This window comes from Momordica charantia, assembly GCF_013281855.1.
Source record: "Momordica charantia cultivar OHB3-1 chromosome 8 unlocalized genomic scaffold, Mcharantia_2.0 BLBB01000008.1, whole genome shotgun sequence".
NCBI classification, from domain to species: Eukaryota; Viridiplantae; Streptophyta; class Magnoliopsida; order Cucurbitales; family Cucurbitaceae; genus Momordica; species Momordica charantia.
This window is the reverse complement of record NW_028275166.1, coordinates 3,453,258-3,525,346: the sequence shown is the minus strand read 5'-3', so window position 1 is coordinate 3,525,346 and position 72,089 is coordinate 3,453,258. Positions and strand designations below refer to the sequence as shown.

At 32.9% G+C, this 72,089-nt stretch overlaps 7 protein-coding genes and 1 long non-coding RNA gene across 9 annotated transcripts; 5 read left to right on the top strand and 3 right to left on the bottom strand.

Annotated features, from left to right (window-relative positions):
- Nucleotides 1–2,329: 2,329 nt before the first annotated feature.
- Nucleotides 2,330–16,925, bottom strand: LOC111005167 (transcriptional regulator). The gene is made up of 14 exons (XM_022276580.2): nt 16,534–16,925; nt 15,007–15,210; nt 14,733–14,914; nt 11,440–11,566; nt 11,124–11,321; nt 10,960–10,998; nt 9,874–10,764; nt 9,625–9,774; nt 8,884–8,957; nt 4,819–4,870; nt 4,535–4,621; nt 4,407–4,450; nt 3,456–3,533; nt 2,330–3,380 (listed from the first exon to the last, which is right to left on the bottom strand). Exons 1-14 carry the CDS (start codon nt 16,633–16,635, stop codon nt 2,801–2,803), a joined length of 2,808 nt encoding a protein of 935 aa, XP_022132272.1. The 5' UTR covers nt 16,636–16,925; the 3' UTR covers nt 2,330–2,800.
- Nucleotides 16,926–27,281: 10,356 nt separating this feature from the next.
- Nucleotides 27,282–30,355, bottom strand: LOC111005057 (U-box domain-containing protein 45). Of its 2 annotated transcripts, none has more exons than XM_022276413.2 (3): nt 29,556–30,355; nt 27,840–29,097; nt 27,282–27,607 (listed from the first exon to the last, which is right to left on the bottom strand). In XM_022276413.2, the coding sequence occupies exons 1-2, from the start codon at nt 30,137–30,139 to the stop codon at nt 28,188–28,190; spliced, it is 1,494 nt and encodes a 497-aa protein (XP_022132105.1). In that variant the 5' UTR covers nt 30,140–30,355; the 3' UTR covers nt 27,282–27,607; nt 27,840–28,187. The 2 variants fall into 2 exon arrangements, with proteins under 2 accessions (XP_022132105.1, XP_022132106.1); XM_022276414.2 differs by having other exon boundaries at nt 27,869–29,097.
- An 11,233-nt stretch (nt 30,356–41,588) lies between these two features.
- LOC111005192 (putative CCR4-associated factor 1 homolog 7) lies at nt 41,589–43,030 on the top strand. Its single transcript, XM_022276616.2, has 2 exons — nt 41,589–41,750; nt 41,884–43,030. Exon 2 carries the CDS (start codon nt 42,010–42,012, stop codon nt 42,832–42,834), a length of 825 nt encoding a protein of 274 aa, XP_022132308.1. The 5' UTR covers nt 41,589–41,750; nt 41,884–42,009; the 3' UTR covers nt 42,835–43,030.
- A 442-nt stretch (nt 43,031–43,472) lies between these two features.
- On the top strand, nt 43,473–44,302 carry LOC111005039 (uncharacterized). Its single transcript, XR_002600700.2, has 3 exons — nt 43,473–43,610; nt 43,704–43,776; nt 44,042–44,302. It is a non-coding gene; the product is annotated as an uncharacterized LOC111005039 (long non-coding RNA).
- A 3,846-nt stretch (nt 44,303–48,148) lies between these two features.
- On the top strand, nt 48,149–49,594 carry LOC111005098 (putative CCR4-associated factor 1 homolog 7). Its single transcript, XM_022276484.2, has one exon. The coding sequence runs from the start codon at nt 48,647–48,649 to the stop codon at nt 49,469–49,471; it is 825 nt and encodes a 274-aa protein (XP_022132176.1). The 5' UTR covers nt 48,149–48,646; the 3' UTR covers nt 49,472–49,594.
- A 6,291-nt stretch (nt 49,595–55,885) lies between these two features.
- LOC148209392 (zinc finger protein 3-like) lies at nt 55,886–56,893 on the top strand. Its single transcript, XM_088127943.1, has one exon. It carries the CDS (start codon nt 56,128–56,130, stop codon nt 56,812–56,814), a length of 687 nt encoding a protein of 228 aa, XP_087984069.1. The 5' UTR covers nt 55,886–56,127; the 3' UTR covers nt 56,815–56,893.
- A 7,180-nt stretch (nt 56,894–64,073) lies between these two features.
- Nucleotides 64,074–65,920, top strand: LOC111005186 (deSI-like protein At4g17486). Its single transcript, XM_022276610.2, has 3 exons — nt 64,074–64,546; nt 65,065–65,352; nt 65,437–65,920. The coding sequence occupies exons 1-3, from the start codon at nt 64,408–64,410 to the stop codon at nt 65,709–65,711; spliced, it is 702 nt and encodes a 233-aa protein (XP_022132302.1). The 5' UTR covers nt 64,074–64,407; the 3' UTR covers nt 65,712–65,920.
- A 3,870-nt stretch (nt 65,921–69,790) lies between these two features.
- LOC111005185 (uncharacterized) lies at nt 69,791–71,109 on the bottom strand. Its single transcript, XM_022276608.2, has one exon. The coding sequence runs from the start codon at nt 71,038–71,040 to the stop codon at nt 70,084–70,086; it is 957 nt and encodes a 318-aa protein (XP_022132300.1). The 5' UTR covers nt 71,041–71,109; the 3' UTR covers nt 69,791–70,083.
- Between the last annotated feature and the right edge of the window lie 980 nt (nt 71,110–72,089).

Here is a 72,089-nt window from a genome sequence, read left to right as displayed (position 1 = left end):
TGAAAAATAATAATTTGTACTTTGTGAAATTTAATGAACTTTGACCCGAAAATGTTAAAAGTTTATAGATATTTGGGGACAGCATCCATATATTCATTCAATCGCAAGTACCATATTCCTAACATTCAACTAAATGTCATGTCGGCCAATATATATTTCATAACTTTTTTTATTAAATATAAAATGGTTCCTAATCTTTTAAAATAATTTTCAATTTTTTCTTTAACCTCTTAAATTTCTCTATTTTACTTTAATGTATAAAAAATTCTCGATTTGATTCTTCAAGTAAAAATGTTGTTAACAAATACACATATAGATTGATGTGTATCATTAAATTACTATTTTGTGAATATATTTGAATACAGTCTGAATTCTACTTAGATATGAAACTCTGCCAACCATCAACAAATTTCATTAGATATCGATAAACAATGATTCAAATGCAAATTAATTTTCTATTAACGATTCTAGCACATTTGTTTTATAATTTAGTGGAGAATTTTTATTCCATTAGGAGTGAAATTATCGTTTTAAAAAATTAAAAACGGAAGTGAGAATTACCCTAGAGATTTAGGTTATATTGAATATGTTCAGTCTTTATAAAACAACCATTAGTTCACGCAATTGAAAATTGACCTAAATATTAATTGAAATAAGTATTGAGTTGTTTCTGTAATATTTAATTTTTATATATTTGCAATTGGATTTAATCAAATAAAAGGGTATAAAATTTCCAAAGTAGTTGCGTATGCTACCATATTGGAATGGCTAATCCTATCAAGTCCTTATTAATTCGACATATTGTCACATCAATTTTGTTAATAATATAGAATTATGCCACTTGTTATAAAAACATTTTGCTCTGCCCAACTTTCATATTTGTGTCTAGTAAGTCTATCAACCCTAAAAAAAATGTTTAATTAATTTTTAATTTTATGTCAAATAGAACTCACTTATTCAATATTTTCTAAAATTTAGGATACAATGCAAGACAAAATTGAAAGACCAAAGATCTATTAAATACAAAATATTTAATAGGTTAAACACAAAAAGTTCAATGACCTACTACCCATTTAATGTCCAGAAACTTATTAATAGGGGTGTTCACGAGTTTGATTGGGTGGGTTTTGGGACCAACTCGAATTTTCGAGTTATCCATATATAGGAACCGTCAGGCTTGGATTGTCAGGTTGTGTTTTTTTTTAATTATCACAGTGGCAACGAAAACTTAAGATTCAAACTAAATATATAAATAAATATATTATTATTATTATTATTATTATTATTATTATGTAATTAAAAAAGTATACATATATGTGTAAATTCGAGTTGTGTTAGGTTTGATTGACCCGATTTTTTAAAGGTTGAACTCGAGAATCAACAACCCGACCAGGTTGGGAAAATCACTACACAACACAACCCGGGGCTTCATCTAACCCAATCCAACTTTTACGGTTCGGGTTGGGTTCGTCGGGTTCATCGGGTTGTCAGGTTTTTGAACACCCCTACTTAGGCACAAAATTAAAAGTTCATGAAGCAACTTAATACACACAATCTTTAAAGGACCACGGATGGAACTTATAATTTAACTTTTATTATTCTAAAAGACATGGGAATCTCGTAAAATAGAGGGGTAAGTAATTGGATTATTGAGAAATGAATTTTTTTTTTGGAGTATGATATGTAGGACTTAGAATTCGAACTCGCAATACTTTGGTTAAGGTTAGAGATAGATGTCTTAATCAGTTGAGTTATTTTTCGATTTCATCTGTGAGGAAAGACTTTAAACTTGGGAGAGAGGACAAAAATGGGGGTGATGAGGTCTGAATTTAAGTTTTGAAAAAACAAAATAAAAAGAGTGGTGAGGTGAGGGGTGAGGGCCAGTACGCACAGCTCAGAATTCAGAGCTGCAAATACAGCTCAAGAAGACGATGGATGGTGGGGACTGTAACGTTGGGTCCATGAATTTTACCCAGAAATGGTAAAAACAAATTCAACCCTCCAATTTCTGTCTGGTACGACACTTGCCCAAAATTGCAAAATTAACAATTCTACACTCCATTCAATCATTTCCATCTATTTCTCTCTTCTCTTTCATTTTTTGTTTGCCATTTCTGAGGCATGATTACTGCCACCTTTCCTGGGTTCTCTATGAAAGCTGACACAATAAAGAAAATTAAATTTAACGAAGATAGATTTCTATGCTGCATTCAAGTAATCAAAGACAACAGAACTAAGCAAGTCTTGTCAAAACGTAACGGTCATTTATAGGATCAACAAAGTCCGTAATAAAAAAGAAATAAACCCACATGATTGAATAAGCTATACAAAACCTAAACTTATGAGCCAAATGCTCTATAACCATTAATCAAATAGCAGAAGTTAGGTTAACAATTACTCAGGAAATCACCAAGGGAGTTAAAAGGGGGTAAAAGACAGCAGATAAGACAGAAAGGCCTAAAAGAAGGCCCTGTTCTAAATCTGTGGCTTTTCCTTCTCTCTAATAAGGCAATCTTTGTTTCAGCAAAGCCAAGTAGTACATAGCTAACTTACTATTACCTCCCACAGATGACATGAATTGCGCCAAACTACTATCAAGGGAACGGAACTATCGTACTCCTATAATTGCTGCTAACCTACCTAACTAAGAATATATGACAATCTGGAAAATATGCCAATGAGATCACATCCACAGCAAGTTTGCCAAAAACTCATTGTAGAAATTTGCAAATATGTAGTGCAGATCGAGGCGAGAATGAACAACTCCGAGCTTTTATGGAATGAGCGTGGTGGCTGGTGATCAACCTTTTGCCTCTCTTCTCCTTTTCTTTCCTGACTTGGATTCGCTGCCCTGATCATTCGATGAATTTTGCGACTTGCCCTTTGAATTCTCTGCTGTTTTCCCTGAAGCAACTGAATTCTTCAAATCCCCACTTTCTTTTGATTTTGAAGATGTGAACTTAACCTTGGTGGAGAGATTGGAATTATTATTAGATTTATCGCCTGTTTTGGGAGACTTGCCCTTTGCAATTGCAGGAGGCTTTGGAGACTCTTGTTTGGACTTCCCCGTCTTCAGTGTGTCTTGCTTGGACTTAGCAGAAGCAGCAGGTGTAGATGTCTCGTCATCCTTCGATTTGCCAGTCTTGTGTGATTCAGCATCATCGTTCCTCAACTTGCCAGCAGTTTTCGGACCTGCACTGCCAGTCTTGCCACTATTTTTAGGAGTGGTTTGATCCTTGGATTTGCTACCTGAAACAGTTGTACTTGGTCTTCCAACCTTCGGGGGATTCTCTTTTGATTTGCTTTCAACTTTGCGGCCACCGCTTCGATCAGATTTCGTAGCTGCACCCTTGGATTTGCCAGACGAAGTTGCTCCACCCCTAGAATAGAATTTGAAATTTAAACATTCTCGAACCATTATTAATAGTGTGGAAAGTTATGAAAATAAAACTAACTTTTTGGGTGAAGTATCCATCTTTCCTCGCTTAGCAGACTCGTTGCCAGCATTTTGTTTTGCCTTTTTCTTCTGAGGTCTGCAACGAAAATAACAGACTCAACATAAACAATATCTAATGCCAACAGTCCTATCCACACAAATCCAGGAGAGAATTCCTACAATTTCATGATCATTATATATTCATGATTCACAAAAAACAGTTGCATGAGGAGAGCAACCATCACAGCTTCTTAGAGGTCGGAAAGAATAAAAAAAATCCAGTTTCAAGTCTCTTAGCATGCTAAAACAAGTTTCATACCTTGTTGACTTGAACATAAAGATATTTCCACAATATAAAGCTAGAAGAAGTCAGAACAGAAAACAATGCAAAATCAATTATACCATCGAGCACATTGACTACACATCACACGTCAGATCTGACTGCATGGAAAAGTTTGCATACATTCCCAATTAAGTAAACCAAAACCATCAAAGATTGTAACATATTTCAACTTAATCTATCATGAAAGTAACTGGTTCACATTGGAAGCCAATCATGCCAAAAGAGAATGCCTCAACTGGTATCTACAACCTTCAACTAAAACAATTTGGTATGGCCAATCGACTGGAAAAACTTGATGAATAATTGAAGATGTTGTAAATAGGACCTAGAGAATCTATTTCACGTTTTTAACAAAACTCGTGAGACAAACAAATACCATGTACGAACCTAAACCTAGTATGCTGGTAAATGTAAAGATGGCTATTTCTGCACACGAATTTGAGTTCGTTACACGTAAGAGTTAAGACTATTTCCGAAAAGGAAAACCAAAAGTATACAAAATTTGGAAATTATATTGAAAACTAAATTAGTTAGTTAAACTTGGCTAAGCAATACCCTTTTCTGTTCACAAAAATGTCAATTCAAAATGTCAATGAATGGGAAATAAGAACAGTTAGCTGTACATACGTCTCCACTGCAGGTTCTGATGCTGCTAGATCTGCTGCTTCGTCCTGTCAAAATCATATGCATGAACATTTACATGTTAGAATCTTAGAGGTCTAACAAACAAAATGCAAATTCACACAACCTCCTACCGGTTCAGATTCAGAGTCATCATGAGTAAATTCCCATATTTCATTTTTAAGATTTAGTATTTCCTCATCTCCATCCGTGTACAAAACCTGCATAGAAGAACACTTGTAAAATACCAAAAACCTATAAATATATGCATATGTATATAATATATACATGTATATATTACGTGTGAATATAGATATACAAGAGTATATAGCACGCATTAAATAATAAGCGCCATATGCATGCATGCCATTGTAAAACAGATTTTGAAAATCCCAAGATTCCATAAGTGATATCTAACCTTGTGCTTCTTTTTTTTAGCATCAAAAGAATCAACCACACCTTTATAAAACCTGCAAACATATTAAATATGTCACAGCAAATAACCAAAAATTATATGTCCATCATAAATGTTGTAAAAAAAAAGAGATATATAGTTTTTATTGTGAAGAGGTGAGATCATTGAGATGTTTAGTCAGAAAGATCAACATATATATATATATATATCTTATTTTCAAGTTTAGCACTATTTCTTTTTTATACAATATGAAGTTGAACAAGATCAATTATCTAATTTTCAAGTTTTCAAGTTTAGCAATATTTCTAAAACATCAATTAGAACAGAACATTTCAGTTTCCGTACAAGTCATCTCAACAGCAGTCTGGTCAACATGAATAGGAAAGATAAATGAACAGAACCAACCAATCACAGTTCAAGGGCTATTGTTCTCTAATCGTAATAAAACACCAGAAACACAAAAATGTAAAAAGTGGTCCTTACAGACAGGAATCATTTAGCTTTTGATCGAACAAAACATGGAGAAATCACTCATCATAACAAAAAATAACTAAGTAAACTAACAACACTGAAACATGCAGTAAAGGGATTTCATATCATAATGATGGCAACCCGTATCTGTGACTTGAAAGAATTAGCAACAGTGACCCATGCAGTAAATAGTATACAGATCTTTACAGTCTGCAACTAGGAGGCACAAAATCATTCGAATAGGTAAGGTTTTGTGCCCCCGACACAGGCACTCAAAACTATTTTTACATGTTGGGAACTTCTTGTCCCTAAAAGTAGATGGTTAAATCTTCTTATTCTTTCAAACAAAATTGATGAACAAAAGAATATATGAGAGCATCCAACTTTTCTAAGCAAGTAATTGTGGGAACATAATTGAAAATAAATTTATGCTTGTATAAGATGTTGAATAATTTTTTTAAAATATTTATTTTGTTTCGGGATTCTCTCAAACCCTTTTCTACAAGGCATTGCAATGACATCAATTTCTTGATGGGTTGAAATATACCATTACTTCCTTTAAACCTTTTATGATCCAAAATGAAAAGTTGTTTAACTATTTTTCTATTCAAACTACTCTATTGCAACAAGATTTGTAATTACAGTCTTCCAATCCCATGATTGTAAAATGTAAACGATTGGAAGCCTTTTCTTGTTTAGCTTTCCTTGGCCAGGATCCCTCTACCCATGGCCTCTAGGTTGTTCTCCCTCTTCTGCTCATTTGTAGACTTTTCTCCCTCAAAGAAACCAACAAAGTGGCATTTGTTTGAGGTATGTAGTACTCGAGCTTTGATTATTTCTGATTGGCTCTCTCTTCAAGACAGTTGGAAGGTACTCAAGATAAATTATTTAGACAGTTCAAGATCATAAAATTTTTAGAGTAAAAGATTATAATCTATTTGTTCAGTGACATTAGCTAAGATAACGAGGATGTGGCCATCCACCTAATTCAACTTTAAATGCTACCTTTGTAGATGAAAGACAAACATGGATTCTTGTTGCCAAAACAAGACCATTGAAACATTGTGGAGCTTCCAATCAATATGGAATGATTCTTCAATTTTAAAAAATTTGGAAACACTAATGATCACTCGGATCTTGGCAAATTTTGTTAAAAATTTGAGGGTATTATGACAAGCAAATATTAAGTTCACCTTCAATTTCAAACAACAAATTTTCTTTTAACGAAAAATGAGGATTACTTTTGCTAACAGATTCTTGTTCTTTTTTAAGAAATTTTCAATTCAAGAATTAATGCAGTTTAAGTGTTACATGGCTGAGATTAACTATAATGACTCAAAAATTTCTAGATGCACGGGGTCGGTTGGGTGTTAAGTCTCACATTTATCTTCTCCTTATTTCAGTCTCTCTTTGGGTTATTATCCCACATGGCTTCCTTCTACAGAACCTGTGATCATTAAAGTTCAGAAAATTTCCTGCATCCTAGAGCTTGAAGAAAGCATACTTTTACAAATAGCAGAAGCTCACATTGTCCAATCTCTCCTGATCAAGATGCCAAATAATTAGCTCTCACATCTTAAACTTCCTTTTTTCATAGCTCCCAAGCTCAAAAAGTCTGTATGATTTTTTTAAAGGAGATTGTAAAGGAGGGTAGTAGGTATCATTTAGTGAAGCGGGAATTGGTTTCTAGATCTATTCATGAGGGACGGTTGGGGATCAGTGATTTACTTTGTAAGAACATTGGCCTCTCGACTAAATGATTTGTGGTGTTTTCCTTAGTTCTGGATACTTTGTGGCAGAAGATCATACGGCCATATGGGTACCGTTCCAAAGGGTGAGACAGACTTTAACTTCCTTAAAAAAATCAACAAAAGATCATATTGCTCCAAGCAGGATGGCCACACCATCATGCAGGTGCTCTTGCACTCACATTTTCAAGATAGGAGTCCATTTCAGAAGGCAGAGTTATTTACCGTCCTTTGGAACATTTGCCCAGAAACAAGCAAAAATTATGATATTTGGTTCTCAAGAGAAAGTCTGAAGTGGGGGGTCCTCTTTAAGAGTTTTCCTTTGGCCTTCTGTGACATATCTTTCAATGTAAATTTTTTTTTTTTTTTTTTGATAAGAAACACCACTTTCATTGAGATAAATGAATAAAGATTACAATAAGAGGGCATACAAAAAAACAGCCCAGCAAAAGGAAACCCCTAAAGAAATGGGCTCCAATCCAAAAGTATGACTCCTAAATGATAATTACAAAAAGCCTTAGCGACCGATCCCCATAGAGAAGTGTTAAATCTAATAAGATCCCACACATAATCCACAGATCTCTCCACTCCCCTAAAAATTCTATTGTTTCTCTCCTGCCAAATACCTCATAGAATAGCCAGAAAACACGTTTGCCAAAGAAAACGTCCTTTGTCTCGAAACGGGGGGAATAACAATATTTCCTCCATCATCACCTACAATCTCTAGAACGGGCCCAAACAATCCCAAAACATCTAAAGAAACGAAGCTATAACTCCTGCGCGAACTGACAAGACCACAACAAATGATCCAGATTCTCCGAAGCATTCCTACACAGAACACACCACTGCGGTGCGGACGCAAACAAAGGGAGGACATCCTCTGGATCCGATCCAAGGTATTAACTTTTCCAAGTAAGACTTGCCACCCAAAGAACTTAATCTTCTTTGGAATTTTACTCTTCCAAAGCGAGGTGAACCAAGGGGTAAACAGGGACGGAGAAGAAGAAGAGGACGACGAGGAGTTCAGGACATGGAAAAATGAGCTACAAGAAAAACCTTTCAAAGGATGGGGGGTCCACACCCTCACATCATCCCTCCCAACAAATAAGGAATCTCTAGACAGCTGATCCAATAATTCGGAAACCTCTGACGATTCTCGATTAGTCAAGGAACGGGTGAGCCCCAAAGAGATGGACAAACCCTGTTCTCCCGAACTTAAAACCTCGGCCACTGAAAGGAGTTTCTTATCATATAGAAAGTAGATCCGAGGGAAAGCAAGACACAAGGGTTTGTCGCCTATCCAAGTATCCTCCCAGAAGTACGTATTAAGACCTTCCCCAACAAAGACACATAAAGAATGAGAGAAAACAGGGAAACCCAAAGCAATAGCCTTCCTGGGATTGCAGTTGCCAACTCTAGCCCCACCTGCCTGAACCCAACCACACGGATGAAGCCCATACTTACTCACTATAATCTTTCGCCACAAGGCATTAGGTTCGTGGAAGAACCGCCATAACCATTTAGCCAGGAAAGCCTCGTTTCTAATCCTCAAGTTCCCAATGCCCAGCTCCTCCAGTCTTTCAATGTAAATATTAGAAACCAAAATAATTATAACTAGAGAATAATAATTGAAACCTGCAAGAATATTTGAACTTCAAAATATAGAAGTGTTTACTATGTCCTTGCAAAGTCTAAATTCTAAATATTTAGAAAATGATGTGTCATTTATGTTATTGACAGTGTGCAAATAGATTAGAACAGTTTTCTTTTGCATATACAATGTGTGCATTGCAGTTACCGTACATCAAAGAAACCTAAAAGAATTAAAGGAGAGACAATTGGTACTTACTTGCTATCATCTGGCCACCACACTTTTATCTTCGAACCAACCAAATTTTCATCAGAATCCTTGGTTTCAGACTCCTGAAAATAACAGCAAGTGAAAATGAGATTTAAGTTCTCAATACAACAACAAAAGGCAATGTGCCAATGTGTAGTTTTAAGATCATATACAAAATTGAGGCAGACAGCATGGCATTAAAACCAAGAACGGTATTACAATAGATCAATGCAAAAGTCCAAAATATCCACCACTTCATCATGTTTAGGTTCTGGTTATTTTATGATAACTCATCTAGGTTTTAGTTATAAATCATTCAAGTTTCAAAAACTCGAAACAAAGAAGTTTGCAGCCGATGATATAGTCTACAAAAAGCAAGAAAAAAAAACTGAGAATGAACATCAGAGAACTATTGACCAGGAAAATACAAAATAATCAATATTTCTTGAATATTAAATGAATTAAGACATATACAAGCTGGATTAGAACACAATGCTTAAGATGCACTAATGGCAATAAAAACGGAGTTATTAAGAACAACTTAATGAAATCGCTTCTAAAGAGCACCGATCAGTCCCCAACAAATTAATTTTGGAAAAGAGAAAAAAATATTAACATTAATATGCACAACAAAATACAACCGCTGCAATATTACTATTACTATGTTAAATTTTGTTAAAGTAGAGAAAAATCTCCCAATCCATAATGATAGAACCAATAAACTCTATGCACTAATAAGTAATAACATACTTTTTCTTTGCTAGGAGTTCGTTTCCTCTTGGAAGTTGTTTTTGGCGTCTTGTCCAAGATCTTCTCATCTTTGGTTGTTTTTGGTGTCTTGTCCAAGATCTTCTCATCTTTGGTTGTTTTTGGGGTTGATTTCGGCACGGGTGCTGTTTCCTAGAAGAGTAACCACAATTTAACCAGACAATTACTTAGGCATCAATGGGGATAAGATTTTACAGTCAAACCAGATGTAGTTAACACTGCTCCAATCACCTTTTTATCATCATCGCCTGACAATTTTTTCACGGTTTTTCCAGAGATAGATTTCCCTAATCCCTTCCTTTTTTTAGCTTCAGATTGCTTTGAAGATCCAACAGTACTCTTACTGGCTCCATCTCCCTTCCTAGCAGACTGCTTCAATATCTTAGCCTCAGAATCGCTGGTAGTGTCACTTTCCCTTTCTGCTGCCTCTTCAGCCGCAACTGTCTTAGAATCATCAGAAACCCCAGCAGGAGCCTTTTCTTCAGCATGCGAATTGAGTTTTACTTCCGAGTCATTCATTCCTTCAGATGAACTTTTTGAAACTTCTGCAGATGATGCTACCTGTTTAGCTGAGTTGCCTTTCTTTTTTGCTGGCCCCGCCTTATTGTTACACTCATCAGGAACACTTCCACTTAGTGAAGGTGAAGCAACATTTGTTGATTCGATCTCCATAGCCTTGGGTGGAGAATGCTTGGCCTCAACTTCCTCGTTTTCTGAAGGCATATTTTCAGCAGACTGGCCCCCTCGAGGAGAACTAGGATGTTCGCCCTGGCTTTCATGTTCTGGCAGGTTTTCAGATGCCTTCTGGGCATCAATATGAGAAACTTCAGTAGATTTCAGAGATTGATTAGATTTCCTACCTCTTTTCCTAGAATTTTTTTCAGGTCTCCCCTTCACACTGCCAGCCTTCTCAGAGCCCAAATTGGCAGGTTCAGAACTTTTAGGTGATTTTACCTCTTTGCACTCCCCATCACCATGTTCTTCCTTCTTGTCTTCTAAATTAGTGACAGAGCCATCTTCACCCCCCTGTGCAATCCCGTTGCTCTTAACTGAGTCGTGATGTTTCTCAATGGCTGTATCAACTCTCTCAGGTGTAGCCACTTCCGTGGGTTTCTCTTCAACCTGATAGATATTGTATCATTTTTTTCAGTATCAGTAAATCAAAGTAACCACTTTCTACATACCAACCTAACATGATATATTTTACATAACTCACATATAAAATAAACAACTGCCTGTTCTAACAAGGGAGGAAATGTTTTATAAAATAAATTCATGGAAGAATACAACATTAAGAAGCGTTGCATGGTTGGTTACCTCATCGCCGGACGTTCTAGCTAACTTGCTCTCAGCAACCTGCACAAAGTTTCAGTAGATAAAAAATAAATTAAAAAAAAACCATTACAAAAGAGTCAACTCTACTCAACAGGAGGTCAGCATCATAAAGACTACTTTTGTCAAGGTTAAATTAAAGAACTAACCACGTTTTCACCGCCATCATGAAGATTACTTGTTTCAAGAGAGCCAGAAAGCTCTTTGCATATGGAAGCAACAACATCACTATAATCATCAAAAGAAATTCCCAAGGTTTTAACAGCTTGCACCAAATAAGGTTTGAGCTTAGTAGAACAGCTATCAAGAACTTTCTCCCCCAACTTCCGAGCAATGGGCAGAACTTCCTGAAAATGATGTTATAAGATTCAACAGACAATTAAAAAGTGAAAAGAATTCTAATTTTAAAAAAAACAAAAACAAAAAAGAGAGAAGGGGAACAAATAACAACTCAAAGCACATTACCTCATTGTCCTTCTTCACACTATCTAAGATAGGAGAGAGGAGCTCTACAGATATATCTTCACTTTCTTCCAAAACAAGGCTCATAATTGTCTCCATGGACGTAAATACATTCTCTGGGTGATAATCTCTGGATGAAAAGTACTATTAATAAACATAACAACATTTTGAACACCAGAAAATCTAAAATTAGAATTTCCAATTCGGCAAAATAAAATGTGCAATGATCGCAATAATACTTAACAGAACAAGGACAAAAAGGAAAAAATAAAAAATATTCAAAAAAACAATTAAAAAAAATAGAAGCTTAGCTAATAGAAGCAAAAGGCTAGACCTAAAACGAACAGATGGAAGGCCTACAATTTTACAGACAAAAAACACATCCTAAACGAAGAACAAATATAACCTAGGGGGTATTTTATTTAAACATAAATAGGTCAAATCAGAGAACAAATTACAAAGAGATTCTTGGTGGTTCGTTTTAGTCAGAAGTTAATAGCCAACTCGTTGTTTGAGTGTCAGAATTTTGCTTTTGTAAATCTTTTACTTACCATTATTAATATCAAATCTCATCAACTTTTACTCTGCGTACACCAGAGGACACTTACTTGTTACTGCATTCATCTTAACTCCAAGTTATCAGCAACTTTTTAGAAGATTTGGCACAGCAAGCAATATGCCAAGACATCATTAATACTTATGAACTTATGCTAAACCTCCTACCAGATTTATTGCTCGTTATGTCATCCAATAATAACCTTATAGTCAACATATTACAAAATAAAATTCAAATAACACATTCTACAATTTCATGAATGTATTTTAGTAAAACCTGGCATCCAGACTAAAGGGCAATCGAAGGAACTCCATTACATTCAAAAGAAGCGTTGAAAATACAGTAGACCACCTTCCACCTATTTTTAGAAGTTGCCTACTGACCAACTAAAACAAACCCAAGAAACTATTTAAACTAATAAACTGTAACCAAAAAACTGAAACTTATTACAATGTTATCCTACTAATCTAGAACATCAATTCCCACCCACTTAATTTATTTATTAAAAACATTTTTAAAAAGAATAAAAACCCTTACTCTTGAGCTTATGATTTGGTGTGGATACCAAGGAAACAAAAAACTCTGGAGGTTGAAATTTGACTTCTACCTACAATTTAAAAACATCTTAAAATGTTGTTCTGAGCTCATCAAAACACGAATATAAGGTTGTATGATTCTCGATGCAGCACCCAACCCATAAATTTGAATTACAAACTTGCAGGCCATTGAATAAATACAATATTTTAGGATTAAAAGTCCAATACATTCCTGGTTAGGCTTTCGTAATAGCCCATCACATGAACCATTGAAAAAGCCCTCTTCACTTATGTCAATTGTCAACTTTGTCAACAAAATCATTGATCACTGAATCATGCTGGAAAACTGTTTGGGAGGAAAAATCACGGGTAACTTTAATTGTTGAAATCAAATGGAACTCGGGCTTTTGCAGACAACAACTCTCTTTTTCAGCAAAAATTTCATTCAAATACATGGAGAACTCTCCTCAAACAACCGACAGCTTCTTATGATAGCCTCATCACGGGCAGGAAATGATTCCTCCTTTGACCAAGTCTGAGGTTTCTTGTGAAATAAATCCATTAAATTGTTGTACTGGCAGATGATCCACAAAAAATAAACTACATTATTCTTCCAGTCTTTTTTTTTTTTATAAGATTCTTCCAGTCTTTTAAAGTATCATCTTCAATTAAATTTTCATTATATCTAGTAGTGTCAGAGCATCATTCCCTTGAATACAAGAGGTCTTATCATGTGAGACTCATTTGATAGTTCGTGCCGGCCGGGTTTTGAAGGAAAATCAGTTTCTAAACATACCCTTGCAAATAGTTGGTCCAATTTCTTCCTCAAACTACATATATTTGAATCGAATGAATGACGATGACTTTAAACAATGGATTATGCATCAAATTCTTCTTAAATCAAGCTTTTGTAAAGCTTTAGAGTCTCCTCCATGCTATTTCATCAAGACCCACTGTGCAGTTAAGTTCCACAATCAATTTCTTGATGCACATAACGAGAAGACAAGTTGACACTCTTCCTTTCAAATGCATTACAATATACAAAACAAATATCCTCTTTGATCAAATGTGATCAAGCCCTCGCTTAACTAATGCACTGCTTCTGTGAGGCCCATCACAAAATTGAACTTGAATGTGATCGTCCAAGTAAATGCTGTGGATCCATTACCAAAATCCTCTGACCAATTATAAAGGATAGATTTTCCATACAATTTTGACACCTTCACAACTTGTTCTTGAAAGTAAAGTTCCTTATATAATCATATGAAACTAGATTGATAACCCCATAATTTTGAAAAATACTTGAATATTCATGCAAACTCAAATCGCATGTGTTTCTAATCCATTGAACACAAATGCCTAAGCCTCTACTGAGAACTCCAAACCATTGAAAACTTAGGCATTCAAACTGTTGGCAAAATCCATAAAGTTTATCCTTTCGCAATCTATCCATCAATTTGATGGGTTAAATTTCGAATGACTCTTAGTAGTGTTCCATGTTTCTTGTCATGGTTGTTGGGCAAATCCTCCGCACAGTGGAGATAGTACTGAATCTCGAGCACTACCATTCAAACCTTTATCAAGAAGGAACTTTTAGTTTTCATCACCTAAGATTCCTACTTGTTATCCCTGCAAGCAACTCCTTTCCTCACTCGAATACCAAACTTGGTGCAGCACGTACCCTCAAAAGACTACCAAAGAGACTGTATTCCATTCAAAAAGTATAGAGGATACAAAGGACCCTCCTTTATTTATAAAGCTTACCTACTAACCAACCCTCAAAACAAACCAACCACCAACCCATAAAACTAATTAACAAAGGATTCAACAAATTAAACCTTATAAACAAACTATATGTACAAAATAGAAACTCATTACAAAACGATCTAACTAATTCACTACATTATATTTTCAATTGGGTTTTTCCTGCCACTCCATATGCACTCAAATGCCACACCACAGCAATTTTTCAACCAAAGCACCAAATATAATGGAAGATATTTGCTGCTTTTTATTTATGTTTTTGGGTACAAGTCAATTTCTTATAAAGTGGACAAGTCAGATTGCATTTCATGGAGTCGACAGTTCTATTTGTTCAGAAAAAGAACTTAAATTGTTGGAAAATCAATATCTTTCACAAATGTGCTCTCAATAAGTGAAAACATAAAAGGTATTTAATTTCAAAATAAAATCTAGTATGATACCTTACTGTCTTAAGGAAATGTTGGAACATTTCAATGATCAATCCATCACATTCCAAATCCAGCATGACTACACATGATCTGACCTTTGCAACAGTTTCAAGAATGGATGCCCTCTTTGCATATGACCGGCTCGACTTATCAGAGAGGTTTTCAAAGGATGATACTATGAGATGAAATACCTCCTGAACAGCAGAATATATATAACTGTTTAAAAAGAACTTTGATAGGAGGGAAATAGACATTGTATCCACTCAGAGACCCAATTTCTAATTACCTTCATTTGCTCATCATTGTAAGGGGCATCGGGTGCAGTGATCCTTGTTATTTCACTAATGCATGCAGCAACTGCAACTTTGACATGAATATCTGAATGCCTTAGAAGCGGATCAGAAACCAGTGCTTTCAGTGATGGAGTGAGAGCATTTTGCATTGATTTTGAAGGGGATTGTTCAACCCTTGCCAGCAAACTCTCAATTTTCTGCATTCAGAAAGATTATTTTGGAAAACAATAACAAAACAGAACACACACACACACACACAAACAATGCAATGTGCTACCTATCAAACCACAAATGATCCATACAGATAAAACTTTTGAATGCCAAAGACCTGGAAGGTATATTCTGAACCTAATATTTCATTATATTTCAATTCACCACAAGCAAGGAAAGAGGAGAGGGAAAGTAATTACCTTAGCAGGAGAGCAAAAAGATGTAAGGTGGAAAAATACCTCGTTATTCGTTACTAATGTACAATTCAAAGAATCAGCACAAGAGACAGATTCAAAAGGTCAAAGTTCGACTTCTAAGAGGTATTGAAGTGCCTGACTGGTTCTAAAAGCATTAACCCTCATTACGATTTGACACATTACCCACATTCCCAGAAGTTTTGAAGAAGACATATAATCTCAAGCAATTCCCTCAACAGTTTTCAAACATTCACCTTACCACCCAAACCAATGGGAGACTTACTACTCCCAGCTGCCAGCCTGACGTGGGCTTAGAAAATGTCAGCCTACCCAACAATATCCAATAAACTTGAATAAAAACACTTCAAATCACTTTCTAGTTTAAGTTGTGCCACTTGACATCAAAAGTTTCGGATGTATGAAAAAATTAAAAGAGACAAATCTAATTCAACCTCTTTCATTCGTGCCCAGTGAGATTTGAAGTTAAGTTAGAAATATCTCGTCAATGGTGTGGGTTCCAACTTAACGTCTCATGTGAAATAGTAGAAGTAATCTAGAAGATTAATGAATAATGCAGTAGATACGCACAAACCATGACTGGAAATGCTTTCGTAAATGAGCTTTGAACAACATATAAGTTTTCTTTCCATAAATTAGCACCGTATCAGCAACACAACAAATACAATTTCGATACTTATCTAACATAGTTGCCCCCATAAAAACGCTGCAATTATAAAATTTTGAAGACCAGTGGCACAACTGATTCGTTTCTGATATTTCATCCAAATTCGTGTTTATAACATGTAGACATTATCGTAAGCGCTGATCTCTAACGAAGTAAAAAGACGGGAATTTGCGATATAGGGCAGCGGAAGACGAACAAACAAGACGGAACGCGATAAATTATCCAGGGAGAAACCAATCGAGCATCAAATGTCACCGGAAAAGCTTCAGTAAAGGAAATTTCAAGGACAGCGTTCCGCCAGGTTGAAAATAACAAATTCAGTTAAACACAACCTCAAAAAATTCCCAAATCAATTTTTAAAACAGAATAACAAAATAACCCGCGAATGTTTAACACGAACCATACATAAGAAAAATGTTAGGGCTTACGTCGAGAAGAGGAAGAAGTTCTTCAACTGAACTAGGTGGGTCTACAATCTTATTGCCAGCTTCCAGAAGCTGCTCTTCGACATCCTTGTCCGAAGACGCCATTGTTACTCGGTTTGTAGCTTAGCCTTCCAGATCCTTCCAAGTCCGGGACCGGTCAGTTCAATTGAAGTCCATGGAAGCAGGGGAACCCACCGAATCGAATGGGAATGGGGCAAAATCAGATAGAAAAGGGAGGGAAACTTGAAAGAGAGACGGGGGAGAGAATGAGCTAGGGTTTTTTCTAGAGAGAGGGAAAAAAACGAGTGTTTCCTTCCAATTCCAAATATTTTGCTGCGAAAAAATAAAAATCTCTCTCTCTCTCTTCTCTCTATCTCTCGCAACTGTTTATAAAAACAAACATTGCTCTTTTCCACTATCCACGCTCGAAGGCATCCTTTCCTAATTTAATATCCCTTTTTTTTTCCTTTTTTTCTTTTTTCTTTTTCCCTCGTCTTTTCTGAAATAAATATCTTCGAATAGGTAGATATATGAATTTTCGTACAATTTCAAATCATAGGTTAATTGATTAAGACACTTTTTTACGTTGAATATCCCTAAAACATATATTTTTACATGTAGTTTTTGTTCTTATTCTATTTTATAACAAAAAAATTAATTATTTTAGTTAAATATTGATGGTTGTAATTATTTAAAATTAACCCTGCAATTTAACTTTTTAAACGTTTTTTAATATTGATATAATAATTTTGGTAATTTAGCTAGTATTTAAAATTAACTGACAGATGGAATTTAGTGGATAAAGGTAATAAATTTACCTTTAAAAATGTGTATCTGTAAGTAATGCATGAATGATGGAACAAAGGGCTGCACTGGCATTTTTTAATTGTACTTGAAATAAAATACTTTAGGACATTTCTCCGTCATTTTTCTTTTGTATATTCAAATAAATAATTTTATTTGACAAATTTTTGCTATAGTCGCTTTATTTATTTGAAGTAAAGGGGAACCCCTAGTTTTCTATATTTAAGTTATTGGGGCAATGGCTCGATGCAGTTATATTTTTATGTCACAATTCACAATAAACAAAATTTTGTAGACAAAAAATGGTTGTAATAAAGCTTTGTCACGCGTAACTCTATATGAATGTGGTAACCTTATAAATTTTTACAAATTTTCGCATTTAGAGAGAATGTCGAACGTGACGTAAATGTTTGAGAATAAAATGATAGATAAGGTCGAAGATGTGCCTTTCATTATTGGTTATATGAAGATATTTATCTTCATTCTTTATCTTATTATCCGATTATGATTATCGAATTGGGATTTTTTTTTTTTGACAATCAATTATCGAGTTCGAATTAAGGTAGCATAATACCTATTCCGTATAACGAAATTCTTTGTAGGGAAAAACATTGATTTCAAATTGTCTCGAAATAAATTAGTACCGGTTTAAGGTGGTGTTATCTAGTTGTAATATAATTTTATTTAAAGATTAATAACCATGTTTAGATTATATATGTTAGTGACAAATAATTTTTTAACAAATATTTAACATTTTTACTGATAGTTTAATAAAAATGTTAATAAATATATATATATATATATATATATATATATATATATATGACAAGTATCTTCTAAATTTATAATATATGCTTTGAAACGAGATTGGATCAAGAACCACAATGAAGGTTATTTTATCATAGTTATCCTAAAAATAAGTTTAAACAATCTTTTTTGTAATAATTTTGTTTTTAAAGATTACATTGAGATTCCCTCAACACATGGAAGGTTGACTCACGAAGATATTTTTGTTTTTATTTTTGTCTTTCTTGATTCAATTAAAAAAAATAATAATTTGATCACTAATATCGATATTGGATTTTTTTATAGTACAATATGTGAAGGCGGGGATCGAATTCACAATATCTTAGTTGGAGATATATGTAAATTGTCACTAAATCATGCTCGCTTTGGTAATAACGAAATTAGATTGCTAGCAAGTTAAACAAATAATTATAATAATTATTATTTAGTTTAACAACGGGTGACTATTTTAACCTTCAATATTTGAATAAAAAAATATTTTTAACCAGTTGAATTATGCTTAGACATAATTTCCAAAAAAATGTTCAACAATCGTCAACTAGGCTGCTTAAAGTACGTACATACAGACAAGAGAAATAATGTACTAGCGGTACGTAAATATTTATATTAATTTATAAAAAGATCGTTGGTCATGTGGTAGATGTATAAATAAATGTGGATATAGAGGTTTATTTATTTATTTTATACTTTTATTAAAAAAATAAAAATAAAAAAGTACTTTTCAAAATACAACATTAGGAAGCCCAACACGTCAGTCCGACCTCAGGTTACCAAATACGTAGGACAAAGATTATTTTGAGTTATGAGTCATAGGAGATGATGAAAACGATAAGACAAGTGAAACATTCGAAATTTGTATCACGCTGATTTGAAGAATGAAACGAAGGAAAAATCTTTAACCCAATTCATAACAACTACAAAAGGCTTGAAAAGCACCTTAATATATTAAAATTTTACTACATTTTGTTATGATGGCCTCTAAAAAAATGATTTAGTCCACGATGCACTGCTTTCACAAATACTCAAATAATATCACCGTTCAACTATATTTGAATTGACATGGTTCACATATATAAAGCATTATAATTTTTTTTCTAATACAACATTGAAAATAATGTTGAAGTTAATTACAAAGTTATTTTTCTACATATCTCAAGTGTTTTATTTTAGTATGGGTGAGAGATTTAAATTCACGACCTTCTGATCGGACATATGTGCCTTAACTCGTTGAGTTATGTTCAAATTGGTGAAAATATTTTCAAATATTATTCAACATCTACTTTTTACATAGGTAGTGCACGCACATATAATTTATTTAACATCTACTTTTTATATATATGTCACGCGCACATAGAATTTTAATTTTGTAACCACAGTATTATTTTTCCATTGTATAAATTTATTCATATAATTTTTGGACCCTAATATTTTGACACTGTGGCAAGGAGGTTTATGTGCTGACATTCAAAATCTAGACACGGAACATCTTGTGTCGATAGATTTAAAAGAAAAAAAAAAGGCAAGACAATATTTATTTTATGGTAGGTTTAGTTTTGCAGCTTTTGAAATTTATTTTACAACATAAACAACAATTAAATATCAGTGAATATGTAATTGAGATACAAACCTTAAAGTTTAAAAGCAAATAAATTTAAAGTTATAACTGTCTATAAATACACAATTAGAAACGAAAAAGGGAAAGAGGGTGGAAAGATCGGGATTTATTTGTTTTATGTTGTAAGCAAGTACATATTAATGTAAAAATAAACCCAGAAATTAACTTTATGTCAATTATTATGTGTTAGAAAACAATAATGTTGACATTTTTTAAAAACTTTATGCAGGGGCAATACTATATTAGTATTTAATTACATATGCTCTCTACCTACCTGCCATTTATTAATTTATCGTCATCTCATACAAAGTTCCGAAAGATTAGGAGGAAGCTTTTTAATGAAATTACTTCTTTGCCCTTGGAGCTGGCCTACATTTGTCGCGATATGGGTAATAGAATAGATCTATTAATTTTTAAAATGTCAAATATTAGACATACTCGTTTGATATAAAATTGAAATTTTAGATATTCTTAGTTCGCCTACACAAAATTGAAAATTTATACACTTATCAGATATTTTTTAAATTTGGGGATTTATTATATTTAATTTTAGAAATTCAAAACTTATACATTTTTTTAATATTAATTGTGTAATTATTTTTTAATATTTTTTATTATCTAACAATTTATTTATTTAGACCGATAAAAATAAGATTTCGATACGACATAATTACTCATACAACCACGTATGTTATGCTAAAACTAAAATTAAAAAAAAAACAAAAAAAAAACAAATCTAACTTATATTTTTTTTTACAATAAAAACAAAACAAAACATTAAATTAACACATCAAGACGCCAGCACATCCAAAATCTCCGACGCCTAATCTTCCATCTAGATTTGCCGTTTTTCTGCTAGAAGGTGAGCCACTTCGTTTACGTTCCTCTTTGTGAATCTAAACATTGCATGCAACCTTTCGGCAAAGGTTGATTTTGCAAATGATATGATTGAGCCGGTTTCTGACAAATCTTCTTCCTCACTTCTTAGGAGATTGAAGACTCGAAGGGAGTCAGTTTCAAGGAGAATTGGTGAAATTCCTGATTCCGACGCCAAACGAAGATCTTCCATCATTGTAATAGCTTTTGTTTCATCTATCGATGCAACGTCCGTTGGGTATTTCAATAACTTTTAGTTTTTTTTAATACAAGGTGTATATTTAAACATTTAACTTTCAAGATATGGTTGAGGTCCAATCAGATTGACATAACATAATTAATAATTAAAATACATAGTTAATGGACGAGATGATTATATTTGATTTACCAATGTTTTTAATAAATTGCCGGAACTTTTTATTTTTATTTTTCTTTTGTTTATTAATTAAAAGAAAAGCCATAACTCGTTACAGGCCCAACTTAAAATTTTTGCACGCGGTAGGGAGGGATGATGATTTGGGCTTGAGGGTTGAACCCAAATTTCTTGCTTTTTTTTTTTTTTTTTTATGTTTCAAACTTCCAAACATTTTTTTTAGGGGGAAAATTTCAGGAAATCCTGAATGTTCTTATATAAGATAAAGAATGATAATAACAGTAATAATAGCAATAATATCAATAATAATTGGAGTTTTGTCCTTTTTTATTTTTGAGTACTACGTTTGTCAAATAAAATAAAATAAACTATTTATTGTTACAATGGTGCGGTGCACACTGGTGGGTTGAATTGACGGCCCATTTGTTTGAAGGCCCATTTACACGGTTGCGTTTGATACATATTCGTTATTTTATTTTTTCAATGTTTAATTAATAATTGTTATTTACATATTTTTTTAGTACAGTATGTGGGATATGGCAAACTCACGACCTCTTGCTTGAAGATATATGTCAATTACCTATGAATTATGTTCTATTTGACAATTGTTATTTACGTTGGTTCAAGATATTCTGATTTTTTGTTTAAAAATATGTTAAAATGTTAGTCACTTCGACATTTGTTAGAATTAAAATAGATATACACATGTAATTTTTTAATTAATATATTATGTTAATACAACATGTAAATAATCAGTTGAGCTATGCTCAGGTTGACATGTGGGTTGAGATATTGAATCTTCAATCTCCAGCAATATAATTGTTCTCATTCACCGAAAAAGAAACAAAAATACTCGAATGGATAATTTTATTTGAACCCACCTCAAAGAAATTTATGTTTTTTTAGTTTAATGGTTGTCGGGTGAGAATGGAAGAACCATCAACTTTTTTGAAATGATAATAAGCATCTTATCCATTTAGCGTAAGCTGAGGATGACAAATTAAAAAGAGAACTTACTGCTTTGTTGCCTAATTTAATTCATCATATCGTTTGGTTTTGGATTGGGTTTTATCAAAATTTTAAATGTATTTACTCCATAGAGAGAGAGAGAGAGAGAGAGAGAGAGAGAGAGAGAGAGAGAGAGAGAGAGAGAGAGAGAGAGAGAGAGAGAGAGAGAAGAGAGAGAGAGAGAGAAGAGAGAGAGAGAGAGAGAGAGAGAGAGAGAGAGAGAGTTGGGTTGTGGGGAGAGACATGTCCATGTGAGGTTTGCATGTATATATTTTATTTTCTTAAGGAATATTTGATATATGGCATAGATCAAGTTCATTGGCTGATGTCTGCCCCATTTCATTACATTATTATCATATACTCATCACCAATGTACACTCATGATCATAGTTCATATGAAATTGAATAATTGAATAACAAATTTCAAATAGAACAATGAGGAAATAGTGGGATGTTATATGATTTTTAAAAGTCCATCTTGTAGTGTTTGCTTGCCAATGTTGGAATGTTATATGATTTCTAATCATTCAAGGGATTAACGCTATTTTCTCATAAAATAAAAGGCATGGGCTCCTAGGGTAACTTCTCTTGATTTTTACTTTTTTGAGACAACAAGATAATTAAAAAGGAAAAAAAAGTGAAATTTTGACTTCAGGTGATGGGTAAAAAGAAAAGCTAATTTATATTTATATTTATGATATGAGTTGAAATATAGTTTTAGTCCTTATATTTAGATAATTGTGAGAATTTTTATAATGTAACTTAGATGAAATCGTTATATTTTGATAAATATAAACAATAAAGTTAAATATAAATATAGTTTTAGTCCTTATATTTAAATAATCGTTATATTCCTATGCAGTTCGATCCGAATCCCCGTCCGATCTCGACACTCGATCCGACTTACGCCCATAATGGAACACATGAGTCCAGAAGTCCAGATCTCCTAAAGGTGCTAAGATTAGACTTCTATAAATCCTTGGGAGATTAGGATTTGACCTCTATAAATAACGAAGTAAGCCGCACCTTAAAGGTACGCCTAAACATCCTACTCTCCATACTCGACTTCTCCGATACTGACTTAAGTATCAAAACCCGTGTGAAAAAAAGTCACACTGGTCCTAGTGCTGTTCTATTTTGCAGGTCACGTCGATCCCTTTCATAAACATGATAAATTTTAGGTTTCTAGACGAGAAGATGACTACTTGGAATTTTTTTTTTTTTAGAATTAATATATCTTTGAAAGTGAGAAGATGAGGAAAAAGTGAAATTTTGGTGGGTAAGCCTTCAAAATCAGAGACAAAAAACACTTTAATTTTTGTTGATATAAGATGCCAAATCTCATTAAAAAATGAAGTGTCTTTATTTCTCCCAATCATACATAAAACATCTCCGACAATGTCAGATGCCCTAAGAACTAAGGACTGTACCCTTCCCAAAACCAACCACAATAATCTTCATTTCTCTACAATAATAATATAATGTCCACTCCTCCACTAATCTTGGAGGATCACCCACAATTTACATTTAATTTCTCCAATTTGGCTCATATAATTTATTTATCTATAAACCCTAATCCACTCACATCTCTGATGAGATACCAATTCACTGGTCCTATGAGGATTGAGAAAAATCCTAGAATTGATACTATGTAATTAGGGTTTTGGTTTTCATCAATATATATAATAATGTTTCTTATTTTGACATCGAGCATAGAGAATTGTCGCCATAAACATCTCTTTCTAGATTTTCCCATTATCCATCCGCGAGTCGTTGATCAATAATTGTGAATTAAAATTTCAAGATGTTTTAGTTGGTGATCTCAAAACAGAAATTTAAAATATTCATCGAAAAGTAGGGTTGTATTTCATGTTTTTATTGTTTTTAATATGTATTTGATAGCAGATTTGGAAATTGAATATCAATAAATAGTGATAGTTACCAACTAAATATTTAGTTCAGTCTAAAATATTATTAATTAATTAACATATATGTTATAAAATTTGTATAATTATTATTTTATAATATATTTATGTTTACATGTTTAATTTTAACAAAAATTAAATGATTTTATAACGTCAAATTCAAAAACCTCACTCAAAACATAAAAATATTGTTTCCATGTTTGGATCCTAAAATCAAAAAAGAATTTTTAAAAACAAATATTTTTTAGTACCGGAGGCAGGATCCAACTCACAATTTTTTGTTGAAGATATATTCCAATTAAGCTATATTCACTTTGACTACCAAACAAATATTAAATTCATTTAATCCAATAAATCTGAAAATAATAAACAAATTTGTATACCAAAGAGACCCATAATACATAATATTTAAAACTTAAATATCTCCCAAATTTTACATTCATTTGATTTTGATTCCTCAAATTATTTTGATCTATATGGTATATTTGAGAATATTTGCATCACAATACTTAAGCTCAACTTAGGAACTTTATAACCAAAATTATATATATACACACACACATCCAAGTAAATGCAAAATATCATCATGCTTTAGTATGAGAATATGTGGAATAATGAGTGAGATTATTTTAATTAATCTTTTTGATGGAATTGGAAAAATTAGTTGAGAAAATCACTCACAAGAAGTTTATATAGCGAAACAAAGAACAAAATGAAAAGAAAAAGGTGATGCAAAAAGCATCCTAGGAAAAAGAAAAGTGCCTCGAAAGGTTAAATAATGGTTGAGAATTGAAATAGCAGCAGAGTACTCGTGCTACTACAACGTGCCTAATAATTTTACACCGTTAGACTTATAAGATAGAAATATAAAAAGTATTTCAAATTTATATCTAGTAGTTATTAGAGACATGAAGATTCTCGAACATGCATCCAATTATTATTAGGGTACAATTATATTGATGCAACCTAATTCAATACGTCTATCAATTGTGAGTCCGTGACTACATTGACATTTTCCTCTTTTGGAGTTTAACAATACGCAAGATTAGCCAAAACGAACATAACTCAATAGTAATTTGTATATTCCTCAAACCAAAATGTTGTAAATTCAAATCCCCTCTCCAACATGTTGTAGTAAAAAAAACAATACGTAGGATTAAGAATAGAAATCTCCAATAAAATAAAAAAATATATTAAAATTACGAGCATTACCCCACATCATTCACTCCAAATTCATAAATGTAACTGCCACTTTATTTAAAAAAAAGGGGGAAAAAAAGAACAAACAAGTCCCACAATTGCCATACGTTCCCCCAAGCAAACTTTCTACACTTTCAATATAAAAAAAAGTGATACTATGAGTGGTTCAGTGGGTAACAGTACTTAAAATAAAGATGGGTAAAGAACTGAAAAGTATTGCAATGAATAGCTTTTAATTTTTTTAATTCAATTAAAAAAATATGATATTCTTGTACCATTAATTTAAAGCTATAGTAATTTTAGTTGATATACCAGTCCATCCATCAAATTGACTATACTTTAAAGTTTAAACCATTAATTAACAAGTATTTTGTATGAATGACTTTAATTGAAATAAAAGGAACATGAAAATATGTGTTAAGTTTTTACTATTGTGTTATTAAAGTGCTTCGTGATATCTTTTTTTCCTAAAATTATAAATTATATGAATTATATTTGTTTATCATCCCAACTACATACCCATCCAGTTACTCAAAATTCAAACAAAATAAAAAGAGAAAAAATAAATGAGAGTTTTATTTTTATTTTCGGGTGGGAATAACAGCTACTGCCTAGTAGTTTGACCAAGTTGTGCTCCACATTTAAAACTTTTTTTTTTCCATGGACTCAAATCAGATGTTCACATTTTCGTGCATTAATTTGTTGTCTCTGTATATGTTTATATTATTTAGACTACTTTTTTTCCACAATATATAATATCATAAATATAGAGTGCAGATTTGAAAATTCTAAGATAATTATTAATATTTAATTACCATTGAGAACCGTCAAATTATTGATATATCTATATATGATTAAATTTACTCTAATCCACTAGCTTATTTTTAGGTTTGTTGGTGATTTAACAGGTTCAAGACAGTATAAAATTCTTGATTTTTATTTATTGGGTCTTGTGCAAATTTCTAAATCAGGCAAGCGAAAGAGAATGTTGATATATGATTAAATTTATCTTAATGCATCGACTAAAATTTTGAGTTTACCACTGATTTAACATGTTTAAGAGCAACAATTGAGAAAATGTATTATTACAGCAAAGTATATTTTTGGAAAGTTTGAGTTACGACCCTTTTGAATTCTGATCCTTTTGATGGGTAGCATTTAGCTGTTAGTATCCCCACCTATGCTTTATCATTTATCGTGGCTGTCTAGCCTTTTTCTTTTTCTCTTTCTTATTTAATTAAGAAAAACAAGTATTTGCTGGCAAAAAAATAATTATGTGTTATGGTCCAACAATTAAATTTTTTGACCGGTAGAAAAAAAATGTAATTTTATTTTCTACTTTATAAAGGTATTAAATTTTTGTTGATGGTCAGTACAAAGATGAGTATTAATTGATAAGTATCTAGGTACTTCTTTAATTAAAAGGGTAATATTAATCTCTAATTTCTTGAATATTAGAAGAGGTTTTTTTATTTTTATTTTTTTGTTTCTCGCTCTCAAGGGTATAATGGGAAGCTGAATAATTTGAATTTAGGAAGGAAATGATAAACTAGACTTTGTAGATTGAACTATCATTGACAACTATTACAATCATCATAACTTTTGTTGTCTGCCTTTAGCAACAACACAATAAGCCTCAACAAATAATCATGCTACTATATCACAATTAATACGGATAATTTCTTTTTGGAATCATATACTAAAGTCTATTTGATTTAAGATTTCAATCTAGAAAGTAAACATCTCCGATCTACCTCCTTAAAAAAAATGACAATTAACAGAGATGAATTCATAAAGAAATGGAGAAAATTGTATAGGTAGCTGCCAATTTTCCAACGGTGAAGTTTTACCCATATCCAAATCATTAGCCTCTACTTCCACCAGTTAGAAAAAAAAAAAAAAAAGTCTTTTTTTCCCTTTTAACACTTCATAAATATTCAATAGGAAAGTTCAAATTTCCATTAGAACTTCAGTATTTCTTTCATATTGTGATACACAGCTAATCTTCAGATGTATGGTGGAGCACAATGGCATTTAACAGGAGCAGACCCCACAAGCAGATCTACTCAAAATACTTGACTAATGAACACCGAAGGATTGAATTTGAGTATAAAACAGCCATGATTTCAGGTCACATCACAACTAGAAAATGAACGAGTCAAATCACATGGAATTGAGGGTCAAGATTCACAAACTGTTCATGGTAGAAAATGAGATGGGCATTTCAGTTGACAAAAATGCCTCGCATTAACATAATTTAAAGTTAACTACAGCCCAAGCAGATGAATAATATACACAGGGGCATCCCAAAAGATAAGATAGAATCACAACTCTAGTTTAATATAAGCTTATAGCACACAGTGGAGTCACCCAATTCTATATTTACAAACAGTACCTCGTGCTCAGGACATGCCTTGGATGTTATTATGCCTCTACCAAAAACAGCTCAGCAAGTTCCCTGCTCCAGATCTGTGCATAGTTTAGCAGAAAATGGATCAGCAAGTATTAATTAAACAATAGGACCGATTCATGGAACAGGTCCACTTTTCTTCTGCTTATTGGATGCCCACAACAAAAGATTTGTTGGTGGAGATGGGCAAGAAAATTTTCTCTCACTTTCTGTTGTGAAAACTTTGAATCATCCAAGGTACTTTAAAGCATGTGAAAGGCCATCAAAAAGAAAATATGTGATGTGCATTACATTATATTTTGAAGGGGCCACTGACTCACTGAGGTAAGCTGATTTGTAGTGGTGGGTCGAACGTGACCCACTGCTCTCCTGATCTTCTTTTGGGACTGAAAACAGCCACAGGAGTTGTCAATCTTGGGACAATTCGACCGCCAGGGAAGATATCAAAGCATTTGATACAGGATCTGGTTGTTGCCTGTGATTTGAATTTGGAAGTAGAGATAGGTCCATTTTATTTTTACACAAAACCCAAAAAACAAAAGACTAAAAGACTTCTCTCTCTAACGACAGTTACTTAATTACTTTCACTAATAACACAAGCTCAACAGAGCTTTAGATCTGCCATGGTAATCTGATTTGTTAAAATGGTAGGCTTTTGGAAGTTGAACTTGATGTGAGTGACTTAAAATGCTCTGAAGGAACAAAATCTCGAGGCAAATTGGCCCTCTTCACTATTTTCCTCATGTTGTACTGCAGACTCTGTTGGACTAATTGCTTCACCGCTTTTTTCTCCACGCTCATGGAATCTTCAGATTCTTCCACACAGGTTTTGGAAGAAGATGAAGTCCCAATAATGGGCGCAGACACTGTTGCACCCAGATTCCCACCAAAACTTTCAGAAACTTGCTTCCCTTTATCGTATCTCAAGCACTCCAAAATCCTGGAAGCTCTCTTCTGAGCCAATGCGCTACCCAAGAGCGTTAATTCAAGCGAAGCAGACACAAGGCCTGCTTCTATCATCGTCTGTCTTTCACCATAAAGCTTATGTGCCATCACCATTAGAACATAGGATGCCTTTTCTTGGCACCCAGGTGAATCTGTCCAGTTTAAAACATCAACTAATATCGGGAACGCGTCTGGAACGATGCTTATGGCTCTTCTACCTTCTGGGGTTGACACCACATTGCTTAAAATAGCAAGGATCCTTTCGCTCACTTCCATGTCTCCCAACATGTTAAGAAGAAATGGGATTAAATCTGTTTCTAATATAATTGAGATATTCGATGCCGCAATTGAGAGATTGAACAGCGCTCTTAAAGCATCCTGCCGGGCCTGATTGCTAGTTTTACGGTCGGTGTTTTGCAGGAATTTTACCAAGAAAGGAATCGCACCGGACGATCCAATGACTGGCTTGTTTGAGTCCAGTGCGCTCAAGCCGAGGAAATTTGCAATTATTGCCTCTGTAACCGATGAGTTTGACGGAGTCTCTGATTTAATGAGCTTTAACATTTTGTGGACGACCCCCACTTTAACAATTGCTGCCTTGTTCCTGCAATGGGGTAGGAAAAATAATTCAGAATTTGCCGTTCTCCTAAGGTAATGGATTGTACATGGGCAAGAACTTGATACAAAAACGGTATATAAAAATGTGCAGGACCTGCAAAGAACAAATTGTAAAGTACACGCCCTCTGTTTTGGTTTTTACCCGAAGAAAGGAGTTGAGTCAATTTCCAAAAGACCGTCCATATGACTTGCCGTTTTGAACGGAAGCGAAAAATGGAAGAATTCCCCTCGAGAAATTACAAATCAGAAAAGACATTGACAGAAACAGAGATTGCAATGGAAAATGTGGGGGAAATAGAGATATATGGATTGAGTAAATCAACCGAGAAATGCATGGAGGAAACGACATGAAATAGAACAAAATGAGAGGGGAATTTTTCCAAACAGAAGAGAGAACAAAACCAACTGTGAAGAGGAAGAGAAATAAGATCGTAAAGGACTCACGCGTTGTTGCCGATTCCAAGGTTTAGCAAAGCGTAGAGCGCAGCGATCTGAATTTCTTCGTCTTCCAAATCAAGCATCGCGACGAGAGGAGGAATGGCTCCGAGCAGCGCGAGCGTGGGTCGTATCACCAAATCCTCCTTCGCCAGAAGCCTCACATTGCTGGCCGCCGCTTTCCGCCTCGCCAAATCCTCAACCTGCAAATCCCTAACCGTGCTTTTCAACTCCTCCAACGCCTCCTCCTTCTTCCTCGTCTCCACGCCATCCTCCGGTTCCACCGACTCTGCCAAATTCAGAAGATCCACGAGCTTCTCGGACTTCCCATTGGCCATTTTCTGCCTCCTCGGCGGCTCCTCAGAAGCCGATCCGCTCCCGGACGTCAGCTGATCGATACCCATCCCCTCGTCCTCGTAGCGGTGGCGGAACCGAGAGCTCCCACCGCAACTAACCGCGTCATAGATTCTCCGGCGGAATGCAGCTCCGGAAAACGCCGTACAGAATCGGAAGTGTCGTGTAGCAGCAGTGGCGCCGCCGGCAACAGCGACTGATCCGACGTTGCTAGAATGACACTTGGCCATTACCTGCATCAGATTGTTACATTGCAGTTGCAGAGACGAAGAAGAGGAAGCGGAGAGGATTTTCCATTTCAGTTTGGGAACGTCGTCTTCTTCTTCTTCCTTGGAATTCCCGCACTCACTCAACTGAAACAGAGTCTGCTCATTTTCTTTTTCTTTTACTTTTGAGTTTTTTTTTATAATAATTAACAAATATATATATAATAGTGAGATGAGAGACTCGGAGAGACGGTTTGTTTATGTTATATGTATAATATTAATATTATAGTAGTGGAGAGTTGGGACTGTGTTTGTTGGTATGGAATAAAAAACGAATTAAATAATAAATTAATCTAATTTCATTTTTTCATTTTGCAACGTGTCTACTGTCTTCTCTTCTCCTTCCTTCGCCAAGTACAAAAAGTTGTTCTTAAATCTTAATCATTTTTTCTTTGAAAATATATTTTGTAACGTGTTTATTATTATTATTTTTTCTTATTTTCTTATTTGTTTTTCTTTTCGGTTGATAAAGTAAATCTTTTAACTTCAAGTGTATCATTTTTACGCTGGAAGGTTTAAGTATGGAATTTTTGTAATCTTGTAAGTTTAAAGTTTTAAATTTTTTTTAGATTAAAAATTGGAAGGTGCCATTTATATGAACTCATATATTATTTTTTTCAGTGCAATAAATATTAAAGCGAAGGATTCAATATTGGAACCGATAAATTTATACTAAAATGGAGTTTGAAACAAGTATCTTATAAAATATATAAAATTTTAAATATCTATGTATACAAGAATATCCAAATCTATACTTTATAAGTTTAATTTTGATGGTTGATTGATATTTCAAGAAAAAATCATAATAATTTTTTATTAATAATATTGTATTTATATTAGTGATGTTTTTTTTTTTTACTTTTTTGTATAATTCATCAATATTTTTACACAATTATGAAAAATTTTGATTAATTAACTTCTTATTTCGATATCAAAGTCATAGACATAAAAGTCGAGACTATACAATAACCTTTTAGGTAATTTTTAATTTCAAATTTAGTTAAACAAATTTGTTAACCAAACATTGATAGAACCATTAATCTATTGTTTTGTCAACATATTTCGATTTATAGATATGTCATTTTACGCTACTTAACTTACCATGAACAAAATCCGACTTACTATCAATAAAATATATTTCTTCCAAATTAACATGTTTAAGTGACATGTTCAAATATATTAATCAAACAATGATTTAATTTTACGTGTATAATCTTAAGGATACATACATTTATCTTAACCAATCAAAATAGATGTTTTTATACAATCATTTAATTGAAAATTTTTAATATACGCAAAGTTGAGAATTTCAAGACACGAATCAAATTGAAAATAACATAAAACTATAAAAGATTTAAGGAGAAAAAAAACCCAGGGGGGTTCCTATAGCGTGCGGCACATTAACACCGTTCTTACCGTGCTCCACTCCTCAATCATCTGCGTGAACCCAGCCCTAGCGGGTCCCACGAAGACTTTTTTAAAATGAAGGATATTGTCCTTCGTGGGGCCCACTTGTTCGGTTGGACGGATCTGATTGGAGGATGCAGAATAAATATTTGTAATTGTAGAGGTGCATAGAGCAGGGGTGGGGTGTCAAGAGTATTTTGCCTTTTTCTTTCTTATTTTATTTTAATTTTTTTAAGGCATTTTACATTTTTGGCGTTGGTTTTTACGAGACATGGAAACGTGGATGGGGCACCCCAGAAATGCAACTCTCTGACACTGCAAAAATATGCCACTTTAAATCATAATTCATACATCACTAAATTAAATATATATATATATATATATATATATATATATTATCAATTGCTATGCCTATAGTTTCATAAACCTACCCAAATGCTAATTTTTAATAATCTTTTTTCCTACAAAATCCATCAAAATATTTTCATCAAATTTAAAGTGATCTGAAATTTTCCTAAAATTAATTTTTTAATTTATCATCAATGAAAACAGAAGTGATTTTGTCAATCACCGTAATTCTAGATAACCTAAAAGCACTTTTAAGGAGTTGGAGGAAAAATACATAATTAATGCTTTATGCTGTCGGGAGGGAAGAAATTTGTTGAAGGGTCAAAAATCTATCATCACGTGGCACAAATTCAAACCAGATCTCTAAGGAAATTCGAATAGGACGTCGGTATTCGAAAAACTGACTTCAGAGACGATTCAAACATCCACATTCAACCGTCCCATTTCCAGCTCCGTAATCCTAGGGATACACCACAATTAATGTTTGTCTGATCTTCGGGGTGTACCGTGATTACAGGAGAAGATGTTGTCGGTGATTAATACCTCACCATAAGCGCCTGCCTATAAAAAGTATGCTTAGGTTAGAGGTAAAATATTATTTTTAATTACAACCATAATACAAAATTGATATTCTAAACTCTACCCCTTAGTCTTTGTTTGGTTTATTTATAAACAAGTTGAGACGTCTCACAACGTCTATGGCCAATTCTTTTAAATTCCTTCATTTATTTATTATGAATATGAGTTGACTTTACTAGTTGTAATCGTTATTAGGGATAGGAATAATATTTTTGTTCTACCATTAATATTTTAAGTCATCTTCCGTGGACTATTTGCTTTGTCTGAGCATCAACTAATTTATATATGTTGATGGGTTATAATAAAAGAATATATAATACATTAAAATTGTGATTACTTATTATGGATATCCGGATCCGGATGTTTGTTCAATCTAAATTTATTTAGATTTGACCTTTTAAACTAAAATTTTAGATTCATGCACCAAGACAGCATGTATAGTCTATACATTATCTAAGAAAAGGATTAAAAGATATATGAAGTTAAGGTGTCTCTTCGTAAAGACAAATGTGAGCTTACACACACTTCGACTATCTCACGAAACAGCCACGTGATCATACAATATTTGATATCGAGAAATACAAATGAATTAATTCCTAAGGTAGATGACAATCATCAGATTTGAACTCATTCCCTCTCAATTTACATAGCTAGTCTCTTTGGATCAATAAATTAGCTATGATTGTTAAAATTAATAATTCTTATTGCATTGGATTAAATGAGATCAATATATAGTTCATCTCGAACCAATAAAAAAAAATTCTTCAATTAATAAAGCTGATAGAGTAATCTGCTTTCCTTTTGTTAAAAAAAAAACAAAATAAAAAAGATGTGAAAGGGTGCCGATTAAAATTTGTTACCTTACACGACTGAAAATTTGGTGTAACAAATAGCCTTTTTAATATTGAGTTTATCATTTAATTAATTCAGATTTCCAAATATTGTTCTCTTTTTAACTCTTGGAAAGTAGCACATCATATCTGCTCAACGATGACTAAATAGAACATTTTCACAAAAAAAATAAAATAAAATAAATAGTGTATTGACGTAATTTTATTAATTTATGAACCCAATAAATATAGTGCTCAAATTTAATGTGTTAAATTTATAATTCATTAAAAGAATAATAAAAATATAATGAAATGAGTCCTCATACTTCCCTTTTCAAATTTGTCATTTAACGATTCCTTTGGGTACAAAGATTTATAACAAAATGAAGACACACTTTTAGTTTCACACCTTGAGAAATTATTGTACTTTAGGTTTCTATTCTCTAAAATGTGACAAACTTAATCATGTGGTAGGTCTAAAACTAATTTTAAATGGCTGCAAATTTGGAACTTAGTTTAATATCTTAATTAATACATCCTACACAAAGATAATATAGAATTCAATGATCGAATATCAAACGTTTGAATTCTCATCCCCACATGCCGTTGAACTAAAATAAATATTAAAAATAATTGCATAAAAAAAGTGTACGTGATTTATTATCCATAATGCCATAGACAATAGAGGTGTGTTTGTGAGTGATTTTGACATGACCAAAATCACTTTTGTCGTTGTTGACTCCATTTTTTTATTCATTATATTTGGGAAATTAAAAAATTGATTTTAAGGAAGTTTAAAATCACTTTAAATTGATATTTAAGGTATCACTTAAAAGATGATTTTGGAAAATTAATTATACTTAAATATTTTTTTTTCAAAATCACTGATTCTATCCTCACTTAAAAGATGATTTTAGAAAATTAATTATACTTAAATAATTTTTTTTTTCAAAATCACTGATTCTATCCTCACTTCCAAACACACCCTAAGTTGTTTTTCTTTTATCATTTTGTCAAATTTTTAATGATACCTATTAACCATCAACTTAGCACATGCTCGTATTATAATCTAGAAGTATTAAATAAAGATATTGTTAAAAAAAAGACGTTTCTGATCAAATTTTTATTTGAATAACGATTTAGTTTTCAAACTCAGCCGGTAATGATTCAGTCTCTAAACTTTAGAAGCTAGTGATCTAGTTCATATAGTTTAATATTTGTAACGATGTAAGTTTCTAAAAAAACAAAAAAATATTGTCAAGTTGAACTTTCGATCTTTTGTTTGTGATGATTTAGCTTATAATCTAGCTTAAAAACACATTTGGTCCTAAATTATTTATTGATCTACATAAAAAAAAAAAAAAACTCTCATTACCAATTTAACAGGATTCTTTACCATATGTGCTAAATTATAACAAATTTAAAAATACAAGGATTATGTAATTTACAAAACTTTCAAGAATAAATGTGTATAAACTTTAAATTTTATTAAATGGATTAAATTATTATATATTAAAAAGTAGAAAGTAAATCATGAAAATAGCTCCACAGTTAAAGTACCCATTAATCCAAATTTTCCTTAACGAGAATAACTGGAGGGAGAGAATAAACAGTACTTAGTTGAAGAAAGAAAAAAAAAAAAAAAAAGAAAAACAGAACATTATAAAAGGATAGTGAATTATTAACATTCCGTTGTTTGGATTTGGAGTTGGCAATGATTAGAATGCTTTTTTCGCAAAATGACCTGTAAGCCATTTGCTAAAAAGCCTATAACTTTTTTTTTTTCTAATTTAAATTTCTTAACAGTCTCTAACGGTTGCTTTCATGAACGCAGCCTTTACTCAAAAATCAAATAAAAGAGAGTTTGAAGGGTCAAAGTACTCGTGAAATAAGTGATTTTAGCCGACGTATTTTTTAGCTAACTTTCAAGTGTTTCTCCGGCCACGCCAATTTTCTTTTCTCGATTTCTAATTTTGAATGGAAAATACTTTTAATCACGACAAAGATATTTTGATTGAGCACTCTCAAAATAAAAATTGTGTTGTTTTCTTACATTTGAATTGTTGTTGATTCGAGCATAATTCAACTAAGCAAAATTATCTAGAAGTTGGAAGTTCAAATTCTCCCATGTCGTTGAGCTAAAAAATATTTACATTAAAATGCCACGATATATATATTTTTTTATTTCAATGAGGTTCGATAGTAAATTTTATTGGCATCAAAATGCACGTGCTATACTCGATCCGAGGCAATACATAGGCCTATACCCATAGATTTGACTTAGGGCACTTGGCCCACGAGTTAGATCCTGAGAGTCGTACTTGATGGCTAGGCCTTCCGAGCTTAGGTGATATGGGCCGATTTGCTAAATTTTTCATTCATAGATTGAGGTTTTATTTTACCAATAATTAATTAGTTTGATTTTATTGCAATTAATTTGAAAAATGTCAAGTTTCTCAATACCAAAAAATAAAAATAAAAGACAGCAAACAAAGAACGGAACTACTACTAATTCTTTTTAGTTATTATTATTATTATTTAGTTATTTTAAGCCAACTAATATAATTGCATTAAGCTGGGCTCAAACACAAACCATTCAGTGGGCCGAATTTGGGCTTGCCGATCTTCATGGGCCCAAATTGCTTCACATCAGAGAGTTTGTTGCGGGAATATTACTCGATAATACCATATACTCGCTGCACAATTGATTCGCCGAAAATATTTATATATTAAATGGAAAAATATAAATTTTAAACTGCAAATACAAATATATCATCTTAAAAAAGATTATGAAAAACTTTTACAATTGTTGATGGATTTAGATAATTGTTAGAAGAATAAGCAATGAAAAAATTTGCAAATCTTCTTGCTACAATTTAAATTACTTTTTTCTAAATTATTATTCCTGTGGTACTCAATTTTTATTATATCATATTTAGATTTTCATTGTCGATGAAATATATCCATATAAATCTCATCTTATGACGAAACATATTAATAACTCATTTATCCATTAATTGATTTTTTATAAAGATTAAATATACATTGTATTTTAGGTTTCTTCTCCTCCAACTTCATCAATCTCATGCTCATTTCTAATTATCATTTTTAATTATATGGGGTAGGGAGATTCAAACTGATGAGCTCTTGATTAGAGAGATGGACCAAATGCAGTTAAACTGAATTTGTATTTGTTAGAAGTTGTGTATTGGTAGTTTGTTTAATTGATGGAGAAAAAAGTCAATCGATGATCATATTTTTAATTAGATTTAATTTCGATCTCTACAATTTAAAATAAGACATCTTCCACAATAGTGTTATTTGCTTTATGTGAGGTTATATATATATTGACAATTTATGTGAGGCTATATTGATTAAAAGCCTAACCACAATTTAATTAGTTGCGATATATTTAGTAACCTCGTTGTATGTTCAAATATTAATTGTTTTTTACTTTTTTTTTATTTATATGCGATATTTCAATTCAAATATAAGGAGTAAGGATTTGAAATTCTAGCTTATCAATGAGCGACTTGGTGTGTTCAAGAGTATGTCGGTATTAGTCTGACGTCGAAACTGACCTTATTTAAGGTCTGTGTCGATCGACCAACCGATCAGTTTCGACACAAGTCAATGTGTCTTTCTTTCCCTCCAAATGTCTAAAAACATACAAATTATTTTCAAGTTATTGACCTACACGACCACTAAAAGAGACTAGAGAAGGCTAGGGGAGAGAGAGGCAAGACTCGAGAGATCAGAGAAAAAGAAACCCTGAAAAGACGGCAAAACAATTGAGCGAAACCCTAGACAACTACACATACATACATATTAACTTTATGCATAATATTCTATTGGTTTTCCTTCAATTCAAGAGAATCGATTAACCCCGACCATTCTGCCTCTAAATCAATCGACCAACTTCGATTCGAGTGTTTCGATTGGTCAGTTTGATATTTCAACCATTCTTATGCATTCTAAATTTGACTAGTCGAATATGCTCTAGTCAACTTTTCATTACGGTGATTTCTATACAACTAACAGTAATGCTATATTTAAAATTTCAAAAGTAAAAATGAAAATCATTGATCAAGATATAGAGACAAGTGCAACTTTCCCTTTATTCAAGTAAATCAAATTGTTTGGAAACTTTTAAGAAAATGACTTTCTTTCCTTTTCCCCATTAAGTTCACGTGACAAAATGCTTCACGGATGTATTTCAATAATAAAATAAACGTTTCAAGAAATATTTATTTTTAATTTAAAAAATACTAACTTCGGAAACAAAAGAGCATATTTATTTTGATAAAATGAACTTTCATGGAGAGAAAATTGCTACAGGACAGTATAGATTAAGAAATTTTCTCTTCAGCATTTCGCAAAAGTGAGAGATGAAAGTTTTTGGTCCAAGCAATAGAATTACAAAATTGAAGAGACCATGTTTTACCAAGAGATATGCATTCCATTATTCTCCCTGTGAACATGCAAGAAAGAGCAAATTTCAAGGTTGAGGGTTGCTAATTGAATGTCGTGGAGCACAACATGTTCGGTCCCAAAAGTTAAGTTTACATTAGAGTTTGAATAAACGTTTTGATTTCATATTTTATGTATTGATTTATTTTTTAATACAGCAAACCTGGAGATGGAGAATTCAACTTCAGATCTCTAAGAAATAGGAAAGGTATTGAATTAAATGTGAAATTTACTAGCATTCTCTAACAAACCGAAAGAATATTGTTATATAAAATCATAATTGTTTCATATTCGCACGTGTGTATGCACACGTCCTTTTTCTTTGTTCTTTTCCCATTAAACGTCATTCCTGGTGGCTGGTCGAATAATTTTGGAACGACATGTCGGTAATCGTCCATTTCTGTCTTCTGCGTAATCAACCTTCTTTTCCCTTCCTCATCGTATTCGTAGGGCAGGGCAATGAAACACGAGAAGAAACGACATTGCCACGTCGACAAGTAGCAGAATTTTATTGGTCTCTGTCCTTATTAATATTATTGATAAAATGCCAGCATCCGAAATTGACTTGACCTTATTAAAAAGGTAACGGAAATTTTATTAACTTTTTTTTTTAATTTATAAATTGATTTTTTCATTTTGATGTTTAGTTTAATAACATCCTGGAGTGTGAATTAGAATATCTGATATTTGGGTCAAACATATATGACTTAATTTTAAAACAATTCAATCATATTTGAGATGACAAAAACACTTAAAATGTTTCAAAACAATCAATACTCCAAATTATCATGTTTGATAATGATTTATGAATGTTTTTTGAAGAACTTAAAATGTTTTTGTGGTAAATCATTTGTAGAGCGTTGTTAGCTCAAATGTTGATAAGGAGAGTATTTAAAAATACTTTTAAAAGTGTATACATCAAAGTGATTTGTCAATAAACACTTATTATTACAGTATTTGTTATCAAAATATTTATGCTAAGATCACTTGTTTTAAAAGCGCTACCAAACCTGAATCTGTGGCATATTTTGGAATGCTTTTAGAATAGTGAGTTTAGTAAAGGATATTCAATGACAATTGATTTTGTGAAAGTAATTTTTATATAATTATTTTTAACATTCGGTTACACATATTTTTAAGTGATTTTCATGTAATTAAAAGGATTGACGATCACTCATACAGATTTTGGATTCACTTATGAATTATTGTCAAATATGTCTATGTTAAAATAGAAGTGATTTCGACACTAATGAAGTGATTCTAGTCATGCAAAAATCACTCCCAAACATATCTTAAATCAAACCATTCTTAATCGACGAGAAAAATAAAAATTTTCAAATAAAGTTCTCACATCTCCACAAATTTTCACCCTCCAAACAATGTCATAATAATGCATCACCATGCACTTAATATAAAACCATCTATAATTAGTTCTCTCTTTAGTCGACAAAATTTTATATTCTAATTGTGTAGGTATATATTTAAACGTAAGATGAATTGTTATTACGTTATTTGAGCATAACTAAATATAGATAAGATATCAAATTGTCTTCTTAGAAGTCAAGTGTTCGAACTATTGTCTCTACACTTTCATTATACTAAAAAATTGAAAGATAAAATAGTCGATTTGAACAAGTCCTTAGGTAATTAGACATTAATATCTCTCTATTATAGTTGAAATCGTATCCCTCCACTTTAAATGTAAGATAAGATAAAAAAATGGACAACCAGATTGAATTTGCCTAGAGATACAAAGTTAGCGTAGATCTGTCGTATTAATAGAAGCCATCCACCTAGATATAGAGTATGAAGGATTGTTTGCGATGCATCTGTATCTCATGTTTAGAGAGAATTCACATTTTTTTTCATAAAGAAATAAAAATAAGAGTAGAAATAAGGGGCTATCCCCCTTCTTTCTAACAAAACTTACTTCTCAATGGAAACCAACACTATTTTTTTTAATTTAAGAAAGTAATTATAAGTTATTATTATTTTTAAATATATGATTATGAATATAATTTGTGTTAGTCTGACAAGGTCAATCTCAATATATATATTTACAACTTAATTAATTCAGGTATATGAAGTTAGTTGATTGGGACTATGTTCATTATTGACTATATTTTTACACTACGATGACATGTGGTAGATTGACCCACCAAATTAATATCAAATTATTTAAAACAAGAGATTATAGTTATTTTATTAAATGTTTTTGGATTGGCATATGACATGTCAACTTTCATATAAAGAAAGAAGGAGAGAATAAATTAAAGTCATGTGATGGTCCGGTGCAAACTAACTTAAATAATACATCTACTCAAATTAAAAAAATAATAATAATAAATAAATAATACACCATTGGAATAACGTGGCCAAGACTCGTTTATGTCTTTATTGTTTGATTTATTTGTGTGTTGAATTTAGTAATTGAAAATTCTATTAAAATTTTAAATTATTTAAGTTATAGGCGTTAATTTGATATTATATTTTTTATAGGGGTATTTACTACTACAATGTTGTCAAAATATTGACATATGACAAGCAATTAATCTATCTCGCATTTAAGGGTACAAGTTAAAATAGAAAACAATTAAATTGAACGTCATAAATCAAATTTGTTTGGTACTTAAAATCATCTACTTTGGTCCATTAAACCAAAATTTTGAGTAGATTCATGCTCGTATTCATAAAAGAGGCCGAGTAGATGATCATAAATTTTGATAATAAAATATGATGAACATATTTAAATACGAGTGAGTCAATTAAAATATGTAATAAAACATAAATGTATCAACATATTTTAAGAATATTTTAAACATCTTAAGGAGTTTGTTAAATTTCACATGATCAAGTGGCCTATTTGAAAGGGGAAAAAAGTGATGATGTGGTTATAACAAAAATGGAAATAAAGCTAAAAATGCAAAGAAATATATTTTCCTGTTTGAAAAATAAGTTTATTGATACTATTTTCACATATATATTTTTTTTTTGTTTTACCACCTGCTCCTCAAAAATATAAAATAAATTAGTTTAAAGAATCTTGTATTTTACTTTTAAAATTCAAGAAATTGTGAATTTTTTTTAAGAACATAAAACATAAAAATAAAATCATTTCTGTTTCCGAAAAATCCAGTAAGGCGAGAACAAGTTGAATAATGGGCGAGCTGAAAAGGAAAATCTACAAGTAAAAAAAAAGAGCATTCCACCACTCAAGTTAGTACACAACTTAAATCTTTAGGTCGGTTTGAGACAAAATTGCATACCTAATTGAGTGAAGCGATGATCTTTCCATAGGGATTAGGGTGGAATCTCCCCGTCGAGAGAATTACGGCAAGGATCAGGAAGACAATCTCGACAACTATTTATTCCACTTAAATCCTTCTCAAATATTCATGGGAGCAGTTGAGTCCTCAGTTCGAGCGAGACGAACTAAAGATTTCCTTCATTCGCATGAGGTTCTAAGTTACATGTGGCGAAATCTGTAGGTCGATACCTTGAGGTTGGTGGCCGACCGCTCCTGATCCACGTAGCATGTTGTGATTTTTTCCTCCAAACATTATTATGCTAGAAATTATAATATATCATGTATACATTTAACCACGACTACGAGTTGAAGTAGGAGTAAAGTAAAATGGAATTGAGGGACGCCAATATTGAAGTTGAAAAATAGGTCACGTTAGGGGGAACGCGAAAACGGCATCGTATAGACGAAAACGGCGTCGTATAGAGATGGTAAGTGTAAACGTCACTTTCCTTTCCCCCTGCGCTCGACGGTCCTGGAGCAATTTTTAGGGGAGGGTCTTTGGCCGAGCTTCTCAAATCTTTTTGTGTGCTCCTCCGCCTCTCCTCCGTTGACCTACACGCTTCGCTTCGAAACGGAGCTCAAATTTCCACCACTTCCCGCTTCTGGATCTGTGATTTTCAGGCTCCAATTTTTGATTTTCAAGGTCAGATCAGATCAGATCCCACATCCCTCTTCTTTGCTCGAATCACTTCATCCTCTAGGGTTCTCTCCGCACCTTACTCCCTTTCTCTGCTTCTTCCTTTACTTAAACCCTTTCTTTGCTTCCTTTCTTCCAGATCTACTCCGATTCCTGTTCGCTCGCTGCTTTCTTGACGACCCACCATCAGGTTCTTGAGATCTCAACGCCCCTTCTCCGTTTCTTTTTCCTTTTTCACTTTCGCCTTCGAGTTCAAGTTGGAGGGATGTCGATTTTACCCAAAGGCGATTCGATTCAAATCCGTGAGGTGTGGAACGACAATTTGGAGGAGGAGTTCGCACTTATCCGGGAAATTGTTGACGAGTTTAATTACATAGCCATGGATACCGAGTTTCCCGGCGTGGTGCTTCGCCCTGTGGGTGCCTTCAAGAATATCAACGACTACAACTATCAGACTCTCAAGGATAATGTTGATATGTTGAAGTTGATTCAATTGGGTCTTACGTTCTCTGATGAGAATGGAAACCTCCCGACTTGTGGAACCGATAAGTTTTGCATTTGGCAGTTCAATTTCCGCGAGTTCAACGTTAGTGAAGATATTTTTGCGAGTGATTCGATTGAGCTTCTGCGCCAGTGTGGTATTGATTTTAAGAAGAACAATGAAGAGGGTATTGATGTTAATCGCTTTGGTGAGCTTCTAATGTCTTCTGGGGTTGTGTTAAACGATGGTGTTAACTGGGTCACGTTCCACAGTGGGTATGATTTTGGTTACTTGCTCAAATTGCTGACTTGCCGAACCTTGCCAGACACACAGGCGGGATTTTTTGATTTGATCAACATCTATTTTCCCATGGTTTATGATATCAAGCATTTGATGAAGTTTTGCAACAGCCTCCATGGTGGGCTGAACAAGCTTGCAGAGTTATTAGAAGTGGAGAGGATTGGAGTTTGTCATCAAGCAGGATCAGACAGTCTGCTTACTGCTTGTACTTTTAGGAAGTTGAGGGATACCTTTTTCAATGGATCTACGAAAAAATACGCAGGTGTTTTGTATGGTCTTGGTGTTGAAAGTGGACAGCGTACTAATTGAAGAGAATTACTAAGTATTTGTAGAAGTGTGAGACTTTTAGTTACTTTGTACAATTTGGCTAAAGCATTGATGATTGTAACTGTTTTCCGTTTTCCTGCTCTGTAATAGAAACCTCCACTGTTTTTTGCAGCTTGTGGTTTCTTGTAAATTATGGCAGTTAGTGTTTCAATAAAAATCTTAATGACGTTTCTTTGAAGGAGTTCTCACTTGTTTTCTGAGCTTATGTTGCTACTTATTCTCTTCAGTTTATCCCCTAAGGTACTTGGATTGATACATTGTTGGCAATGGAACATATTTCTCTTACAAATGGCTTTCTGATGTGAGTTCCTAAAGTCTTTCAACTTTTTCCTCCTGGCCTATTGATGTGACTATTTAGCTTTGTCCCCGTCGATGCCAGTACAATAGACACTGACAATAGTTGGAGTAGATTGGAATCTGATAGGAACCATCAGCCTGTCTCGCTCTTATAGTTAGATCAGTTTTCTGTCATATTGGATACTTATTTGTTCTCTCTGGTTTTAAGTATTTGTTTGTATCTGATGGTTGAGCAAGGCCCTGTGTATACACCAATTGCTTTGTGGTGGTAGATTGCCTTGCTTCAAATCACTTATTGCCTTCCTCGACCAATAGAACATTTGCAGAGTTCAGAGGTAAACTGTTCTTTACCTTGCCTAATCTTACCATATGGTATGACATTGGTTAAATGCTATTTTTTTGATTTACTCATGCAGGAAACCAGACGAGACGATCCTTGGCTCAGTAAATCAGGACGGAATGTAAGTTTCTTGGAGATTTTACACCCCTGTTAACTTTTCTTCATGTAACTCAAGTTTCTGTTTCTCTAATCCGGGGCGTTGGTTGATCTGTAGCTGTTACCACCAACAGGGCTGACCCATGTTATCAATGCCAAATTAGATCGAATCCTCTGCATCTGCATCTCAGGTGAGGGCACTTTATGAGCTTCATTTTGAAATTCCCACTTTGTAAGTAACCATATTTGATGAGATTCAATGCATTTGCTGCAACTTTGTACACAAGTTTCATCTGTCAAATCTCAACAATTTTATTCAGTTTTGACTTTTAACCAGTTCCCCATTTTTCCCAAACAAATACCAGAAATTTCTGCTGTTGTGATGTTAAAACGCTGAGATCTGAGCAAATATACATCTAAACCCATTCAAACCTGCCCTGTCTTTGGTATTTTCAGACATAGCCTGAGCCTAAGCAAGTTCAGAAATGGGAATTTGAGAAGCTAGATGACAGCAGCCAAACTGGACTTCATGATCCATTGTTTAATCTCTTGTAAGCTGCAACCCTGAGCTGTATATAGTTTTCAGTGATTTTGTATAAACTTTTCACCCCCCCTGGATTTGATATATATGTTGTTATTGGTCATTATTGTTGGATCCACATTTTATGGTGATTTGATGATATGAAATATTGGGTGGCTTCCTATTCTGAAAAATAATTGTACCTAATCTTTTGTTAGAGAGAGTGGCACAGAAATGGGCTGCACATGCATATGCCTACTAATCATATGACTACACAATAGATTTAAGAAAAAGTATTGAGCTGAACCTTTCTCTTTCTTTCTTTATTGCCTTCACAACCAAAATCAGCACATTATATTCTCCCTAATGCCCAGGAATTTTCACTTGAGTCGACAGCCCGTGGATAATCAATTATGTGTTTTCAATTTGTTTGAGAAATACCCTCTTTTTGAATCTTTAATGAAGTTGAATTGGATGTGAACTAAACCCAAAAGAAGTCGCCTAAGGTTTTAAATCAATTTAGGGTATTTGCTTGTTATATTTAGTGGCTAATCATTGTTTTTGAAGTGATTATATCTAAATCATGGGCCCCAACTTACCTCTCTTAGTATATTACTTGTGCTTAGCCTTCAATGGTTATTCCCTTTTTAGTTTTCCAATTTTTTTTATTTTAAATTTAAGTATTTTCTTTGCCCTTTGAAAATTTCTTTTTTTAGTTTTCAAAAATTGGATTTGAATTTAAAAACATTTAGAAACAGTAGATAACAAAATAGTGGAGCACGTGTGAAAGTTGTATTTACAAGTTTAATTTTTGAAAACAAAAAATCAAAAAAATAAAATGGTTATCAGGTCTTATTTATTCATTTATAAATTTTATAACCGACTTAAATTTACTTTCAGTTTTTTTCAGAAGTACTGATGCAAATACAGTACTTTTAGTGAGGGGACTTTTTATTAATTCAAGAGAAAATACACCTAAACCCATCTCTTTTGAGACATGATTCATCCTAAATTAAAATTAGTTACAACCTTATTTTAAGTTTTTTTTTTAATTATCTTTTTTTCAGAAAAAAAAATCTTATCCTTTTAACCATAGATTTGCAGATATAGTCCAAAGTAAAACATGTAAATAAGTAGTTATAATGAATATAGTCAATCGACATATATTTAGATTAATTCGTAAATGTTGTTATGTTATAACGAATAATATCTACGTCAATATCACTTCAAATAGAACATATTGATTATCATTATGAAAATCAATACATATCTCTTTTTTTTTCATATGGGCTTTACGGACCAACATGAATTCTGGATTTTTCATAAAGCCCAAAGTTAAAGTTTGCAACCCAATTGACATTTTATGGGCTTTTATGCATAGAAGTGGAAGCCCAATTTTAACTCTTTGGCACCTAAAGCAAACCGGACCCAGTCAATTATAATCTTTTCATTTATATAAATTAATTCTTCAAATTAATGGCATTGTTTTCTTAATAAAATTAATTGAATTTTAAAATTTCTCCGAACTCTTACATCTTTAGTCTTTACAACAACAGAAAAGGATATTTTCTACTTCTTTTTTCCTCTTTAATTTTTTTTCCTTTTGTTTTCCTCGTAAATTTTTATCCATCTCAGCGGGTCTATTCTGCACTCTCCCAGCAGTATTCGTTTGTCTGAACATTAGGATGGGACGTCATCTTTCACACTTTTCACGTAGTTGCTGTGTTACTAACGTGTGAGTCAAGGGGGTTTCCGCGGATGATTCTATAATTGCTCTTATATGAAGTTTGTAACTTCATAAAAGTTATAGAATGTTTTAAATAGCAATTTAGACAGTTGTGTATTTAAAAATATTTTGTTTAACTTTAATACCGATTTTCACTAATAGATCATTTTAATTGAAAAAAACACATGGAAAAAAAAAGAGAGAATGAAAATTATTTAAGTCGAAGTCTAGGCCCCAATCCATAAAGCTTAATTGCATTCTGGGGTGTAAATATAATTTTAGAGAAAAGATAAATCATAAATAGAAAAACAAATGAGAGAGAAAAATAATATATATGGCTTGTAAATTGTTTATAATTTTGGAACATAGTGATAAAACTCGTTTGGTAATGTTTTTATTTTTTTGTTTTATTTTCTAACTTTGAGAAACATAGGTATGGTACCGGATTATATTTATTATTTCTTATTTTTTATAAAAAATATTTTAAAATTGTGTATACATTTTGGAAACAATTAAATTAAATTAATTGTTTTTACCGTATTTCTAGTTTTTTTCCCTTCTAAAACATAGATAAAAACATCAATTTATAATTTTCTACCTTAAAATGCATAAAACTCTAATAAATTGAATATAACATACAAATTCTGAATGTTAATTTGGTGTTTTAATTTTCATACACAACTTTTATATTTCTTAAATAAAAAATTTAGAGAACAATAAACTGATTATCTTTTCTTTTAAATAAAAAAGGAAAGAATAACAAACAAAAAACAATTAACAAACACAATTATATTTTAATATAAACGTCATCAAACGAGCCTTATTAGTATCTTCATCAAAATAGTTATCATGATATTTTAAAGTATATTCATACAACTTTGTTTCAAAATAAATATTACTATCCAACAAGTTCAATACCCAAATATTTATACATTTAAATATCGAGCTTCCAAACATGTCAGATATCTAAATTCTTCAATTTCGAGGGTGTGATAGAAAGATGATTCCACGCCACAGATTTTTAAAATAATTGTGCTTGAAGGGATCATTCTATGGTTATGAAAAAATACTTCTAAAATATTTTTAATAAAAGTTGTGGTAGAAAGTTTACATTATCTTTTCAACATTCCTTATACTTTTTGTGGATGCCAAAGAGAATATTATTTTCTTAAAAATCAATATCATTTAGAAAAAATATAACTTATATAGTAAATATGAAGATTTTCTAACCAATCTAACCATTAAATTATACTCAAGGTAGACATCAAAATTTAAGATGATTAAATATATAAATGTAAAAAAAAAATCAATATCATAAATTGAATTATATTATAATATAAAACATACTTGCTCCCTATCAACAAAGACCAAATTTTGTTCTCACCACCACTATAAAATTGATAGTTGATTATTATTTTTTATTAAATATCTCAATTTATATTTATCTTGTTTAATCGTGGAATATTTAATGATGGCGAGTACTAGGAGCCAAATATCTTACTTATAACTTTATTGTAGATATGGTACTTGAATTTGAGTTAATAAACATTTTCGTGAGTGAGGACAAATAGGTAAATATCTCATGCTAATAACAAAATTTTGAATTCATGAAACCAATCCTCTTAATATTTGTTTTCTCAAACAAAGGAAAAAAAAAACAATCCTCTTAATATCTGCAGTTTGTGCAAAATTTATGATAATATATAATTTTGTGTACAATTAAATAGATTAAGTGATGTTAAATTGAATTTTATGTTATATTTGAATTTATGTATTTTAATTTTTAACTGACATAATATTTTGAATCTTGTCGAATGGTAATTGACATATGTTTCTGACAAGGAGATCATGAGTTTGAATGTCCACTCCTATTAATTGTACTGATTTTTTTTAATCTTAATTTGTTCGTGCCAATTAATTCTACTACTTTTTAGAATGAAATATGAAAATTTCAACTTCATTTTTTTTAACTGAAAAAAGAAATAAACAACTCGGCACCTTCTCTAGTATCAAATCAAATTAACCAACACAAATCCATACCATTTTCACCATCAAAAGCAAGCCAGAAAAGTAACGAAACAACTATCCAATAATTTTATAGAAATGCTATACATACAAAAAAGAACATATTTTATTTTATTTTTAGCTGTTTCGATTCGTTTGTTTGAACAGATTTGATAAAAAGGACAAAGTTGTAATGATCCATTAAATTGAAAATTGAAATGAATCAACAAATATATGTTAAAAAAAATAAAAAATAAAAAGGAAAATCGAGGGATAAAGATAAAGGCAAACGTGTGAACGGCGTCGTGTTGGGGGGATGGAGGGCAAAACGGCGTCGTGTGGATGAAGATGTCTTTTCTCTCCTGTGTCTCCGTTCTGGAGGAATTTTTAGGGAGGGTCTTAGCGGAGCTCTCAAACTTTTTTGTGTGCTCCTTCGCCTCTCCTTCCTTAACCTAGACGCTTCGTTTCGACGAAGCACAAAAATCACTACTTCCTGGTTCAAGATCTCTGAATTTCACGCTTCAAATTTTTGAATTTCAAGGTCAGATTTCTTTACCCACGTCTTCTTTTTCCCCTCTAGGGTTCTATCGTCACCTCACTCGATTTCTCTGGTTATTGCTTCACTTGGGGTTTATTTTGGTCCAAATCTTCTAGATCTACGGGGATTCATTTGAGGTCCTTATTCCCTCGTCAGGTTTTGAGGGGCGAAGGTTTTTCACGAATCTTCGCGTAGGGTTCTTCCGTTTTTTTTTTTTTTTCTCGTTTTGTTTTCTTCTGGGTTCGTTCTGTTGCTTGAGTTAGCGTTGAAGAGATGTCGATTTTACCGAAAGGTGAGTCGATTCATATCCGTGAGGTTTGGGACCATAATTTGGAGGAGGAGTTTGCTCTATTACGTGAAATCGTCGACCAATTTAACTACATAGCGATGGACACCGAGTTCCCCGGCGTGGTGCTTCGCCCTGTGGGTGCGTTTAAGAATATCAATGAATATAACTATCAAACTCTCAAGGACAACGTCGACATGTTGAAGTTGATTCAATTGGGTCTTACGTTTTCTGATGAGAATGGTAATCTTCCAACGTGTGGAACGGATAAGTTTTGCATATGGCAGTTCAATTTCCGCGAATTCAACATCAGTGAAGATATTTTTGCGAGTGATTCTATTGAGCTTCTGCGCCAGTGTGGTATTGATTTTAAGAAGAACAATGAAGAGGGTATCGATGTCAATCGATTTGCTGAGCTTCTAATGTCTTCTGGGATTGTGTTGAACGATACCGTTAACTGGGTGACGTTCCATAGTGGGTATGATTTCGGTTACTTGCTGAAATTGCTGACTTGTCGAAGCTTACCAGACACACAGGCAGGATTTTTTGATTTGATCAATATGTATTTCCCAATGGTTTATGATATCAAGCATTTGATGAAGTTTTGCAATAGTTTTCATGGTGGGCTGAACAAGCTTGCAGAGTTATTAGAAGTGGAGAGGATTGGAGTTTGCCATCAAGCAGGATCAGATAGCCTTCTTACTGCCTGTACTTTCAGAAAGTTAAGGGATACATTTTTCAATGGATCGACACAGAAATACGCAGGTGTTTTATATGGTCTTGGTGTTGAGAATGGACAGAGTATCAATTGAGAGACTTACCAAGTATTTGTAGTGCTGTGGAATTTGGCTAAAACATTGATGGTTGTAATTGTTTTTCTTGTAAATTATGGCAGTTAGTATTTCAATAAAATCTTAAGGACGTTCTTTGAATTAGTTAACTTGTTTTGTTAGCTCTTAATATTCCTTTCTATTCATTGAAAATGTTACACACAAAAGATACATGGATGGATACATTGGTGGCAATAGAGAACATATTTCCTTAAAAGCCGTGTGGCTCGGTGATATGATTTACAAGGTCCTTCAATTTTCTTCTCCTGACCTATTGATGTGATTATCTATCCCTTGTACCTGTCAATTCCATTATATTTATACTAAACACTGACAATAGTTGGATCAGCCTGATAAAACCATTGTCCTTCCTCACTCTATAGTCAGAATCCTTGTTTAAATATTTTTGTTGAGGAAAGCGGGTTTTAAACTTGATCCTCCTGTTGTATGTTGTCTTGTAGTAAAGAGCTGTTTTCTTTCTCTACCTATATGTATCTTACTCTTTCCAGTATCGTGGAGAATGAGATCCTATTGAACATTCCCTGAGTTTGTGGCCATACGTGTTTTGGAGGCTTCCCTGTAGCTATTTATATGCAACTGCTGGTGTATTTGAGCAGAGTTTAGAGGTAAACAGTTCTTTACCTGGTCTAATCTTTTGAAACAAGTTAACATTGGTTAAATTATTGGTTAAATTATCCCTTTTGTTTGTATTTGTGCACGAAAATGAGACATTGTTGGCTTGCGAAATCAGGACCGAATGCAAGGGTCTAAGAGGTTTTGACCTGTTTATTTTTCTTCAGGTACCTCAACTTTCATTTCCTCTAAGTTCACGGTGTTGCTTGATCTGTAGTTGTTACAAACTTGACATGGCTGACCCTAATTATCAATCCAAAACTCGCTCATCCTATCCTCTTCTCGCCTGGTGAGAATTCTCTACATTTTATTTTGAAATTCTCACGTGGTAGTTGATAGCAATATTTTATGGGATTCAATGCATGTGCTACAATTTTGAGGATTCGAGCATCTCTTTCTGATTGTCACATGTTTCTGTTTGTCAAATTCAAAAAGTTTTATTCAACCTTTTGATTTCTAACCATTTTGTCCACTGTTAGATGGAAATAAAAGTATGAAAGTAGAAGGGTCTTTCAAACAAGTACTTTGAGATCTGAGTGCAAAGAGACATCTAACCCGTTTCATTCTTGGAGGCTGCCATTCAGTAGAAAGCTTGGACCTACGCAAGTTGAAACCGAGAGAGGGTTTAGAATTGGGAATTTTGGTGAAATGGAGGGGTCATTTTCATAAGCTCGATCAGTTATGTCTAATGTTCTCTTGCGCTAAGGGAGCTTGAGATGTAGTTTGATTTTCCTATTAAGTGGGGCCAGTTGGCGTACTTTGCTCGAGCTCTTCTGGCGCATTAGCTATTGGCCCCAACCCACTTTATCCTACAAACCATACTTGATATAAAAGACATTTTATGATATAGGCTTGAAAAAGGCAATAAGAAAAGAATAGTGATTGGTTTTGGAGCCTCTTGGTGCGAATGTTAAAGAAAATCTTATTGGAAGTGACTTTCGTGTGAGGGCAATCATCATAGTATCAAGAAAGCCAACTTCCTAGCCTTTCTCCATCGCCAGCTTGAACTGAGAAAGTTCCAAATCATCCCATTTAGGATACCAGGAGTTGGGGAATATTCTGTCCATAACACAAATTGAGATGAGACCGAGGGAGGAGACAGTGGGTGTAGTTTACAAAAGCGGGACTCATACTTCCAATAGTGTAGGAATTAGAACTATGGATAATTTATGCACAACCGGGCTCGTCTCGTAACATAACATGCTACAGGTGACCCGAAAAATGGTGGAAGGGGTTTGCCTTTTGCCTTTTGCCCTTTGTCCCCTCCCCCCCTTTCTGTCTGATATACTATAATGCATAGGCACCTCTGTAGGTAAAGAGCGATTTGGTTCTCGAACCAATGGCTGTGACTCAAGAACGCTGCAGCTCGGGAGTCACTAGGCAACTCCCCACATTTGGGGGAAGGGGGATTGGATCATCCATTGGTTGTATCGAGTCTTCAAAGTTAGGAAGAGGAGCTGTTTTCTGATGGCTGCTTTTGGTAATTTTCTTAGCTAATGTTGGATCCCTTATGTATACTCATGTTATTCACATCACATTTTGGTTGGCTTCTGAAAGTAACCGAGCACAATCCTTTTTTAGAGAATGGGTTGCACTTGCAAGAAAAATCATTTTGAGCTATCTTCTTTATTGCCTTCACAACCGAAATCAGAATCATTATTCAACAAAATTTCATCTTAGTTTCGGTATGTTTCACATCTTACTTCTTTAGCCAGCCGTGCAGTTAAATAATCTGATTGGAAACATCCTTAAACTTTTTTTATTTTTATTTTTTTTCCAATGAAGCTCGATCACATGTAAAAATTTGTTCATATAATGCCTTGAAAACACATGAAAACCCTTTTGTTCCCGAATAGCTCTTTTGCATTGACTCAGATTTTCGGGGTTCTTTTAGTTTTACTTTGTTTTGGTCATTATACCTTTAAAATGTTCTGGTCATTATAACTTTAAAATGTTCGTTTTAGTATTTAGAATTTATTTTAATTGAAGTAAATATTGTTTCGAAGTAATTGTGTCTAAATCATGGGTTCCAAATTGTCTGTTTCAATCTATGGCTCGCTGATTGAAAAAGACCGAAACGACCCGTTGGCCTCTATCAATTTTCCAGACCCCGAACACCATTTGCACCATTTTTGAAAACAACTTTTTTTATTGGGCAATTATCCCATGCTTTTTAGTAACAAAAAAAAAAAAAAACTAAAAACTCAGAAAGATATAGAATTTATTTATTCTGGTTACTATTAAAAGTTGAAATCTACTTTCATGACTCATTCTTTATCCTACTAGAGAATCACAACAATTAAAATAAAAAATTATTTCTTCACTTTAAAATCCATTTCTAAGTGCAAAAGTCAAGTATTTATTAATGGCTATGTTTTGCTCATGGTTATGGTATATCAATTGGTAAACAAAACTTTTGGAGTTAATTAAATGAAAAGATATTTCTCTCCTTGTTATAATTATTATTCCAATGTAATCAAAACTTCCTCTTCTCCCATATCTCTCATCCACCTTTTTAATCTTGATTTATAAATATATGAAATTAAACAATAAATGCTAAAATTTCTCATAAGAGTAAAGTGGGTAAAGTTGGTGTGACATCTATGTTGAAATTAATTTCTTAAATAAGTGGTCTAATTAGGCTAACTCCAATTAGTAGTATGAGTAGTTGAGCAATACCAACTCGTTAATCTAATTATAGGAAACCCTAGAATCAATTTATAAATAGTCCCAGATACATGAGGAGTAGGATTGCGCATCTATCTAAAATGTAAAATTTTATTATATTATTATAGAAGCTTTAAAAGTTTGCTTTTTCCGTACAATCTAAGGTAACAAATAGTCTTTTAATTTATTTATGTTTGTAGTATTATTAGTGCTCATAACGCATAATCTTATACCTAGGTAATCACCATAGAGTTTGACATTTTTTCAAGGTTTCTTTGCTTTTTTGATCTAGGGCGCTCCTATATTAACTCCTTAAATTATAATGTCTTCCTTAACTTTTGTTTGAAAAAGGGATGAGTGGAAATCTGGTAAAGAGATTTTTTAAGCATGATTAGACAAGTAAATGACACAAATTTAGAATCATTACAATGTGTTTATTTTTTTTAATCAACCAATGAGAGCCAAAATGCAAAAAGTCTACTCATTAATTCTTTCATTCCCCAACAAATAATTCTTCTTCTTCTTTTTGTCTATTGGGGGTTTGGGCATTTTAATTAACTGAAAAGGGTAGGCCAAGGTGTCTTTAAATTTTAAATAATTTTTTTAATACTTTTTTAACCTCACATAACTTTTCTTTGTTGATTTAAAATTGTATTAAAAGGAAAACTCAATATAGGTATGATTTTTTCTAATCAATGAGGTTGGTGCAAAATAAGTATTTCAACTTACATGTAGCGCCTAAGATATTAGATTCCAAAACAAATTTAGATTTGTGTAAAATGGCCATGAAAAAGCTAGACACTCAAACAAAATAATTAATTTGAAATTTAAACTATAATTTAATACAAATAAATCAAAGATAATATATAGTTAAATTATGTTCAAATTGACAGTAATGTAATAAATGTTAAAATGTCAATTAGAACATAAATACCAAAAAATATACCAATTCCATAAAATGGAAGGTTGATTTCTCATCTTTACCTTGGTTAAACAAAAAAAAGTGAGAGATCAAATTCATTTACATATATTTTATTATACACTCATCAAGGGGAAACAAAAGCATTATCCAAACATGTTTCAACTTGAATACTTTGGTGTGACTGAATATGACAAATGTTTTGTTTTAGATTTAGTACAATGAGATGTGAAGAATATTTGATCTTCTAAGTAATATTTCTATTACCTATGTCCATTTTGGTAAAAATTAAGTTTGTTTTTATATATATAACTTACACCACGTCATCTTTAATTCTTTCTACATTCAAATTTCATTTTGGTTGTTGAACTTTCTAAATTATTCTACTTTTATTGTTATTTTTGATACGTTTAACAGCTAAAAAAAGTAACAAGGGCTTGGAATAATATTTTTCAATTTAGAGTAAAGTACAAGGAATGGAAGAATCCAAAATACACACAAAGGGGATATATATATTAGGCTTAGGGCATAGCATCCCTTTACATATGGGGTACCCCCACTCCCACAAAAAGCAAAGAGACTCAAAGAGGGACACCGTAAGAAGCTGAGAGCGGCCTTAATGGATGGGACTTTAGAATTGAAAGCCAGACCAGATAGAAGGGAAGGGTTGTGTTTGGTGGGCACATTCTGAGTGTTGTGTAGGGTCCCTCTGCCCCCTAATGTGTAGGACACTTTGAGCAGTGAGGCGTGATGGCTTCTCTCAATCCCATGCATCTGTGGGGTTCCCTTAAGGAGGCTACATGGGCCAAGCACCCAACCCGAACCACACTCAAGCATCGGTCCACTTGAACCAACTGGCCAAAGAAACTCCATTTATATATAGAGAATTTATAATATGTGTCTCCGTTTATCACTTGATATTGTAAATGGCCAAATGATCTTGGATGATGAAAAATGTCTATTTGTATTTTTTTTTCACTGTTTTATAAGTTTGATTTTTACATGTTTACACTTTCTATTTGTTAATAGGGATAAAATCAAAATATCTCAACTTCCATGATCTCTCCTAGATTCTTAGTTTTTTTTTTCTCCAATAGCTATTATTATAAACTTACTTGATATTTATGTCGAGACAGAACTCACCAAACATAAAAAGACATCGCAAAGAGGGAGACGACCAGAGAGGGAAACAGGAAGCGATCGGATAGAGATACGAGTCAAATTGAGGTGGGTGATAAAGCTGGTGAAGGAGAGACTTTACTTTTACTACTCTCAACGAAATCTAGACATTGAAGTATGTTGGGCTTAGCATTACATCGATGTACAGATTTCTCTTGTGTATAGGTGTTCACCGAAACTTTTATTGTCCGAACACAGAACCAAATTTTACTGCATCAACACGCCCATTTTCTTTTACAAAAAAAAATATTACCCCTTAAAATTTTGTGTCTCAAATATTCATTTTCCATGTTACTAATTAAAGTTTGATGTTATTGAGAGAAAACGTGATTTTATTTAATAGTGGTAATTATACATCGATATTTAATAATTAGGATGTATTTCATATAGATTAATATTAACTAAACATGTTGCTTTAAAAAGTATGCTCGAGTATTTTTTTTTCGAATCCACACTTAGTTGAGTGGATAAAAAAATACATCTATTACCATTATTAGAGTTTATTTGTTGAATTAAAAAAATGTTCTCCTTATGATGATGGTCATATTCATCATCCCTAGAATCTTTTAGCTAGATTTTAGTGTTTGGTTGTTAAATTTATTACTTTTTTAATCTCAATAAATTAAGCACAAGAGGGAGTAAGAACCCAACACTTTCCTAAAAATCAACATAGCATAGTGATAGATATATATAACAATACAGAGTCAAATCAATCTCACTTTCACCATTTTAACTCAAAATGTTGGAACTAATTAAGATTAAGAATCAACTCTTTCTAAGTTAAGTGTTGGATGTATCATATAATAACACACGTGAGTACTAAAAGTGAAAAAAAATAAAGAATAAGAAATGGAATAAATATCCATTAATGGTACAAATATATTCCACCTTAGTTGCAAGATGCTATACAGTACACACACAAGTTGACATCAATTTAATTGGGCAAATAAAATAAATAATTGGGAGAAGAAGAATGAATCCAAAACCCAAAAGTTGGGTTCAAATCAAAGTCCAATCTTTTTGGCTATTACAAGTAAATTTAAAAGTGGGATGTCTCTCCCCTTTTACTTGTACTATTTCCATACTTTTTTTCTGCAGCTTTTTAAACACAGTTCCATTCCATTCCAATCCAAACAAAACCCATTTTAATTTTTTTTTTTTAAGAAACCAAAACTTTCATTTTTCCCCCTTTTTCAAATATTCCATTTTTCTCTCTTCGGCTTTCGATTTGCCCTAATCAATGGAGTCCTCAACTACCGAGACGCCTCCTCCTCCGAAAACGCCGTCGCAGAACCCGGAACCGGGCGCCAAATTAGATGAAGACGAGGACCACCGTCATCTCCGCCGTGGGGTTCCGGCGGAGGAGCTTAATCTTATCGAAGGTTTCCAAATGGGTTCGTCGGAGCCGAGGGTTTTTTCGTGTAATTTCTGTCAGAGGAAGTTTTATAGCTCTCAAGCACTTGGCGGCCACCAAAATGCCCATAAAAGAGAGAGAACTCTGGCGAAAAGAGGCGGTCAACGGCTATCGGCGGCGGCGTTTGGTGGCCACCACTACTCGGCGGCGCCGTATTTTCCGTTTCGCGGTGGTCCCAACAGATCGCTTGGGATTCAGGTTCACGCGATGGTCCATAAGCCGTCCCACCACGCGCCGGGTTCTTCGGGGTTTGGGATCGTCTACGGGCGTGGCTACGGTTGGTCGAGAAGTCCGATCGATCAACAGCCTGGGATCGGGAAGCTGCCGATGATGAACGGTGGAGGACGTGCGATTAATCAAACGGCTGGATTCGCGCCGCGTGGCTGCAGCAGCGTAGGTAGGTTCGACGTCGTAAGATCGACGGTGGCCGGAACGCCGGCGAGCGGCGGCGTTCTTGTCGACAATAAACAAGACGAGACCCAGAAAGTGCTGGACTTGTCTCTCAAGCTGTAATTATTAAAAACACAAATTTTTCTTTTCGTGTCTCTCAAAATCTTCGCTTTAGAATTATAGATCTTCAAGCTCTTTTGCACTTTTTTTCCTTTTTTTTAACCTTTTGTTCAATACTTCGATCTTCTATAGTTTCGATTTTGATATTGATTACGTCTCTATTATAGATGGTAAAGATGCAATTTGCACATATTATTGTTTGAATTATATTCATGAAATTGATTTTTTTTTTCTGTACATTATTGGTTTCATCATATGGGTGAAGCACACCATGTCTAATTTGTATTCTAAGGTCTCGCATCACAAAAAATAAAAAGGTCACTTTTCTTAACATTTATCATTTTAGAATTTATTCAGATGGAACAGAAATCTAGCTGATTTATATACACACATATATAATATATATATATATTTTAATAGTTCTAGTGGTTTGATGGGAGATCGAATTTTCAATCTTATGCATAGAGACTTGTAATGATTTTAATCACAATTTTACTCTTTTGTGTTCATTCTTTTACAATGTTTTAAGGTTTTTGCAAATATAGTAAGACATTATTAATGGTTAATTGCAAAGATGAGTTATACTCTTAAAAGGAATCATTTTCTCAAAATTGAAAAAAAAAACTCTCCTATGTTGATATATCTAATATTAAGTCTATATTAATGATATACTTATGTATATTTAGCTATATCAATCATATACCTAAAATAAAGTATATCACTGTGATTAATATACTTGATAATAGGTATATTAGCTATTACTGCATATTCGAGACATTGGTGATATATATTAGTGATATACCTAAAAGAAAGTACTTAATATATTAATAAGAAGCATACAATGTTACTTGAACTAAAATATTCGATGAGGAAAGAATTTATCAACGATATACCTAATATGTGATATAACATTCATTTATTTGGTGTGGTTGTTTTATATTAAATTTATATGTATATCAATGATATACTTAGTATTTGGTACATCAGTTATGTAATTGAAATACCTAATATCATGTAACAATCATCTATTTAATATATTGTTCTTAAATCAATATCTTCAATTAAAATAAGATTTATCAATAATATAACTAATATAAAATATATTAATTATATTAATATATGAATTGATAGTTATATTTTATATTAGATATATTAGTTATACGAGTGAAACTAACCCTTCACAAGAGACTTAATTTATCATAACAAAGAGAAGGGCATCATAAACTCACATTAGCATGGAGTATGAACACCATAAATTCATTAAAAAATGTATATATATAATCCAATTACTTAATCAATTTTAGTTAAGGTAAAAAAGAAAAAAAAAGTCGTACAAAAAATAATATATGTTTTTAAAATAGAAAATGGCTGTGAGTTAAGTTGTAAGTTTGTTGACAAGTTGCTTGGTGTTGAATATTTGATAATGAAGAAGGCTATGGACAAAGGTTTTGTCGTTTAGTGAGATGCGTGCATCATATCATTTTCCTAAATTGATCTCCAATCTAGGACATCACACCATCTAGCTACTACTACTTTTTTATTATTATTATTATTATTATTTTATATTTAAACTTTGTTCACTTTTAATCCAATAAAATAAATAATACAAACTTAAACCCCGACTCCGAGATACCACGCCGACACGTCGGACGAGGATGACGATGGACATTCGAATTCCATGTGGCTGTGCTGTTTTTGTTACGACGTGTCGTTTCGTGGAGTTTGGTGGAGCGGACCGGGGAGTTCCTACATGTCGGTGGGTGGAGGCCGACACAAGTGCAAGGCAAAAAAAGTGAAGCAAGTATGGGGGGTGGGGGGGCTCTCTTTATTTAGTATTGAAAATAGGTTACATTACATGAATATTTCCCAGTTCTGTTCAATCCAAATAGTTGTTCCTAACTTATCACGTGGGCATATAATCCATCTTCAAAGTGCGTTATGTTATATGATATAAAATAGGTGTCTAATCATACAAATAATCTAATAATTATCTCCTTCCATTGCTCACTTTCTATTTAGAAATCTTTTGAAAATCAACCATTCAGCTAAACAAATTGTGTTGCTTAATTACGAATTGAATGACGTTTAACAACCTCTCTTATAGGTTGAAGGTTTGTAAAAGAGAAATGATGTTGATGTTCACTGTCTCTATGGTTCCTAACTAGAGGTGTTTATTTTTCTTGTTGGAAGTGAAATCCTCGTTTAGACTCTTTGCAGGATGGAGATGAGGGACGTTTTATTCTCGTCATCTAAACGATGATGAGGACGGAGAATATGTTCTTCATCTTTGTCTCTGCTCTCCATCATATATATTTGTTACAAAATTTCTAAGCATTTTTTTTCCTTTGTAAATGAGGATATATTCACATTATTAAGAATTACGCGTTAGAAATTTCTTTAAAATTTTAAAATTTTGTGGAACGAGAGTTAAATAAGGAACGGGAACGAGAAAGGCATTTAGTGCCCAAAAGTTGGTAGGGATCAAAAGTGTCAATTCTGATAGAGATGTAATAAGTTTGGATACAAATCTCAGCCCATATCTTGTTTCATCACATGGCATTGGCAAATGGAAGTTCATTTGTATGTTTGAATAGAGTTGGCCAATTTTAAAGCCACATCACTTCCATGATTCTGACCTCTTCCCATTTTGGCCTTTTTGGGGGCAAATTCATCTCATCCTACCTGTCACACTTTTAATATTATTTCTAAATTATCACCAAAGTATTTTCAAATCTTATTATATTGTATGAAATATATTTATCTACACATCACTCCATACAAGTTCAAATGGACGTTCTAATATGACATATACTGCTATGGGTTAAAAAAAATTTAGTAATAACAATTCATCTATTTAATGCATCATAAATAAACCAGTAAAAATATACCATATCAAAAGAGTAGAAATTCTTGATAATTAGCGTTACTATATATCTCAATCAATGAATTCAAACCTGAAATAAAAACCCATTTAATATCATTTATGTTCATGTTGGCCATCCTTGAACTACTTTGTGCTTTTTTTCTTCTTTTAATGATTTTATTTTATTTTATTTACTTTAAAAGTATTAGTTAAGCCATTCCGATTGTTCTTTAACAAATCTTCTTTCTTTTAAGAAAATAAGCTTTACAAACGTCTTTAAAGAATAAAATTTTTCTTTTTTATCTTTAATCTTCATACTTTCTTGCGAAAAGCAAAAGCAAAAGGATGTTTTTCTATCCTAAATTAGTGTCTCAAACATGATCTGATTACTAAGGACCCTATTTTGTTTGATTCTTATTTACTCGTTTATATAATTCTTTTTAATAATTATTTGAGAGCGAAAAATGTGATATCTGATAACTGTTTTTTTTTCTTTTCCTTCTAGTTTTGTTTTTTATTTTATTTACTTTAAAAGTACTCGGTAATTCATTTTGTTTGTTCTTTAAAACTTCTTTTACAAAGAGAATATAAACTTCATGAAAGTTTTTGAAGAATAAATATTCAGGAATAATGGAAACCTGATATCTTTTAAAAGAAAAAGAAAAAGAAAAATACACTAAAACAGAAAATCAAGTAGTTTAAGATTTTAGATGAGTTTTCAAACCATGAAAAACTAGGGCTGTTTAATAAGGGTTTGCTTAATAATTATTTATTTCATTTTTTATTTTTTAAAAATTAAGCTTTTAAATATATCATGTTTCATAGAATAATGCTCTCACAATATAAGCCAAATATATAAAAAATTAAAAAATTAAAGAGTTTGATAGTAATGTTTTTCTTTCTTATTTCTTGTTTTTAGTTTTTAATAAAAATAACATTTTACTTATTATTCTTGTTTTTCCTCCCCATTTTCATAGAAATTTTAGAAACAACACAATCAAATTTTTTATTTTTTGTTCTCACGTCAAGTTTTTTTTTTTTTCTTTTTTCTTTTCTAAACATTATAGTCATCCCCATAACGTAGTACTTGAATGAAAATTGAAATATTATTATTTTCTCTTTCCAAAATGTAAACTTAAAAAGTGGCCCGTCTAATTTATTTATTTATTATTATTATTTAGTACTCGTCTATGTAGTTTATATTAAAGCCGAAGAATTGTTGTTTTCAAGCATCTTAGAATCGTTGTAACTTATTATTCTAATCGTTGAAACAAATATTTAATAAACTAATAATAAAATAGTATAGAAAATAAATTAACATGAAACCAATTAACAAAAACCTATTTAAAATTAGATGATTTGCAAACCCACCAACCCCAATCAAAATTAAAGCCAAATAATGGAGAATCCAACTTTCCAACTCACATAAAAGAAAAAGGCCATTGGAATATTTTGCTTCTCATACTTTAGAGGGAGGATGAATTTCCAAGTCTTCTCTGCTTAATTATTTAAAATTTGACATTAAATTATTACATTTTTTTAATTAATAATATTTAGATAATTCCTAATGTTATTTTTAAAAGCTTATATTTGAAATACTGTCTTCTCAATATAATCCAAAAGATTTATCAGATAAATATGATATAAATTAGGCTAAAGTATATATCCACTCGATTTTCTAACTACATCTACATTTGAATATTATCAAACTTTATTAAGTGCATTGAAATTCTTCTATTCATGAAAATTGATTCTTCAAGAACCACATCCTAGCACTCTTTTTTCAAGCGATCCTTTCTTTCAATTGGGTCTTTACAATCACCTAAACGTATTACACATAAAGACGATATTTGATGTAATTGATCTCTTATAAGACGATATTTGATGTAATTTGATCTCTTATTTTCTTTTCTTCTCTTGATTCAAGATTTTAATTTTATTGATTCAAATAGAATGTACTTGATAAAATAATGAATAAGAAGAACCAATCATTTTTTAAAAATGAACAAATATTAAGATATGAAATTAAATTACTCATTCCTAATTTGAACTTAGAGGTTCCAATTCTCAAAGTGTCACACTATAATTCTCTTATAAAAGAATTTAAGGAATTTAAAACTTTTGTCCAAGATTTGATCCATAATATAATGCAAAAACCTTTAATCCAAAATTAAAATAACTAAGAGAATAAGATTCATTTTTATTTTTAGTACATTGACATGTGAGGTTGGAAATTCAAACCTCCAATCATTTTTGTCGGAGATACATGTCTAACTGAATTAAGCTCAAGTTGGTTCCAAAAAGAAGAAGTTAAGTACTGATAAGGTGATAAGGTAAATAGTCATGTTAAATTGACATTTATAATGTTAGGATTTCTAGAAAAAAGGGACATTTCAATATAAATATTTTGATTTAATTATAAAAAACTCCATATTCACAGCTTTGTGAGGAGCCAAATCAAAGGGCTGTCATAACTAGTTTGAGAAATCCATGAGATTCAACTCTTAAGAAAATGACATTTCATAATCTTTTTTTGCATGGACCATATGTTGTATAAAGGTCCCATTAGAATGACTTTTTTTAATTATTATCTACTCATACATACAAATAATTTAGTTGTTCAAGTATATTTTCAATGTTTTTCTTTTCTATTAGTAAATTCTGAAAATAGAAGTGAAACCCTCCTACAATACTCCATTTTAGTTTTGTTTTCTAGAGACATTTTGTTGTATTCAAATAAAAGAAAGTTTATTTTCTAAAGAATAAAAATTTAAAGAAGAGCATTTTATAATTTATTAAGGAGATAGTGAAAAGAGACTAAATTATAGATAAAAAATAAAAAAGATTAAATAGAACAATGTGTAGAAAGAAATCAATAAAAAAACGGTGAGACAAAAATTATGTGCATAAGTAAAATAAAAATAAATATTAGGTTTAGTGTTTTATTGAAAAGAAAAATGAAATTAATTTTTTTTATAAAAATATTAGGGGTGAAATTACTGTACTAGATTTTTCTTAAGTGAGGTCAAAACAATGACATGGGTCAAATGCCTCGATTTAGTTGTTCCAAGTCGAGTTGGTCCATCTAGTCCAACTCAAAAAAAACTCCTCTCAAAATCATAGAATTGTGTTAAGTTTAGCACCATATCGCCATCTTTTATGTGTCAGTTGTTGGTTGGAACATTTAAAAAAATAAAAAGTGTATCTAAGAAAGGAAAGATATTTATTGTCAAACAAACAAATTTTCCAAATCCAAAACACATAGAACAAAATAGCTGTCCAACAAACTAAAAGCTTTTTCAACGAAGGGATTATTCAAGATAAAGAACATACGAAGTACAAAATTGTTCATTTCACAATTTTTTTTTTCATTTTAAATTTTAAATTTAAGGGAAAAAAAAGCAAATGGATAAAAGAAAACTGGGGCCCGCGACCACATGTTCCAGTTAGCTTCCACTCCTTGACAAATCCCAACCATGCCTTTTTAAATGAAAATAAGGCCCTCAAAATTAATTATTAACACATACAATATATTATATATATATTTTTATTGGTAATTATGAATCCATTTCACAAACTTTTTTTAAAAAAATAAATTTGATATACCTTTTTCGTCTTTTATTGTATTTAAAATAAGCACAAAGATTATTTTAAAAAAATTTGTTTTGTGCGTCACAAGTTGTCATTCATTATATGTATTTTTTAAATACACTTTTCCTTTCTCCATAACAATACCCGTGATATATTTTCTTAAAAAATTTCTTCCACTAACTTTTTCGCAGCCATGCCTTCACTTCAAAATAATTTTTATCTAAAATAAAAATAGATTATTTTAGTCCATGATATTTCAAATATAATTAATTTTAAATAATTTCAATACATTATCATGTTTGTATAAATATTCAATGCCACATTATCAATTCGTTAGAAAGAAAAAAAAAATAAAGACAGAGTATAATGGTATTTTTTAAAGTTTAAAAGTTAAAAAATTTAAAATTTTAAGGACTAGAAAGAAATAAACTTAAAAAATATTGATTAAAATAGATTAATCTTAAAAGTTCATTTCTAAGGGAAAAAAATCTTATAAGTTCAAAATTTACTCACCAACACTTGAAGACCATTATTTGAGTCAATACCCTTAATATAATATCTTAAAGATTGTTATTTTTCTTATTAATCTTAATCTCAATAACTTTATGATAAAAGTATAATTTTGTTTTTTGTTTTTTCTTTTTCTCTGTGGAGGAATAAAACTCAAATTTTATGAAATAAAAAAAAAGTTTGAAATTTTAAAGTGGACCAAAAAGTGCAAAAGAAAAAAAAAAGGGTGGAATGTAAATAATAATAATAGTATGTGTTCCCAAACATAATTACAAGAAGCCATTATTAAAGTGGAGAACAGTAAACAGAAAAAGGCACGCGGACGCAGAAATCAGAATCCTCTGCTCAAAAACTGAAAGCGATTTCTCTCACTTTTCATCTCCATTCTTATTCCAATCCAACGAATTAAACAAAGAAAAAAAAGGGTTATTCCGATTATTCGATTCCGTTGCCCTTCAATTTCCTTCTCGATTATCCATCTCCGCCATCGATTACGGTGGTTGTTCGTCGTCCGTGCGTCGGTCGTTTCTCTGGATCGTATAATTATATTCCGTTTTTTGTTTTTGTTATCTTTTTGGTTCTTCTGTTGCTTTCCCCAAGGGAAGAAGACGAAGTGGAAGCATTTGCGGAAGATGTTGTGTAGGATCGTGACAGTGTCGAGTAGGAAAAAGATTGGTGCGGTTCCGGTTTATCTGAATGTTTATGATTTAACGCCGATTAATGGATATGCTTATTGGCTCGGCCTCGGTGTCTACCATTCCGGCGTTCAAGGTGAGAAAACGTTTCTGTCCTTTTTGCTTTCCACTTTTTTCTCGCCTTTCGGTGTGTTTGTTTCCTGAGAAAGTGACACATAAAAGTAGAGAGTTGGATTATGGTTCCATTACTACTATGAGCAGAGCCGTTAGAATTAATCTTGATTTTTCACTGAATGATATCCTAATTTTCTAATTTATGAACATTTAGGAAGATGTAAGGTCTTGAGAATCTGTTTTTGTACTGATATGGTTCCGAATTCTGATTATCAGTTTCTTAACATAACAAATGGGAAAAAGTGGAGATGATTATCAGTTTTTCCTGTGATTCCTTCCAATTTTCTCCGTAGCCAAACGGAATCGTACCTCGTTTGGCTGCCGAAGGTTCACAAATATCTAGCTAACAAATTGCTCTGAGAAATCGGAACTACTTTTTCACTTATAGCAAGTGGAGCAGATGAATCGATTCTGAATTTCTTCCTGTATACGAACGGTTTTAGGGATAAACAGTGATTTAGGTTGAAATTTGGTTTGCAGTTCATGGAATTGAATATGCGTTTGGAGCACACGAGCAGGCGACGACGGGGATATTCGAAGTGGAACCAAAGCAGTGCCCTGGATTCACATACAGAAAATCAATTTTGATCGGAAGAACGAATCTCAGTCCCAAAGAGATCCGATCGTTCATGGAGAAACTGGCCGAACAATATTCAGGAAACACCTATCATCTCATCACCAAGAACTGTAACCATTTCTGCAACGACGTCTGTCTCAGATTGACGGGGAAACCAATCCCTAGATGGGTGAATCGACTCGCCAGACTCGGTAAGAACTCAACACCTTCATGATTGCATCGGTAAAATGTGGAAGAATTGAATCGGTTAATTCTAAGTCGCTGTTGCGTTATAGGCTTTTTATGCAACTGTGTTCTTCCTGTGGGATTGAATGAGATGAAGGTTCGTCAAGTGAAACCAGAGAACAGAGAGAAGAAGAAACTGAGAAGCCAATCGAGTAGGTTTACATCTGCTTCAAATTCAGCAGCGGCAATTCCTCCTCCTCCTCCATTGTCTTCAAAATCTTCAAATTCCATAGTAAGAACAAGAAAACAAAGACATTCTCCTCCTCCACCTTCTTCTTCCCTCTTGATTTCTTCCTCAACCTCCACCTTCATGTTGAAGCTGTAGTGTATCATCAATCGCGTATGTCTTTGGAATTGGATTCCCAAAATTTCTACAGTTTTCTAATTTTTTTTTAAATGGGTATATATTATATATATTCAGTCCGCCAATTGTTTAATTGGTTATTATATTTATATGGAATGTTGGTGATGATGTAGTTTTTACCCGTTATTGGGTTTGCTAAAGCTTAATCCTTATACTTTGCTTATTATTCAGTTAATAACTTATAATTTTCTTTCTTTAAATAGATCAATTGAATAATTAGAAATTATAGCCATTGAGTTGCGAATGAATAACTTTTCAGTGAAGTTAGTTTAATGGAAGACCATGATTTGCCAACTTTACCAACCATAAGAGTAAGTAAAATGATTTGTAAGATTTCGCTAATTTAGTAGGTTATTGTTTTAAAATTTATAAAGTTAAGGGTTTGAATTTTTTTTTAATTAATTTGTATTATTACCAATGTTTGACAAACGAAGAGAAATAAATTTTCGCCCACAAATAATATGGCTATATAGCTAAAATATCAAACAATTTTTTTAAAAAAATTTAACAAATGTAGAGACCATGTAGATCCAATTTTAGGGATGATAATAAATGTCTTATCCACTTAATTACTATGTTATCCGGCAAATTTATAGGATATTTAATATCAATTATGTTGGGGGCAAAAATATGACCTGCCACGTGGTGAGATATGACCAAGCTACTAAACTCATCTATTGTCAAACTCCTAAGCTCATCTACTACCGATCTACTATGCTCATCTATATATCATCGAGCTTCTAAGCTCATCCATGACCAAGTTCCTAGGCTCATCTATTGCCAACCTCCTAAGCTCATGTAGGATCGAACTATTAAACTCATCTACTCCTAAGCTCATCCATGACTGAGCTATAAGATCATCCATATGAAAGGATGAATAACCAACATCAATCATTGCCGACCTACGAACCAACGGTCCGTAACCATCCAACCACTTTGTTGTAACGGCCACAATGGACTTGCCCCTTCCCTCCACCTATAAAATGACCTTCATTCCTCCAATCCAAGCACGTACACAATTCTGGTCCGAGAATGATCTACTTGAACGTGAGCATTATTCCCTTGAGCGTTGGAGTGTCTGTTTATCCTTTTTGCAGGTTCTATCTTCCTTAATGTTACACTTCGCCAGCTCGTCCACTTGTCATGTAGCCGACTTCGGTAGTTCGGTAGAATCCTACATCGAATTTGTAATTTAGGAAAAAGTTTTCAATTAATGATTTTAATTATTAGACAATATGTACCTCTGTTCTATCTACAAAATTCAGTTCAGTTGAATTTGAGTGGATTTGGTGGTGGATTTTCTTAATTGGAAAGACTAATAAAAAGTAAAAAGCATAGAAATGTGAAGAGTAGAGATGAGATGGTGAGATGAGAGTAACACAAGGCGTGGCTTTAGGAATTATTGCAAAACACTGCAACATGTAATCGACAAATGCCTCAAAAGCTTGAAATATCAGAACCCTTCATTCCATTCTCTTTTTTTGGAAACACCAATAATCATTTTTCTGCTCCCTCTTTCTACATATAAAAAAAGTGACAACTACAATTACCAACATTTCTATCTTATTCGAATGTTCACTCAACAATTGAATTTATATCACTCTCTCCTCTTTATTTTTAAACTTCTCAATCAATGCAAAATTTATGATGACTCCTCTTTACGATTGTAGGTTTAAATTTCCATTCGTGTTTTAAATCTAACAGAAATAACCAAAAATTGCATAACAATTTTAGTGCACAATGGTTTTTAGTTTTTTGTCTCTAAAAATTACCCATCATTTCTTCATTTTTGTTTTTGCTATTTAAATTTTCGGCCAAGTTTGATTTTAAAATTATTATTACCGTTGATGCAATTTTTGGTAAGTTCGTCGGACCCAAAGTCGTTGAATCGGATCGACCGCTGAGTGATCGAAGAGAGGTTCGGTTTAGCTAGGAGAAGCTGAGACTGGGTAGGTTATGAGTAGGACAATGACGAGATCTTGTCATTTAGGAGTCGAGGCGGAAGCGACCTACAAAAATATAAGGTGAGTGGATGCCGGCGTGGTGTCAGCTTACCACATTCTGATGCTTAAGTCACTTGATGAGCTTAAGAGGAGAAGAGAGGAAATGAGCAAGTGTGGAATTGTCAGTTAGAGAATGACAAACTTTCCTTCTATTTATAGGTTTTGATGGCAGTGTGAACAAGTGTTGGAAGGTCAAAGGAGTTTTGTCAAAGTCAACTGCCGCTCTATAATGAGAGCAATAGATGCGCAAAGATAGTGAGTTGGTGTTTTGCGTTAAATATTCATGCTATGGTGGTGGGCTTTGTTGGTGATAGTCAAAGAAAGTGCTTGAAAAAAAAGGGGTGCTACCTAATAGGCCGCACAAAATCGAGGCTTACTGCCACAAGGCGGTGGGTCCGCTCAACTTTCCTCCTTCCAATGTTTTATTGTGCGGTTGGGAAGAGGGTCCGTGCCATGCATTGTGTCATGTATTGTGCATTGCTATGGTTTCTCCTTCAATGAGTGGGGCCTTTCCGGGCCCAACTTCCTTTATTTTTGATGATAGACTATGTCCAATTTGACCCCAAACAATTACAATTTCAATTTTTGAAAAAGAAATTGCTTATCAAATAAATTATAATTAAGTAAGCTTATTTAAAAAAAAATTAAAATTATTATTGAATGGACACTAGCGAAAGTTTTGTCCACGTGTCTCTAGAGATGTCTATAGGGTGGGACAGGGATGGAGAAGCCTTTATTGTCCCCGCCCCCCATTTCATTCTCCATCCCTACAAAAGTCTCCACGAAATTTTGCAGGGATCGGGGTGGAGATTCCTTGCGGATAATTCACTGAGATCAAGTTCTCCATGGAGATTTTTTCCCACAAAATTAAATAATTTTTTCTAAGGACATTTTAATTAATTGCTTAATTTTCAACCATAAATTTTTATTTACATAGTCTAATCCTCTATATATTGTGTGGATAGAGAAAATAAAGGTTTTTTTAGTATATGTATACCTAGGGAGAATAATAAGATTTTTTTATACTGTGTGTATATATGTAAAGGGAGATGGGGTGGGGGTGGGAAAAGCGGAATAATGGAGACAGGAAAAGCATTCAACGTTCCCATCCCCGTTTAGGTGATAGGGAAAATACTTTTTCCAGTGGGGAATTTAAACGAGCATTCCTCCCCAGTACTCGCAGGGCCATGGTAAATTGAGGAAAGAAGTTAAATCAATTATAGACGTTGGTATTATCAATCATAATTTTCTAAGAGAAATTTTGAATCATGATGAAGTAGCAACATTAAGAAGAAAAAGGAAAATATAAATAGAATAGCATTATGGACTACTTAGCAATCTAAACGCAGCGATCTTGTTAACATTCAATGTTCAGTTATAAAAAAATTTACAGTTAATTTTTGTGAAATATTGACTAGATTATGTGTAAGATCAGTAGAAAAAAAAATTTGAAAAGATCGAGGTTTTTTTAGAAAAGGGAGGGCAAAATTCAGAGGTTTTATTTTATTTTTTTTAATTTAACCTAAAATTTAAATAGGAAAACGAAAACCATTAATTAAAGTTAAAGGAATCTTTTAATTAATAATTATACACTGCTACTTTGATTAATAAAAATAGAATACATAGATTTGGTCAAATAGCCAAACCTCGATAACGCAACCCCGCCACGTGATTTACCAGCTCCTTGTCTTTCTAACACTAATCCAATCATAGTCAAACACGTGGTCAACATTTTTGACGGTCCAGATCCGCTCATTGCCACTTCACGAGAACGTAATCAAATTTTAACCACTCCAATGCTTCCACGTGGTTTTGGACCTCTTCTTTGAGTCCAAGAAATTCCAGACTTAAAACAATTCTCCTTCTCTCATAACACCCCATAAAATCATAATTCATAATAGAAGCCAACCAACCAACAGACAACAGAGTATCTCACCATTTTTTTACAAACATTTTAGATCAACATTCAATTATTGACTCCTAATTTCATTGGTTCTGAGGAAATTTCTAAAATTACAGAAGAAAGAAGAGGCGATGGAATCAACAAATGCTTATAATGTTTCCCATTACAGATAGAGAGAAAAAAGAATTTCTGGATACTTATATAATACAATCAATCATATCCCACAAAAAGGAATAAACAAGAAAAAGAATGACGAATTTCTTGCTAAGTTAGATCTATGTAGCTAACCAAATCTAATGTTTAATCTTGATGATGGGTTTTTAAGAATTTATTCTGCTAATCAACAAATGGGGTCAGTGGTAGTGTTGTAAGGAAGAAAAAATTAGTTCCCAAATTAAGATTTTACCAAATTTGATGCTCTGGTAATTCACCTTTTCCAAGCGTAAACGAGGAGAGAAAAGGCAGAAGGGCCGCCGCCGAGCTCGGATTCCTCCACGCTTGCCCAGTCGAGGACGGAGGAGCTGGCGGCGGAGGAGCCCACCGACGACATGGAAACCGACGACAGCGAGGAACTCATCCTCATTCTTCCGGTTTCGATTCCGGCGTTGTGGAACGACGTGTCGTAACCGTGTTGGTGTTGGTCGAATCGGAACATGAAAATGGCGTGGCCGTCGTCGTTGTCGGCAAAGACCCAGTTGTAGACGTCCCACGAGATCTGAACCGGAACTCCCTCCACCTCGATCTTCTCGTTCCCACGGAACTTCCATTTCAGGTGCTTCACCTCGAGAACCTCAACGCCGTCGACGGCGAAACAGAGCCGGCTGTCGTCGTTGTACCCGCAATCGATCTGGATGTCCCGGCTTTTACCCGCGATTGTGGCTTTGGTGGAGTAAATTTTGTGGGCAATTACCTGCTCCCGCTTCAGGACCAGGGATTGGGGGTTTTGGGGGTTGGGGGCTTTGGTGCGGGCATAGGCCTCCTTCACCAAATCGCCGACGAGGAGAATGATTTGGCCGTGGTGGAGGAGAGCGAGGTAGAATCCGGCGATGGGTTCCGGGGAGGAGCCGAAGCGGGCGCCGGTGAAGTCCCAGAAGAGGCGGAAGGACGGGGAGAGGATTTTGGAGCCGGATTTCTTCCAGAAGGCGACGGGGTTCAGGCGGAGGAGAGCGCCGGAGAACGAATTCCGGTGGTCGGAGTCAAGCTGGACGGAGCGGGACCAGAGGGATCGGAACCAGGTCAGGGAGAAGGACGCCACGGGGGTTTCGTAAATGGAGGTCGTCAGATTGGAGTGGGCGCCGCCGGAGGACATTGCCGGCGGCGGCGGCGGAATCGGGGACGGGGAGCGGCGGAAGCAGGCGGCGTACGGGGAGGACCGGGGAGACATTGCAGTGGTCTCAGACTCTCAGCCCAAAGCTATTGCATCCTTTTCCTCTCTCTCTATTTCTCTCTATTATATATATATATATATATATATATATATATATATATATATTTAGTTATTTGTATTATTAAATTACTTGAACATATATAAATTAGTCAAATATGGAAAAATTATATTTTATTGGAATTTGTGTTGTCCTTGTATTTTCATATTATCGACATGTACATGCATCGTATCCTTCTAAGACACCTTCAAAAAAGGACTAAAGTTTTTTTATTAATACTCAAAACTCGTAAACAGCTCAATTATAAGAAAAGAAAAGTCTAAAAAAGCAAATTAACTGATGGTATAAATTTCACTACCCTTTCAATTTAGAGTTTAATTTGAAAATTAAAAAAATGGACCGATTGTGGACAGAAATTCTGTTTATTTTAGAAGTCGGAGGAGAAAACGTGGGAAATGGAAGAAAAGTATTTCCGAGGTCGACAAAAATAAATAAATAAAACCTTTTGAAAAAGGGAAATTCAATTAATTAAACGGAAAGAAGAGTACCGATTGGCCAATAAGACCTAGACGGTGCGAAATGGGCCCGGGTCAGGGCTCCGTACGGCCCAGAAGAAGTGGGTTTCCTTTTCTGAATATTTTGACCAGAAAATTATTGAAAGTCAAAGGTGAAACTTAAAAGAAAACGAATTAAACGCAAAAATCACGGCTTCACTTGGGTCTTTATTTTAAATCTGAATTCAGACCCTTTTTTGTTTTTTAATTACGGGGGAAAATTTTCAATTGCCAGTCTTACCATTCTTTAATTTTTCTTTTTAAATCCCCTAATTTTGGTCTATCAATATCTTCATGCCTTTATAATTTGACATCAATCTATATTTCTACAATATTACAAAAAGATTAACAAAATATCAAAAATAACCAAAAAATAATAATAATAATATGGTTCATTTTAAATTATTTAGAAATGTTAAATTGATTACTTGTTAATTTAAATATTTTTTACAATTATTTATTTATTTTTTAACATTTTCAAAAATATTTTACCG

Excerpts from the sequence above, each read along its gene's own strand:
- LOC111005167 (XM_022276580.2), bottom strand. The coding sequence starts at position 16,635 with ATGGCGTCTTCGGACAAGGATGTCGAAGAGCAGCTTCTGGAAGCTGGC. Across the intron at positions 11,322-11,439 it reads GTGTGAAGAAGGACAATGAG|GAAGTTCTGCCCATTGCTCG; the intron begins GTAATGTGCTTT and ends CATCATTTTCAG. Across the intron at positions 9,775-9,873 it reads CAGGCGATGATGATAAAAAG|GAAACAGCACCCGTGCCGAA; the intron begins GTGATTGGAGCA and ends TTACTCTTCTAG.
- LOC111005057 (XM_022276413.2), bottom strand. The coding sequence starts at position 30,139 with ATGCAGGTAATGGCCAAGTGTCATTCTAGCAACGTCGGATCAGTCGCT. Across the intron at positions 29,098-29,555 it reads CTTGGAATCGGCAACAACGC|GAACAAGGCAGCAATTGTTA; the intron begins GTGAGTCCTTTA and ends ACCCCATTGCAG.
- LOC111005192 (XM_022276616.2), top strand. The coding sequence starts at position 42,010 with ATGTCGATTTTACCCAAAGGCGATTCGATTCAAATCCGTGAGGTGTGG.
- LOC111005098 (XM_022276484.2), top strand. The coding sequence starts at position 48,647 with ATGTCGATTTTACCGAAAGGTGAGTCGATTCATATCCGTGAGGTTTGG.
- LOC148209392 (XM_088127943.1), top strand. The coding sequence starts at position 56,128 with ATGGAGTCCTCAACTACCGAGACGCCTCCTCCTCCGAAAACGCCGTCG.
- LOC111005186 (XM_022276610.2), top strand. The coding sequence starts at position 64,408 with ATGTTGTGTAGGATCGTGACAGTGTCGAGTAGGAAAAAGATTGGTGCG. Across the intron at positions 64,547-65,064 it reads CTACCATTCCGGCGTTCAAG|TTCATGGAATTGAATATGCG; the intron begins GTGAGAAAACGT and ends TTTGGTTTGCAG. Across the intron at positions 65,353-65,436 it reads GAATCGACTCGCCAGACTCG|GCTTTTTATGCAACTGTGTT; the intron begins GTAAGAACTCAA and ends GTTGCGTTATAG.
- LOC111005185 (XM_022276608.2), bottom strand. The coding sequence starts at position 71,040 with ATGTCTCCCCGGTCCTCCCCGTACGCCGCCTGCTTCCGCCGCTCCCCG.